General features: G+C 36.3%; 5 protein-coding genes across 6 annotated transcripts; 1 reads left to right on the top strand and 4 right to left on the bottom strand.

Moving 5' to 3' along the window:
- Nucleotides 1-10,285: 10,285 nt before the first annotated feature.
- LOC122756252 (trace amine-associated receptor 4-like) lies at nucleotides 10,286-11,323 on the top strand. The gene has a single exon (XM_044005434.1). It carries the CDS (start codon nucleotides 10,286-10,288, stop codon nucleotides 11,321-11,323), a length of 1,038 nt encoding a protein of 345 aa, XP_043861369.1.
- A 22,728-nt stretch (nucleotides 11,324-34,051) lies between these two features.
- On the bottom strand, nucleotides 34,052-35,098 carry LOC122755135 (trace amine-associated receptor 6-like). The gene has a single exon (XM_044003485.1). The coding sequence runs from the start codon at nucleotides 35,096-35,098 to the stop codon at nucleotides 34,052-34,054; it is 1,047 nt and encodes a 348-aa protein (XP_043859420.1).
- Nucleotides 35,099-41,459: 6,361 nt separating this feature from the next.
- LOC122725409 (trace amine-associated receptor 9-like) lies at nucleotides 41,460-44,035 on the bottom strand. Of its 2 annotated transcripts, XM_043962509.1 has the most exons (2): nucleotides 43,977-44,035; nucleotides 41,460-42,495 (listed from the first exon to the last, which is right to left on the bottom strand). In XM_043962509.1, the coding sequence occupies exons 1-2, from the start codon at nucleotides 44,033-44,035 to the stop codon at nucleotides 41,460-41,462; spliced, it is 1,095 nt and encodes a 364-aa protein (XP_043818444.1). The 2 variants fall into 2 exon arrangements, with proteins under 2 accessions (XP_043818444.1, XP_043818446.1); XM_043962511.1 differs by lacking the exon at nucleotides 43,977-44,035 and having other exon boundaries at nucleotides 41,460-42,530.
- A 10,984-nt stretch (nucleotides 44,036-55,019) lies between these two features.
- Nucleotides 55,020-56,090, bottom strand: LOC122725415 (trace amine-associated receptor 9). The gene has a single exon (XM_043962516.1). The coding sequence runs from the start codon at nucleotides 56,064-56,066 to the stop codon at nucleotides 55,020-55,022; it is 1,047 nt and encodes a 348-aa protein (XP_043818451.1). The 5' UTR covers nucleotides 56,067-56,090.
- A 7,785-nt stretch (nucleotides 56,091-63,875) lies between these two features.
- LOC122752808 (trace amine-associated receptor 7a-like) lies at nucleotides 63,876-64,891 on the bottom strand. Its single transcript, XM_043999730.1, is given in 2 exon segments — nucleotides 63,876-64,189; nucleotides 64,192-64,891. Coding segments are annotated over 2 exon segments (1,014 nt in total).
- Between the last annotated feature and the right edge of the window lie 7,198 nt (nucleotides 64,892-72,089).

Genomic DNA, 72,089 nt, shown 5'->3' with positions numbered 1-72,089 from the left:
CCTTACCTTTCGCAACAAGGGCATTTCCTGCTGAGATAATATCTGTAATCTCAGTTGGGGACAGTAAAGTTTCCAAAAGGCAAGTAACATCAGCCCAACTGGGTTGATATGCATTAAATATAGTCCTTAACTGTGAAATTACAGTGTTTGGATTTTTCTCAAAACTAGGGATGATTGATTTCCATGCGCTCAAGTCACTTGGTCTAAAGGGGCTATATTTTCTGACTTGAATTGGCACTCCCTTCTTACTATGTTCTATAGCTTCCTGCAGAGGGAGTAGTTTCTGCTGATCTGATTCTGAACTTGGATCATCTCTAGTAGAAACAGCCATTTTGAGGTCTCTCTCCATATGTGAGAGTTTCCCCCACATCATAACAATGATAATAACAAAAACAATGATAATAACAAAAGCAAAAAAAAAACAACAAAAAAAAATAAAATCCTTAGTCGTATGAACTATGGATGTGGTATTAAAAGGTATTTCAATTGCAGGCATAAAATTTCTACTTATATTAAACGTATTTTCCCAAAGATTCTCACGTATACTATTATACAAAAAACTTTTTGCTGCCTGAATGAGGAAAAAACCAATAATGTTATGAAGGACCATTGAATAAACTATTCCTCTAAGTCGGGATGTTATGCTGTCCCAATACATTCCGATGAGAAAAATCAAAGGGATGGTAGAATATTCGAGCATCTTGCCCTTTAAACTGGGCTGGCTTTTCTGTTTAAAGCAAGACTTTTAGAGGCTTAAAGTCTTTAAGGGAGATTAGACAAAGGGAAAGTCCGCGGGGGGGGGGGGGGGGGGGGGGTATTTGGAAAATCCACCGAATTAGCCGGCTTATGGCCAAACTAGGGAGGGTGGGAGGGTCCTTAAGGTCCCTTCGGGGTCGCCAAACTGTGAGATTTAAAATTGGATATTAGATCATAAATCTCCCCTACTTAACCCTTCCCTTAATTCATCTCCCAGACTAGTAAATGGAAGAAGCTTCTGGTTTTCTAGATAGAGCCTTTATTGTATATAAGGTGTTGTTGATTAGAAGGATAGGAAAACAGAAATACAGTACAAATCGTCTTAAATCTAGGCTGTCTATATTCCTTATAAAAACTCACCAAACCGATTTAGGCCACCTTTGGAGTGAGTCAGACCGTCTGTGCCGCGCCGCCCGGAGTCCCGCCAAGCCGGCAAAAAAAAGCTACTCCCGTTCTCTCCACCCCGGAAGTCAAAAAAACCCGGCAGGCAGTCTGACATGCGCAGCAGGCGCACTGTACCTGGCAGGCAGTCTGACATGCGCAGCAGGCGGACTGTACCCGGCAGGCAGTCTGACATGCGCAGCAGGCAGACTGTTCATCTCCTCCCCAAAAGGGTGGTCCTTGAAAAACTGGCGTCTTTCACTTATCCTAACCGACTGTTAAAAACTTTCATATTTTACCACAAGTGTTAAGTGTCTGAGGCCGGATTTGAACTCAGGTACTCCTGACTTCAGAGCCGGTGCTCTATCCACTGTGCCACCTAGCTGCCCCGAAAATTTTATTTCTTAATAAATTTTTCTCCATTAATCATATTAATGCATCATCTCTATTCTGATGGCCTTTAATAGAAACTTTAAATCTTTAAGTACAGTATTGGAATTAGTGTAAAGTAGTGGCATAACATAAGTAATACCTTACAGACCTGAAGCACTAATTTCTCTCCCAAATGACTAACTTACAATAATAACCAATAACATTTACATTGCACATTAAGATTTGCAAAATGATTTACATATACAGTGTATCCCAAAAGCCTTAGTGCAGCTTGTTATTAAAACTTAAACATCAAATGCTTCTAAAGCTTAAAGCTTCCTTAAGCTATTAAGGCTTAAAAATACACTAAGACTTTTGGGATGCCCTATATCATAACTTCATTTGATTTAGAAGCATTTGATTCTACTGACAACATTTGATGGCTGATGGAATTTTTCCATTTTTCCCATGAATGTTTTGTAGATGCAACATAGGGTTCTCACTTTACTTGGGAGATATCTTTGCATAATGGTAAGAATGCCATCTCTGAGTCAGAAAGACCTGGGTTCAAGATCTGACTATGAGACTTATTGAATATATGACTCTGGCCAAGCAAAGCAGCATCACAGGGACCTGGACAATTCTCTAAGACCAGAAGTTGGAGAAGGGTTGCCAATTTGGCTTAGGAAATAGTGATCTCATTGGAAATTCCCTACATGGCTACAATCACAGATTTGTACAAAATTCTAAAATATAGGAAAGGACAGGTTAACACAGGGAAACTGATTCACTGAAAATGGAGTCAGAAAGACTTGCATTCAAATTTCACCTCTGATATTTATAAGCTCTGTGAATACAGGCAGTTCATTTAGACTCTCTGAGCCTCAGTGACCTTTATGGCAAAATGAGAATAATACCTGTGATGGCTAACTTCTAAAGCATCACAGAGATAATGAATATTAGATAATGTCAATTGTGAATGTTAACTCGTTGGTCTATACATGGTAGTAAAAAGGAAATAATTTAATGAGGCAAATTTGCTGCTTTATTGCTTTTTTTTCAATAATTTTTTACTAATCTGAACTAGGTGCTGGAGGAGATTGCAAAGGTAAATGAAACAGATCCTTTTGTGTTTCACTAAATATCCCGTTTTTGGTACCAAGTGGGATAAAGCATGATGTTGACATAACTGCATTTTTTCCTTTTTCTATTATGTGTGAGCCCTGGAGCTTATGTCTCCCCCTTCTGTTGCCAATGTAAAGACACTCCCGGGTCAGCTCCTCTTCAGGGAACTAGAGAAATCTCTCTACTCAGGGCACCTTGAGAATTGTAAAGAATACATCTACCAGAGGTAGGCCAGGAGAGAGGAGGAGACTCCCAAGGGATCCATTGGCTAGAGACATTTGGGTGCTATCTAGCCAGTTTAGAGGGAGCCCAAACTCCATAAATCAGGGCCAGCAGGTGTACCACTGACTCTTCATGAAGCCTATCCTAAGGTAAGCAAGATGGAGAACAGTGGACTGAGACATTCTTTTCAATGGTAAGGCATGAGTTTATTTAATACAAGCAGGGTTACAAGTGAGCTCCAGCTTCTAACTCATTGTGACTATGAGTGTAATGAAATGGCAGAGCAAAGTACTCACAAAATCCAGGGAGACTACTATGCTGAGGGATTTATTTATACAATTAGGACTGAAGGGGATCAGGTAAAGTCAGTTTAAACATGTCAAAAGTGAATATATTATTTCAATTTTATTTTATTTTCAGTTCTAAATGATCTCTTTTCTACCTCTCCCCTCAATGAAAAAAAGCAAGAAAAAACAAAGAAATGAATGCATTTTAAATAGCAATTTGGAAAATTAAGTCTTATACAATTCAATCAAGCAGGTGTTTAGCACATATAACTGGCTAATAAAATGAGAATATTTGAAAAATGCTTTACAAACTTTGTAACTACATTTAAAGATAGCTATTATAATTACTATTAATAAATGTGGTAAAATCACTAGGATATATTCAAGACTAACTGAAATGTTAAATACCCAATGAATTTGAAGTCTCATAACTTTTTTTACTTGATTGAACTACTTTTTCCTATGACAATATCACTTCAGAAATAAAATCTTTATGTTACTTTCTTCACGTAAAGTCATGATGAGATAATGGTGGGGTATGGGAAGAAAAGGAATAGGAAGAAAAGTGAGAGCTGGGTTGCTTGATGAAAAATCAACAAAGGATTCCTCACTGACTTCTCACATGTAATTTAGACCACATTATTGAATTATGGCATTTAATTGTCATTTTTTATTTGAGGAAAAGTAGAAAGGGTATTGGATTTGGAAGTGGAAGATCACTGACTCATGTAAATGAACTCTTACTCCCCACCATAATTTCATGTAAAATCATTATTACGTAGAAATGTCAGTTGTTTTTTCCCCATTTATTTAGAATTTAAAATTTCCCCTAATTACATGTAAAAACAATTTTAACATCCATTTTAAAAATTTTGTGGTCCAAATTTTCTTCATCCCTCCCTTCCCACCCCCTCCATCTTAAGAACTCAAGCATTTCAATATGTTATACATGTGCAGTCATGTAAAACATTCCCACACTAGTCAGGTTGTGAAAGAAAAGAGACAAAAAGAAAAACTTAAGAAAAAGAAACTTAAAAAAATATGCTTCAATCAGTTCTTTCTGTGGAGATGGATCACGTTTTTTATATATCCTTCAGCATTGTCTTGGATCCTTTCATTGCTGAGAATAGCCAAGCCATTCATAGTTGTTCATCTTACAATATTGCTGTTATAGAAATTTCAGTTGTGAAGCAACACAAATGTCAGAGAAAGAGCAGTTCTATCAGGTCTAATAGCTGTTATGTATCTTCAAATTTGTAAAATTTTTTTTTAGTGTTTCAGTTACTAATGTGTATATATATTTTACTAAAATTTTCAGACCACATTTATTAAAGAGTTTGCAAAGCATAGTACATGTGTTATTGTATTTGATCTTCAGAACAATGCTAGTGTCCCAGGAGGTATTTGACTTGAGGTTTTCCTGACTTCAGGTCCTGGGCTCTTGTCCACTGTCACAATAGACGTAATAGAGGAGTAATAATAACTCAGATTTTTAGGGCACCTTAGTGTTTATTAAACATTTTTCCTTGATGTAGGTGGTCCAAATTTTATTAACTCCATTTTAAAAAGGAGGAAACTGTGCTCCAGAGATGTTATAACTTGTCTAAGATTAAACCCAAGATTGGGATTCCAGGGCAATACTCTTTCAGCTATATAGTGCTGCCTTTCATGAGAACACATTATCATGTTATTCCTTCTATTTTAGAGAAAGAGGATTTCTTAAAATGAAGCAAATATATAAACACATATATAGAATTATATAGACCTAATACAGTATACATAGACATAATACATTACATATACAGAATATATAGATGTAATTCTTACATTTATATATGTAGACATAAAAGACTAGAAGTATCTATGATACAAAATTTCAGTCTTCTGTTTTCAGTAGTTGACATTTATATAGCATTTTTAAATTTATAAAATAATTTTAATATATTATTTGATTGAATACATAAGAAAATCTGGGAAGTAGGTGCTAGTATTATTTCCATTTTATGTATCAGGAAACTGAGGCTCAGAGAGCTAAAATTCTTTGCCCATGGTCACACAGTTACTAAGGGTCAGAAGCAGGATTTCAAAACCAGGTGTTCATCGTTTTAAGTCCAGCATTCTATCTATTATGCTGATCTTGTTCTGCCTTAATCTATTAAGCTACCATTCTCTTTGTATAACTTTTTTTTTTTGCTTTTTTTTTGTGGGGCAATGGGGGTTAAGTGACTTGCCCAGGGTCACACAGTTAGTATGTGTCAAGTGTCTGAGATCGGATTTGAACTCAGGTACTCCTGAATCCAAGGCTGGTGCTTTATCCACTGCACCACCTAGCTGCCCTTTGTATAATTTTTTGTTTGTTTGTTTGTTTTTTAGTGAGGCAATTGGGGTTAAGTGACTTGCCCAGGGTCACACAGCTAGTAAGTGTTAAGTGTCTGAGGCCGGATTTGAACTCAGGTACTCCTGAATCCAGGGCTGGTGCTTTACCACTGTGCCATCTAGCTGCCCCTGTATAACTTTTTAATATGGAAATCCTGAAAGTCCCCAAAGTTATAAAAACATATTTCATCAAAGCAACAACGATAAAAATTTTTAAAAAAAAATAAAAGAATGCATTTCTTAGGAACTGGGGGAAATAGAGACAAGGTTTTTAGTCACATTACCATAGTTCCTAAAGTGAAAGTCTTAAATCTAGCTATCAAGAGATTTAAGTAACCAGTTTTATGAAAGGTATTATCTGACATGTTTTGCTTTGTTTTTTATTTTTTTCTAAAAATATTTTATATTGTTACCGTACCAAATTTCTCATCATTATAGTAACATATTTCTAAGTTTTCAAATCAAGGAGATCCAAGGGACAAGAACAGCACAAGATTTTGTTTGACTAACTTATTAGGTCTTAAAATTTGACTGTTTAAAAGTTGTGCTTATCTTATTACCCTATTTCTTCATACCCCACAATTCCACAATCTTCAGAAGGCAACATCTTAAAGTTGATTTGCCAGTATTGAGATCATGGGCAGCTAGGTGGTACAGAGAATACAATGACAGGCAAGAAATTAGGGCCACTGTTCTTTCTGGGTTCAAAACTGGCCTCAGACACTAGCTGCATGACCCTGGAGAAGTCACTTAGCCCTGTTTGTCTCAGTTTCCTCATCTGTAAAATGAGCTGGAACAATAAATGGCAAGCCACTCCAGTATCTTTGCCAAGAATACCACAAATGGGGTCACAAAGATTTGGACACAACTGAAACAACTAAACAGCAACAAAATGAGTCATGAGCCTTCTGATAATTTTAAGGATATTGAGGTACCAATACTATATAAGTTATTTTTAAGAATTGGGGGAAATATTTTTATCAGATTCTTTTTGGGGAGAAAAATATAGGTTTAATACACAAACCAGAGAAGGATAAAGCACAGAAGAATTGTAGACCAATATCATTAATAAACAATGATTTAAATTTTTTTTAGTTCTGTCAAATTAGAACAATTCATCCAAGAAATAACTCACTATGACCAAGTTGGGTTTATACCAGGGATGCAAAAATTATTGACCATTAGGGAAATAATCATATTAATCATAATAAAAACAAAAACATCCTAAACATGATTATCTCAATTGCAAAAAAAAATAAGTCTTTGACAAATTGAAACACTTATACTAAAATCTCTGAAAAGTATAGGCAGATGGGGATCTTTTTAATATCATAAAAATATCTATCTAAAATCAAAAGCAACATCATATGCAATGGGGGCACAATGGAAGTATCCCCAATAAACACAATAAGTGTATTATTGTTGTACAATAAATGTTCACAATAAAACAAATTGTATAATTTTATAATAAATGCACAATAAAACAAGGATGCCCATTCTCTCCACTGTAATTTGATGTAATTCTGAAAATGCTGACAATAGCAATTAGATAAAAAAAAGAGAAAGACATAAAGATGGGTAAAGAGGAGATAAAACTATTCCTATTTACTCTTGATATGATGGCTTAAAAAAACACAGGCAATCAGTGAATATACTGAGGCAATTGCTTCTGCAGCATGACACTTTACAAAATAAACCCAGAAAAATCAAAAGCAATTCTATATAAAAATAAAATCTAAGAGGCAATAATACAAAGATAAATCCCATTCCAAATAAGAATAAAAAGTATAAAGTACTTGGGGATCAAGGTAACAAAACATACAAAATGCTTATTTTGTTTCATTTGCAAAATTCTCATTAAAGAAATAAAGAGCAATTTAAATAGCTGGAGGAATATTCAGTCTTCATGCCTGGACCATGCCAATACAATAAAAATGACAACACTAACAAAATTAATTTAGTCTTATTGCTGCATCAATCAAACTATCAAAAAGATTCTTTATAGTTGAAGTGTCAAACATGCTGACCACAGGCTACATGCCACCCACAATACTCCTAAGTGCTTCCCAAAGCTGATTAGAATGTAATTGGGAAATATTTAACAAAATCAATAAAAATATAATAAATATAGATGATATTAAAACTCAGTGAATAAGTGGTCCACAGGGATCCTTATGTATGGATTAATGGCCCTAGTTTCTATTTGAGTTTGATATCACTGCTTTACAGAACTTGATGAAATTGTAGCAAAATTCATTTGGAGAAATAAAAGATCTAGAAAATAAAGGAAAATAATGAAAAGAGGGAGGGACAAAGGGGAGAAGGTACTTCCAGATGTCAATTTATATTATAAAACAGTAGTCATCAAAACCCCTTAACATTGGGTTAAATACAGAGAAGTAGATTAATGGAACACACCAGACAAAGGAGAATCAGAAATGAATGGAAATCAATAATACAGTGTTTAATAAACCAGAAAACATAAATCACTTGAGAAAGAATTCCCTATTTGATGGAGAAATGCTGTGAAAACTTTGAACAGAAATAAGATTTAGACCAACTTCTTGTGCCACATTTCAGATTGATATGCAGCCTTAATATGAAGGATCATACCGTTAAAATATTTAGAAAAGAATCACTTCATATACCATTCACATTTATCAATAAGAAATATATTCATATATTCAAATAATGGCTAGAGCCAAATACAAATGATAGAGAGAAAATTTTGATTACGCAAAACTGAAAAACAAAATTAATGTATCTAGAAAAAGGAAGGCAGTTGAATTGGAAAAGAATCTTCATATCAAATATCTCTGTTAAGCTTTGTTATCCAAAATATATAGACAATAGGCATACACATATACACATCTATCTACCTGTCTGTTTGAATATCTATTTTTTGTATATATCATATGTATTTCTGTCTCTGCCTTTTTCTGTCTCTCTGTCTCTCTCCATACATACATACACAGACATACACATACACATGCACAAACACACATACATACATATTGCCAAAAGCCAATCTACAAAAGATAAGTGGGCAACACATATGAACAACATTCTTAAAAGATAAATTGACTTAACTCTCATTGCCCAACCAAAAAAAAAAAAAGATAAATTGTAAACTATTAAAAATCAAATGAAAGAAAGCTCCAAATAGCTAATAATAAGTGAAATAAAAATTAAAACAACCCTGAAGTTTAACCTTATACCCAGCAAAGAAGACAAAAGATAGGAATATTCAATGTTGGAGGGGTTGTGAAAATAGAAACACTAGTGCATTGGTTGATAGAGCTGTGAATCAGTACAACCATTTTGGTAAAAATGCAAATAAAATGATTAAATTGATTAATCTCTTTGCCTCATAAAGTCTATTACTATTATTATACCCAAAGAGATTATTTATAAGAAGAAAGGCCCCACATGGAGCAAAATATTTATAGCAGCACTTTTTTTTTTTGGTAGTAGCAATGAATTAGAAGCAAAGCCAATGTCTATCAATTAGGGAATGGATAAAGAAATTATAGTACATAAATGCAATGAAATATTACTATCCTATAAGAGACAACAAATATGATGAACACAGAGAAGCATGGAAAGATTTAAATGAACTGAAGCAAAGTGAAGCAAGCAGAGCCAAGAAAACAATATATACACTGATGATAACAATGTAAATGGAAAGAATGGCAGCCACAAAACAACCAAGATGAATGTTGTGAAATTACAAAGAATAACTATGGCTCCAGAGACTAAATATGAAAAGAAACCTCTACCTTGCTTTTTTTTTTTTGTAGAAAAAAGAGATGTAAGGATATAGAACACTGCATATATTTTCAGACTTTTTCTATGGTCATTTGGCTGATTTTCTATTCTTTTTCTTTTTTTTCTTTAAAGTTTTTTGTTGTTCTTGTTATATGAGATGGCTCTCTGGGAAGGGAGAAGAGTGAGAAAATGGAAGAAATTATACTGATATGCAAAGCAAAAGCTGTCAATAAAAGTTATTTTAAAACGCAAGAAAACAATATTGGGGAATAGTAAATCAGATCAAGGAATCAAAATCATTTATTACATTTCTACTGAGATGGGGGCCCCTGATAATAATATTCTCACATTACTATGTGCTTGGTTGAAAGTACAAAGGCATATATAAAAGACATCCTGATTGCAAAGAGCTCACATCCCATCAGGGGAAATAATATGTATGTTTATATAAAATATGTACAGTAGAAATACTAGGTAACTAGGAGGAGGAAGATTTTAGAAACTGGGGGAATTGGGGAAAGCCTCCTGTAAGAAGTAGTGATTGAGGTGAGCTTTAGAGATGCTAAGGATTGTAAAAGATGGAAGTAAGGAAGGAGTACATTCCGAGCATTAAAGACAGTCTATGCAAAGTCATGGAGGTGGGAGTTGGAATGCCATTAAAGGAGCTTCATCTTTCTGAGGAACTCTGAATGCATATTCTTAAATATGACCTTTATAATTACTGTTATTTATCTGCCAGGATTACCCAATTAGTTGTAAGCTGTGTAACTCATGTTGTATTTGACTATCATTTGGGAGTTGATTATTCTGATAAATAGTAAGGGTCAAATGGGTTTGGAACTGCCAATCATATTCTAGATTTCTATGATTGAATGATATTTCTGTGATGTTGTTTGCTTTCCTCGCCCTGCCTGCCCCTGCCTTTAACCATTTTTCTCCCTCAAAAATAGGAGACCTGTTGCAGTTTTGAAAAGGAGATATTCCTTAGGACTTGGACAATGAATTCTCCTGAACTCTGGAACCCACCAGAAGTGCAATATTGCTTTGACTTTGTTAATAATTCCTGTGCTAGGCATGTAAGGCCTGCAATTAGTGTTTGGGTCATGTACATAGTCATGATTGGTGCCATAGTGATGACGATGCTTGGAAACTTGGTGGTCATCATCTCCATCTCCCACTTCAAGCAGCTTCACTCTCCAACCAACTTTCTGATCCTCTCCATGGCAACAACAGACTTTTTGCTCAGTTGTGTGGTGATGCCTTTCAGCATGATCAGATCGATCGAGGCCTGCTGGTATTTTGGAAGGCTCTTTTGTAAAATACACAGTTGTTGTGACATCATGCTTTGCACCGCTTCCATTTTCCATCTGTGTTTTGTCTCAGTGGACCGCTACTATGCAGTGTGTGACCCTTTACATTATGTCACCAAAATCACCATCCCAGTGATCCAGGTCTTTTTGTTCATCAGCTGGTCCATCCCAATTTTCTTTGCCTTTGGCCTTATGTTCTCAGAGTTGAACATCATTGGTGCTGAAGAATTTATAGCAGCAATTGACTGTGAGGGTCTATGTGTGGCAATATTTAACAAACTCTGGGGGGTCCTGGCCCCCTTCATTGCTTTCTTCCTTCCTGGTACAGTAATGGTTGGTATTTACATACACATATTTTCTATAGCCAGGAAACATGCCAAGCAGATTGACACCCTTCCAAACCTGAAGGGTGGAGAAGGCAAAACAAAAACGTCATCTAAGAAAGAGAGCAAGGCCACCAAGACTCTGAGTATAGTCATGGGGGTTTTTGTGCTGTGCTGGCTGCCATTCTTTGTCCTCACCATCATAGATCCTTTCATTAACTTCAGCACCCCTGAGGATCTATACAATGCTTTCCTCTGGTTGGGCTACTTCAATTCCACCTTCAATCCAATCATTTATGGGATGTTTTATCCTTGGTTTCGCAAGGCATTTAAAATGATTGTGACTGGAATGATCTTCCACCCAGACTCATCTACCCTCAGTTTGTTCCCTGCACATGCTTAGGAAATGCACAGAATTTCCCATGATTCTTCTCTGAAGCAGATCATTGATCCATGTGGATAGAGAGGCAGGATAAATGCCCAATACTCTGTCTCAATCTAGGTGTCAATAATTGTCTATCATGTGCCTTTAGAAAATACTATATGATTGGTCAGAAATACCATAGAGTCACCAAAGAATATCAGAACTGAAAGGAACTTAAAATCCTCCAATCCAATTTCCAATCTCTTCCTCTACTTCCCCAGTTTGAATATGAGACCCAGAAAAGAGAAATAATGTGCCTGAGGATGAATTACTGGTTAATGACAGAGTCAGATCTAGAATCTGCTACTTCTCATGAGTCCAGATCCAGTGTTCTTTCCTCTATTCTAACCATATTGCCTGTCTTCAACTAAGCTGTTCTCTTGAGTAGATTAAGTAGGTGTCCAAGTCCAATGTCCAGTAAGTGATATGATGTGATTTCTTGAGAAGTTTTCTCTACCATTTGATGAACTCTACCACTCTTTTACTATACAAGACTCTCATTCTCAAATTCTATTTGAGACATTCATCTGTCTGCCTTAAATAAAACATGGACTTTGTCCCCCATTAAAATACAAAGGACATTTTATATACTTATACTTGGGAGAGAGTTGCAGATGTGAAAGACATTAGAGATTACTTAGCTTTTGTCTTTTATTTTATGGATAAACAAAAAAAGTGCTCAGAGAGTCTAGGTTACATTGCTGCAAATGGTAGGGTCAAGGATAAAACTAAAATTTTTCTCCTCTAGACCAAGTTTATGTTTTCATATCAATGAGTTTCTTAGAATCCTTTGTTAGAAGAGAATTTGACCTGAGAAAGTTGTAGATGGTTTAAGAACACTGGAATGGATTTTTGCATAGAAGAGGGCAACTTTGAGGAGGGAAAAAAGTAGAAATTGAATACAACAGGCCCTTACTTCCAAATTTGTTCTGGGGAAAACAACTGTCATTTAGCAATGTTTTTCAAGATGAACTTTCCTGAGATTCTGAATACTCTGAGACATCTCCTTTATTAAATATAAAAGAATGGTTTGTATATGCAGTTTATTTGCAACCATAAATGGTTGATTTGCAGTAGTCTATTTGGCCATCTGGATTGATCTGGGTGGAAAAGGGAACTCTGGAGAAAATATGGGCAAATTTGGATGCCATATTTTCACTTGATAGCTTTTAGAACAGCTTTGTGGGTTTATGTCTTATCCTATGCTCCTTTGGATCATGAGTTACTTTTTGATCATTTCTTTTTCTCTATTTTCCCCCCACTGCTTTCTCTTTTACTCTGTACCTTATTTGTGTGCATACCTCAACATTTTGTCCTTGGCCCTCTTTTTTGCTTTCTTGGCGATTTCTGTTCACTCCCATAGTGTCAATATTTTTCTTTGCAAATGACTTCCAAATTTATTATCTTCCACTCTGACCTCTCTCCTAAGTTTTAGGCCCTCATTTTTAACTAGACATAGAACCAGTTCCTCAAATTCAATATAACTAAGAAATAAACCAGCACATCTGGACTTCCCATTTTTCTTTTAATGGCCCCATAATTTTTCTAGTCTCCCAGATTTAAAACATGATGGTAAACTTTGATTGATATAGTTGTCAAGTTCTGTTGACTCTTCTTCCCAAGAACCCTTCCTTCTTTTCCAGTTCCCTGATCACACTCTAGTTTATGCCTTTATTAACTTTTGCATTGACTTTGTCTTTCCTACTTCACTCTGCTATGAAAATAATCCCTTGAAGCACTACTTGCATCATATTATTGCCTTCTTCAATAACTCATTACTAACTCCCAAATACATTATATTTGATGCTCCCACACCATTACATAGTCCTTGGTCTACTTTTCTAATCAGTTTTTTTCATCATTCCTCTTTATGTACTCTATGCCCCAGCCAAATTCAACCATTTTTTGTTCTCCAGAAATTGTTTGTACAATTTACCTTCTACCTGTGGCATTCTTTTCCTGGAATATCCCCTCATTATGCCTATCAAAAACCCTCTAGACCTATCAAAAATGCCACTTTCCAAGAAACCTGGCTTGGTGCCTTCCCAACTAAATTAGTCCTCTTTTTTAAAAAAGTACTAACAGTAATTTTTAATTGTTTTATGGCACTTTTATAGACTTATTTTAGTTACTTTTGTATACACAAATTAATTATTGAAATAATCAATTTCTATAAAATTGCCATATCATCAGAATTGTGCTAATAAATGAATGAAAAACCTTCTGTTTAAGATGATGACATGAAAGCTATATTCCAGTTTACCCACACAAACCCTGGAAAATATTTGGAAAGGGACCTAAATAAAAGGATTGTACAGAAAACCAAAGGAGAACAGAGGCAAGCTCTTCTATTCAAGCAATTGTACAAAAAGTTAGAAGCCAGCAGAGCTAGGAGAAAGTTTGTTCATAAATGATCCTGAAGCCACTGTCCTGAAAAGGTTATTTGGAAAAGGGTATTTCTTTTAATTGCTATCTCATTGTGCACTGACCAATTATGAGCTAGCTCTGTCTCTTGTTTCTATCACGATTGGTAACAGAGCTTGTCCCCATAGGATCCCACAGAAGAAGAGACAAGACCTTGACCCAAACTTCCCAGAGTACTGGGAGGCACATGTCAGGTATGCTTGCTCATGCTGGCAATCTTCTAGGAACCTGGAAACCAGCATGATCTCCCACAACCATCTGGGGTTAGTCAGGGGCATTACAGGAGAAACAAAGAACCAACTTCTGAATGGGAATTGTGCAAGGAGATCAGAAACAAAGACCAGCTGATGCAAGAATCCATGGTGGTCTATCAGGAATCTGAGACAGATGCCAGGAGTAGGCAGAGGGTGAGGCCACACAATAGTCATCCCATCCAGAATGTCAGAGGAAATGGACCAAGCTCATCCACAAATATCTGAGGGGAGTGGCCAGAGCACAAAGTCTCATCATATAACTGAGGTTGCAGGTATATAAGTAAGTAGAAGACAGAAACACAGTGGAGAAACACTATAGATTAAGTAATGCCCAAGAGGAAAACAGAAGATGAGAGAAATCTGCAAAACGTACTTTTGACAAAAAAGTGACTTGACCACAAGGGACTATAAGAAAGGCTGGAAGAAATGAAGCAAGAGATAAAAAAGTAGAATTAAAAATAAAATGTAAGTTTTGGAGGGGAAAATAGAAAAAGATGAACATAAGCTCTAAAGCTAAGCAGAATGTGAAAATCCTTAACCAAGAAGTGTCTCCATGAAAAATAACAAATGAGGTCAATGACCCCAGGAGAAAATAAGAAATATGAGATCAAAATGAAAATACTAAAGAGAAGAAAATATCAGGTACCTATTGTTTTACAGAGGGCAGCTAGGTGGCATTGTGGCTAGAGTGCTGGGCCTGAAATCAAGGAGACTTATCTTCCTGAATTCAAATCTGGCTTCAGACACTTAGTAGCTATGTGACCCTGGGTACATGAGCTGGAGAAGGAAATGGCAAACCACTCCACTATCTTTGCCAAGAAAGCCCCAAATGGGGTCATGAAGAATTGGATATAACTGAAACAACTGAACAACACCTGTTTAAAAAACAAAAACAACTGACCTGAAGTGGAGAAATGTCCCTTTAGAATAATACACAGGGGGGGCGGCTAGGTGGCGCAGTGGATAAAGCACTGGCCCTGGATTCAGGAGTACCTGAGTTCAAATCCGGCCTCAGACACTTGACACTTACTAGCTGTGCGACCCTGGGCAAGTCACTTAACCCCCATTGCCCCGCAAAAAAAAATTTTTTTTTTAAATTAAAAAATTATAATAATACACAGAAGAAAAGTTTAAAAAGGTAAACAGAGGGGGAAAAAAAGGTTACCCTATTAGGTTAAACTGTTTATATCCCTACACAGGAAGATAATACTCATAACTCTTAAGAACTGTAAATGTATTTGGACAGAGAGAAGGACTTTTTATAGAGGGTATAAATATAAATTGTCTTTGATGTGATGATACAAAAGAATTAAGGGGTTAAAAAGGGAGTCTATGGGGAGGAGAGGAAAGGGGAGGTGGAATGGGATGAATTATATCATATGAAGAGGTGGAAAAAAACATATTACAATAGAGGGAAAGAAAGGAGGGGGAAACATTGTTTCAACCCTATTCTCATTAGATTTGACTCAAAGAGGGAATAACATATACATTCATTGGGATAAAGAAACAACTCATTCTTTAGGGAAACAAAAGGGGAAGGGAAAGGGGGGACTGATAGAAGGGAGGACAAAAGCAAGGGAGAAAAGGGTAAAGAAAAGAGAGGGGGGTGATAAAAAGGGAGGGCAGATCGGGGGAGGCAGGGGTAAGAAGTAAAACGTCTGTGAGGAGGAATAGGGTGAAAGAAGGGGGGAAAAGTACAAAGGAGGTAAATAGAATGGAGGGGAATAGACAGTCAGTAATAATAACTGTGAATGTGAATGGGATTAACTCTGCTATAAAACGGAAGTGAATTGCAGAGTGGATTAAAAACCAGAATCCTACAATAAGCTGTTTACAAGAAACAGATTTGAAGCAGAGAGATGCACAGAGTAAAAGTAAAAGGCAGGAGCAGAATATATTATGCCTCAGCTAAAGTAAAAAAAGGCAGGGATAGCAATCCTTATCTCAGACAAAGTGCAGGCAAAAATAGATCTCATTAAAAGAGATAAGGAAGGAAATTACATCTTACTTAAAGGTACTATAGATAATGAAGTAATATCAATATTAAATATGTATGCGCCAAGTGGTATAGCATCCAAGTTCTTAGAGGAGAAGTTAAATGAGTTATAAGAGGAATTAGACAGTAATACTATACTAGTGGGGGATCTGAATCTCCCCCTCTCAGAATTAGATAAATCTAGCCAAAAAATAAATAAGAAAGAAGTGAAAGAGGTGAATAGATTACTAGAAAAGTTAGACATGATAGATGTCTGGAGAAAATTGAATGGGGATAGAAAGGAATATACCTTTTTCTCAGCAGTACATGGCACATTTTCAAAAATTGACCATGTATTAGGGCATAAAAACATCATAGTCAAATGTAGAAAGGCAGAAATAGTAAATGCATCCTTCTCAGATCATGATGCAATAAAAATTACATGTAAGAAAGAGCCAGGGAAAAGTAGAATGAAAATCAATTGGAAACTAAATAATTTCATTCTAAAGAATGAATGGGGGGCAGCTAGGTGGCACAGTGGATAAAGCACTGGCCCTGGAGTCAGGAGTACCTGAGTTCAAATCCGGCCTCAGACACTTAACACTTACTAGCTGTGTGACCCTGGGCAAGTCACTTGATCCCAATTGCCTCACTAAAAAAAAAAAAAAAAAAAAAAAAAGAATGAATGGGCCAAACAAGAAATCATAGAAACAATCAATAACTTTATCCAAGAGAATGATAATAATGAGACAACATACCAAAATCTATGGGATGCAGCCAACGCAGTGCTTAGGGGAAAATTTATAGCTCTAAATGCTTACATGAATAAAAAAGAGAAAGAGGAGATTAATGAATTGGGCATGCAACTTAAAAAGCTAGAAAAAGAACATATTAGAAATCCCCAATTAGACACTAAATTAGAGATCCTGAAAATTAAAGGAGAAATTAATAAGATTGAAAGCAAAAAAAACCCTATAGAATTAATCAATAAAACTAAGAGCTGGTTTTATGAAAAAAACAATAAAATAGATAAAATATTGGTTAATTTGGTTAAAAAGAAGAAAGAAGAAAACAAAATCACCAGTATCAAAAATGAAAAGGGTGATATTACCACCAATGAAGTAGAAATTAAAGCAATAATTAGGAAATATTTTGCCCAACTGTATGCCAATAAATTTGACAATCTAAATGAAATGGATGAATATTTACAAAAATACAAACTGCCCAGGTTAACTGAAGAGGAAATAAAATCCTTAAATAAACCCATATTAGAAAAAGAAATTGAACAAGCCATTAATGAACTCCCTAAGAAAAAATCCCCAGGGCCAGATGGGTTTACGGGTGAATTTTACCAAACATTTAAAGAACAATTAATTCCAATATTATACAAATTATTTGGAAAAATAGGTGAAGAAGGAGTTCTATCAAATTCGTTTTATGACACAAATATGGTGGTGATACCAAAACCAGATAAAGCAAAAACAGAGAAAGAAAATTATAGACCAATTTCCCTAATGAATATTGATGCTAAAATCTTAAATAAGATATTAGCAAGGAGATTACAGCAAGTGATCACCAGGATAATATACTATGACCAGGTGGGATTTATACCAGGAATGCAGGGATGGTTCAACATTAGAAAAACTATTAACATGATCAACCAAATCAATAAGAAAACCAACCAAAATCATATGATTATCTCAATAGATGCAGAGAAAGCTTTTGACAAAGTACAACACCCATTCCTAATAAAAACACTAGAGAGTTTAGGAATAGGTGGAGCTTTCCTTAGAAGAATAAACAGTATCTACCTAAAGCCATCAGCAAGTATTATATGCAATGGAGATAAATGAGAGGCCTTCCCAATAAGATCAGGGGTGAAACAGAGATGTCCATTATCACCCCTATTATTTAATATTGTCCTAGAAATGTTAGCTTTAGCAATCAGAGAAGAGAAAGGAATTAAAGGAATTAGAATAGGCAAGGAGGAAACAAAACTATCACTCTTTGCAGATGATATGATGGTAAACTTAAAGAATCCTAGAGAATCAACTCAAAAATTACTTGAAACAATGAACAACTTTAGCAAAGTAGCAGGATATAAAATAAATCCACAGAAATCATCAGCATTTCTATACATGACCAACAAAGTCCAGCAGCAAGAGATAGAAAGAGAAATTCCATTTAAAGTAATGGTAGATAATATAAAATACTTGGGAGTCTACTTGCCAAGACAAACCCAGGAACTCTATGAACACAACTAACAAACACTCTTCACACAAATCAAATCAGATCTAAATAATTGGAAAGATATCAATTGCTCATGGATAGGCAGAGCTAATATAGTAAAAATGACAATACTGCCTAAATTAATTTACTTATTCAGTGCCATACCAATCAGACTACCTAAAAATTATTTTATACAGCTAGAAAAAATAATAACAAAATTCATCTGGAAAAACAAAAAATCAAGAATATCCAGGGAAATAAGGGAAAAAAATTCACAGGAAGGTGGGTTAGCGGTACCAAACCTGGAGCTTTACTATAAAGCGGCAGTCATCAAAACTATCTGGTACTGGCTAAAAAATAGAGTGGTAGATCAATGGAATAGGCTAGGCTCAGGAAATGCAGTAGTAAATGACACTAGTAATGTAGTGTTTGATAAACCCAAAGACTCCAGCTTCTGGGATAGGAACTCAGTATTTGACAAAAACTGCTGGGAAAACTGGCAGATAGTATGGCAGAAATTAGGCATAGACCAACATCTTATACCTTATACTAAAATAAGGTCAAAATGGATACATGATTTAGACATAAGAGGTGATACCATAGGTAAATTAGGAGAGAAAGGAATAATGTACCTATCAGATCTTTGGAAAGGAAAACAGTTTTTGACCAAACAAGAGATAGAGTACATTATAAAATGCAAAATGGATGATTTTGATTTTATTAAATTAAAAAAATTTTGTACAAACAGAAGCAATGCATCCAAAATTAGAAGGGAGACAGAAAGCTGGGAAACAATTTTTGAGGCCAGTACTTCTGATAAAGGCCTCATCTCTAAAATATATAGGGAACTAAATCAAATTTATAAGAATCCAAGTCATTCCCCAATTGAGAAATGGTCAAAGGATATGAACAGGTAGTTTTCTGATGAAGAAACCAAAGCTATCTATTCCCATATGAAAAAATCCTCTAAATCTCTAATGATTAGAAAGATGCAAATTAAAACAACTCTGACACCTATCAGATTGGCTAAAATGACAAAAAAGGAAGATAATAAATGTTGGAGAAGCTGTGGGAAAATTGGAACACTAATGCATTGTTGGTGGAGCTATGAACTGATCCAACCATTCTGGAGAGCAATTTGGAATTATGCCCAAAGGGCGATAAAGCTGTGCATACCCTTTGACCCAGCAATTCCACTTTTAGGTCTTTTGCCCAAAGAAATCATGGAAGGGGGAAAGAGACCCACATGTACAAAAATATTTATAGCTGCTCTTTATGTGGTAGCAAGGAATTGGAAGTTGAGCGGGTGCCCATCAATTGGGGAATGGCTGGACAAGTTGTGGTATATGAATACAATGGAATACTATTGTGCTGTAAGAAATGATGAGCAGGAGGAGTTCAGAGAAACCTGGAGGGTCTTAGGTGAGCTGATGATGAGTGAGATGAGCAGAACCCGAACAACATTGTACACAGTATCATCAACATTGAGTGTTGACCTACTGTAATGGACTATATTCTTCTCACCAATGCAATGGTACAGAAGAGTTCCAGGGAACTCATGATAGAAGAGGATCTCCAAATCCAAGAAAAAAAAAATGAACTGTGGAGTATAGATGCTGATTGAACCATACTATTTCTTTTGTTTGGGGTGCTGTTGTTTTTTTTTTTTCTATTTTGAGGTTTTGCATCACTGCTCTGATTTTTTCTCTTGTAACAGGATTAATGCAGAAATAGGATTAATGTTATTATGTGTATATATATATGTGTGTATATATCTATATCTATATCTATATGTATATAGATATATAGATATAACCTATATCAGATTACCGGCTGTCTAGGGGAGGGGGGGGAGGGGAGGGAGGGAGAAAAATCTGAAATTGTAAAGCTTGTATAAACAAAAGTCGAGAACTATCTTTACATGTAGCGGAAAAAATAAAATACCTTATATGTAAAAAAAAAAAGAATAATACACAGAACAATAAGTTGTTTGTTTTAGTTTTAAGAGAAAAAAATACAAGGAAGGGGGAAAGGGATACGTAAGAAGGGTATACAAACATAAATGATGCAGTGAGGGGAATAGACAATTTATGAGCTTCACATTTTTCTGTACAAGACAAAGAATCATTGAACACATGAACGCAAAGATTTTGATATAGAAATCTGTTACACTCAAGGAACTTGGAGGGCACAAAGAGATGGAAATATAAGAGAGAGGATAGAGTAAAGGATGGAACAGACAAAACCAAAACAAATTTCAGCTTCTGAAGAGTGGATCAAAAAGGAGTAGGGAAGGAAAAGAGAGAAAGAAAAAACTAAAATTAGAGGAGTAAGTTTTGGGCTTGTTGAATAGAGGATGGGCAGGGGAATAGGAATGTATCCCTTCAATTACACACCATTTTGATCAGATTCCTTATTTTTATCATCTTTTTCTTTGTAAAGTAGATTACTAGGGACAGAAAGAGAATAAAATATAAGGATAACAAGGGAGGTGAATATTAATTTGAAACCATAATAATGAACACAAATGAGACAAATGCATTTATAAAATAGAGGAGGGTAGCAAAGTGGTTTACAAAATAGAATACAACAATTTGAAATTATGCCCCCCAAAGTCACCAACCTGTGTATACCCTTTGATTTGCAATACTATTATTAGGCATATATGCCAACAAGGTAAAAGATTCACAGGAAGGCCTGATATGTACAAAGAAAAAATGCAATCATAGCAACATTACAAAGTGAAACAACTAGGAAAGATATAAAAAGCTATGACTGACAGAATAACAACCAAGACCCTAGAAGCCTGATCACACTTCTAACTTCTTGGAAGAGAGATAATGGACTAGAAGTGTAGAGTGAGATATACATTTTCAGACAGCCAATGTATGGATTTGTTTAGCTTAGCTGGGCTTATTCATTTCAGGGGAAATCTTTCATTATGGGAGGCAGATAAGAACTATCAGGGAAGTAGGGGATGATAGTGATACCCCCCCCCCCCCAAAAAAAAGGAAGAACAGAGAAAAGAGCATCTGTGATCCATTAAAAATACTCAGAATAGAACAGATGGAAGGAAGTTCAAAAGGAGATGCAGACAAGCAGAGTTGGAACCAACATGGGAAAATTTAAGTATACTATTAAAAAAGCTCTCCATAATGGATATTTACTTATGTGAATTATCTTTTCTATTCCTTATAAGAAGTTTGCATTATGCTGATATTCTTAATATTTACATTAGTAAATTGATCATTTAAAAATATTTATGAAAAGGGATGATTAATGAATGTTTAAAAGACATTATACAATAGAATCCCAAGTTGGAGGGACAAAACAACATATGCAAACAGAGCAATTCTCAACTCAATTCTTTCCTCTCTCCCTCACCCATTCCCCCCTCCTTCATATTGTAAGGGGCTAAAATTCTAGCTAGTCTGTCTAAAATATCTAATGAGTGGTCACCAATAAATTATAAGCTTTAGTAAGAGTTAGACTTTTAATCATTTATTAAGGAGAATAAGAATTTGGTAAAGAGAGAGAAAGAGGCCTAGATTCAACTATCTATTAAAGGGAGAGAGCATTTCGCGCTCCACTCTCAACCAGAGTCCTGACGAAAGAGAGCAATTGCGCCAGCCTCTCCCCCTCTTCCTCCCACAAGCAAACATCACTTCCTGTTGCCAAAGAGGCTCATGTGTTGCCTTCAGAAGTCTTCTCCTCATGGCGGAGTTTTGCTACAGTAAGTCTCCAGCAGGTGGCGTCATTCCAATCATTACAATATCTAATCAGTTGTCAAGTTTTACTGATTCTACCTCCATAACATCTCTTCCATATTCTCATTCTCTCCAGTCAACCTCTACCTTAGTTCACAAAGTCACTGCTCTAGTCTTCCAACTTCAGTGGCACATAGAGAGCTGGGCCTGGAATCAGGAAGACATCTTTCTGAATTCAAATCTGGCTTCAGACACTTACTAGCTGTGTGACCCTGGGGAAGTCACTAGTGCTATTTGCCCTGGTATCTGCATTTATAAAATGAACTGGAGGAGGAAATGGCACCAGTGTCTTTGTCAAAAAAACCCCAAATAGGGTCACAAAGTTTTAACATGACTGAAACAGCTGAACAACAGCAAGCCTCTCCTTCAGGTTTCTCCTCTTCAATCTATGTTCTTGGCTGCCAAACTGTTATTCCTAAAACTGCTACCTGACTAAAACATTCTTTTCTAAAAAATCTTCAATGTCTCCCTGATACCTCTTGGAAATAATTCAGAATCCCCAGTCTGGCACTTGAGGCCCTACTCAATCTGGCTCCCGCCTACCTTTTTTTTTTTTAATTACTACTTATTTTTAAATTCTTTTCTTTTTCATTTGTATATCAAATTCTCTCCCTTCCTCCCTCCTACACCTCACTACCCACTGAGAAGGCAAGTAAAATATATTAATTATAAATATGAAATCATGCAAAGCACATTTCCATTTGCAAAAAAAAAAACACAAAAAAATAAAGTGAGAAAATTATACTTCAATGTGCCCTCAGAGTTCATCAGTTCTCTCTCTGGAGGTAGAATTTATTTTTCCATGAAGAGTCTTTTGAAATTGTCTTGGATCATTGTATTGATCAGAGTAGCCAAGTCTTTCACTGTTGATCATCAGTACAAGACTGTCACTGTGCACAATAATCTCCTGGTTCTCATTTCACTTTGCATTAGTTCCTATGGGTATTGCCATATTTTTCTGAAACCACCCCCCTCCTCATTTTGTTTAGCACAATAGTATTCCATCACAATCATATTACACAACTTAAACAGCCATTCTCCAATTGATAAACAAACAGACCACAACCTCTAAATCATTTTGACTATGAGCATTTTTAAAGGGCAGGGCCAAATACTCACAAAACCAGGAAGACTGCTATGCTGAGTGGTTTGTCTATACAACCAGCATAGAAAGGGATTGGGTAAAATAATTTTAAACAGAAATGTTTTATTTTTATTATTAGAATATGTATGCCTGTCACTGAAATGCTAATAAGATCTAATGAATTTGTAGACTCATACTTCATATGGCTTCATATAACATCAAACCACATTTTATATGATATTAATAGTACATTAGGATAAAAAAATCACTATATTAATAGTTATTTTCATTGAAATCATGGTGAGAATAGAGATGGGGTAGGAAAACATAGGAAAGGAAGGTTCTTTTCTTTCTTAAGGAACCTCCTTTTTACTTGATGATAGACCCACTAAAGATTCTTAACTAATTTCTTTTTTCTTTCTTTCTTTTTTTTTTTCTTTTTGGTGGGGCTTTGGGGGTTAAGTGACTTGCCCACAGTCACACAGCTAGTAAGTGTCAAGTATCTGAGTCTAAATTTGAACTCGGGTCCTCCTGAATCCAGGGTCATCTAGCTACCCCCTTAGCTAATTTCTTACACTTAATTTCTACCATGTTCTTGTTAAGGGTTAAAATTCTAGCTAAACTGTCTAAAATATTTAATGAGTGGTCGCCAATAAATTATAAGCTTTAGCAAGAGTTAGACTTTTAAGCATTTATTAAGGAGAATAAGAATTTGGTAAAGAGAGAGAAAAAGGCCTAAATTCCTAGCTATTAAAGGGAGAGCACATTTCTAGCTCCGCTCTCCGCCAGCGTCCTCCGGAAAGAGCCCCAGACTCAGCGCCGGTCTCTTCCTTCCTCCTCCCACTAGTCCGCGTCACGTCCTGATACCAAAGAAAAGACTCCTGGTCTTGCCCTCAAAGACCTTCGCTTCATGGGCAGAACTCTTCTACAGTTAGTATCCAGCAGGTGGCGTTATTCCAATCGTTACAGTCCCCCCTGTTGTTCCTCAAGAAACAAAATGTTTCCTTGACGGAACAGTAAAAAGAATATAATAACTATTGCTAACTAATAATATGTGAACAACAATATAGAAAAGGAAGAGAGGAAAGTTTTGTCCAGAGGGGCGATTTTTTTTGTCCTCATGAACCGACGCTTTGACATTAGTCTTGCAAAGGGAGGGCCTCTGCAGAGAATACATGTTACAGATGGTGTATATTATAACAGAAAGAGAAAAAAAACAACAAAAACAACAAATCAAAACTGTTCATTTAAAGTCTCTGAAAGTCTTTTCTCAGATGTCCTCTAGGTGTAGTCGTGGAATGGAAGTCTTTTCAGGGGTTGATGTGTGGATGCTGGTAATCAGCCAGGAAAATTTCCTACAAAATTGAGCTTAACACAACTTTAAAATAGCTTTGTCAATAATCAAATCAAACAATGAAAGTTCTCAAAAACATGTTTAAGGGAATTCAGAATCTTAGTTGTTACACATGAAACATATAATAAAACAAAAATTGAACCATTCTTTAAAATTATAATATTACTATAGTCCCCCCCTTATGGAGGGTAATTGAGAAGACAATTGCTGCGATATTAATTATTAAAAATAATTTTTTATCTTTGTTTCATCACTTTTTGCATCATCTGCCTAATTATCCTCATGCCATTATGAGAAATTAAAAAATCTAATATAATTGGTAACAGGTGTCAAGGCCAAATTCAACACTGTATTTATCATGACACCTGAGATAATTATGGGGGTTACCATAAAAGAACAGAGAAATGATGGGATATGAGCATTCCCACACTTGAGCAATATATACTGCCCATGCAGTATGCCAGGTTTAAAATAGGTGGATGGAATATATGTCCATGCCACCGAACATATTGGAAGAAACTGAGTCAGACTTAATCAGATGCATGGGATTGAGATGGTCCATGGCATCAGGCATATAGGAGGGAGCATAGAAGCCAGGTGTAGAAGTGAGATGGGTGGGATCAATACTTCCAGCCATCTATACAATATTGTGGGGAAAAATAAAATAAAATATTAAACCAAGAGAATCCAACCTCAACATTTGTCAAAAGCCGTTCCCTCGGCCATACCTTGACTTCATGCATGTCTCCCCTCATGTGACAGTTCAGTGTCTGCTCTTGCATGTATTCCTCTTGTGATTGGATGGCATCTTGGCCAACTGGCATCTGATAACTCAGAATAAAGGTAATTAGTGTCTTAAATGATAAGTTCCCATAATCCAAGTCTCATATGGATTTAAAAATTGAGGATAATAAATGATTGCAAAAATGTGAATACATCTTGACTCAGAACACAATATATAGTTATGCAACAATTTCAAATAATATCTTTTTTTTTACTTAGTATACAATTACTTTTGTGAAAAATTGAAACATTTAAATACAAGTTAAAGCACAACACAATCTCAAAGAAAACTTTTTTTTTTTGAAAATAGAAAACTTTTACAAATGTTCCTCTCTCTCTCTTTTTTTTTTTTGGAATATGCTTATCAAAAATAATACTTCTTTACACTTGCCATGGCAACCAATTTGCCAGGGAAATGCTTTAAAGAGTTTGATCAAATAATCAGTTGAGAAAAAAAAAATAACAAAAACAACTCAGAATATGGGAGCACAATATTCCAAGAATTAACATTGTATTATGAAATCAAAACCATGTTTCAAAATTAGATAGATGAATGAATAGAAGAAAATACACGTGGAATAATAAAAGACAATGAAATTCAAACTAGGGAAATCTAAATGAATATGAACTTAATATTAATAAGAGTATTATAAAATATAAACTTGATCACATGACTATAAAAAGCTTTTACAAATATTCTCCTTGTTTTAGAAACTAAGTATAAGACACAATCTCAAAAGCATGAAAATCTCTATGAAAATAAACCCATACCATTAATTTCAAAATGTATATATAATAGCACAGAAATCCTATGTAACCTCTGAACTGATACTATTACTCTGAGTGAATTCAGAACACTTTTGATTCCGATATCTAAAATCCCCAATACTCATATCAATACCTTGCTGCTTACTTCTACATTTCTGTAAAATATATACCCTTCCATGGCAAAAGCAGAGTCTTGAACTATGTTGATGATTGTCATTCTTATTCAGCTTAAGTTTTTCTTCTTTAACCCCTCTATATTGTCTGTCAGTCTTTTCACCATACAAATGCTTTATAAGATTACTAATGAAAGACAAAAGCAGGTTAGCAAAATTATGAACAAAACGAGCATATCTGGAATTTAAAGGGTTTTCTAAGGTTGTCTCAGAAGCACAGCCAGGCTGGGGAAGGGCTGAGCCTGAAGCTGCAAATGTAGTTAGAGAAAGTTGAGCATGCGCATCAGATCTCTGGACTTCCCAGGCAGGGGAAGCAATGGGCTTGGCCATGGGAGGAGTAGAGGGTGGGGTCTGGAGAGGAGGGGAGGGACCAGAGCAATTTGAATCAGACTTGATTTTGAACTCAGGCCTGGATTCCTCTTCCCCCACTTTGCCTCTAGGTGCTAAAGGATTAAAAGCTTCTAGAGGGTGGGTCATTGCCTCCAGGCATGCAAAATTAAAGCAACAATTAGTGTTAGAACTGGGAAAAGCTGCGGGAATCTCTTCAGGTTTCTCTGAAAAAGCATGGTTGGGAGAGGGAGAGATATTTCCTTGTGTGAGTAAGTTGCTGGCTCTTTTAACAAAAATAAAAAGAAAAATAGAAAATCCACAAAAACAAAGCATTAACATGATCTTATCTCCCATTTGTCTGGTTAAACAGACTAAAATCAAAAATAGGGTAATTAGGGAGTTTGAAAGGTCCATTTGAAAAAATTTAAAGGGAAAACACCAGGCAATTCAGCAGTACTCAAGATTTAAAGGGTTAGGGTAGGGGAAATTTCTTACCCAACCGAAAGATCAGAAGTGCTTTCCTCTTCGTGGTCAGCCATCTGTTAAGGGTTAAAATTCTAGCTAAACTGTCTAAAATATTTAATGAGTGGTCGCCAATAAATTATAAGCTTTAGCAAGAGTTAGACTTTTAAGCATTTATTAAGGAGAATAAGAATTTGGTAAAGAGAGAGAAAAAGGCCTAAATTCCTAGCTATTAAAGGGAGAGCACATTTCTAGCTCCGCTCTCCGCCAGCGTCCTCCGGAAAGAGCCCCAGACTCAGCGCCGGTCTCTTCCTTCCTCCTCCCACTAGTCCGCGTCACGTCCTGATACCAAAGAAAAGACTCCTGGTCTTGCCCTCAAAGACCTTCGCTTCATGGGCAGAACTCTTCTACAGTTAGTATCCAGCAGGTGGCGTTATTCCAATCGTTACATTCTTGAACTATGTTAAATTTTCCTATTTTGTTTGTCACACAGCCAATAAGTGTTAAGTGTCTAAGGTCGGATTTGAACTCAGGTACTCCTGACTCCAGGGCTGGTGCTCTATCCACTGTGCCACCTAGCTGCCCTCTTTCCCTTCTCTTGATTCCCTCTTTCTCCTCCTTTCTCTCCCTGTTCCTCCTTTTCTTCCTCTATCCTCTTCCCTCTTCTTCTTTCATCTCTAAACCTCTCTCCCCATCACTTCCTCCCTCTCTCTTTCATTTTTCTCTTTCTATCTTCCCTTTCCTTTCTCCTTTCACTGTGTCTGTCAGAACCCATATTTTCTTGATTCTATCTCTATCTCTGATTCTCCCCACCTCCCTGCCTCTTCCTCTCACACTCTACCCTCTTGTCCCTCTTTTCCCTTCCCTTTAATCATAAAGACAGATTCTTATACTCTCTCTCCTTTTAAACCTCTCTTTATAATCAACACTGCATGGTTAGATTTCCTTTGCTTATGGTTCCTTTTTTCCTGAATATATTCCTGACTTTCCCTTCCTCCCTAATTCCCTCTTCCATTCTTCCTGTTCACTTTTACTTTCCTGTTGAGTGACATGCATTTCTGCACTCAACTCTGTTTGTGTATATTCTCTTTTAACCTTTTGAGGTAAAAATGAGATTCAAGCTATGCCTAAAGGGGAAAAAAAAAGCTACATGAAAGATAGATGGGAATTAGGAGTGTCTTCAGGCAAGGTAATTACATAGGAATCTTTTGTTGAAGGGTGTAAGCCTCACCCCCTATGGTGAAGAGCCTGGGTCCAAAGAAACAACTAATTGTGGAGAATAGAGTCATTTATTGCTATGGGAGACATCTCTTACAAGCCATTCTCCCTTTACTGCTGGCTCTCCAGTATTGTCAAGAAGCATTTATTAAGTACCTACTATGTGCCAGGCATTGTACTAAGCACTGGAGATAGTAAAAAAAAAAAAACAGTCCCTGCTCTGAAAGAGTTCATTGTGGAATGGGTGTGCTCTTTTCTTGTAAATCACCCAATACAGGAAAGAATTACATAAATTGATTCTGCTTTCTATTCTAAGAACCCCAAAACAACGGTAGCCTAATTCTTTTATAGTACCTCCATTCTGAATGCCCCCCAGATATCTCAGAGCTAGTTTTATTGAATATTATTTTTCAGAGAGATCATAAGGTCATAGATTTAGATCGTGATTCAAAACTAGAAGTGACCTTAGAGGTCATTGAGTTCAACCTCTTCATTTTTAATTTTTCAGATGTAGAAAATGAGTCTCATAAAGGTTAAGTGACTTGCTTAGGGTCACATAGCTAATATTAGGCAAGATTTTAACTCAGGTCTTCCTGACCTGAACAAGCACTATATTTACTATGCCAATTAGCTACCTAAGGTTTAACTTCACCTTGAACTCTAAGCATTAAAAATTAAATGTCACTTTTTATTATTCATGCTGAATTTTATTATTTACTGCAACTTGCAAAAAAATCAATAAACTAAATCTATCAGTTATGTGAGTTACCTCAGTAGATGCTTATAAAGATTATAAATTTTTTAGCTACTGTACCATAGCCACATTTCTTAGTATTAATTCCCCCAGCAGCAAATGTGAGATGCCTGTACTCAGGCCCAGTTTTTCGCCCATTAAGCAATCATAATATTCATACCTGAAGAAAGATTGGTCTCAGATGGCCTTCTTCACTTCTACTCGCATATGTTGCTCTGGGAAAGGCTTGAAAAGCAATATTCTATCTCTGCCCCAACATCCCATCAGTACAGAATGTATTTAAGACTTTACACATTCATTACTTTCATGGGCATGTTTGCAATGTGACTTCAACCAATATATTCAGTCATGGGAAATAAGTGATCAAGCCAAGGATTTAGTGGGGGTGACCAGTAGAGTGTAGTAACCCCAATGTTTTTCTTTTGTGTTCAGATGGTGATAAATTTTTATATCATTGTGGAGCTACTTCTGTCCTAGGTGGCAGCTTCCTGCTATTATCTTGGTGGTAGAGAATACTCTAAGATAGCCCATTTCTTCTTCTGTGATGGACTTCTTCCTGTAGCAAAAGACATCTACCACTTTCTGAAGGAAAGTTTCTGGCTTTCCTTCTCTTAACTCTGATTAGAGACATTTATTTATCTCATACTTTTGGATGCTACTATTGGATTATTGAGATAGTTTCACCTTTCTATGCTCTATCACCAAACAATCTGATGAACAGAGATACCATACTAACAAACCTGAGATTAGGCTCTGTTCTATTCCCAAACTAGGGAACAGAATCTGTTAGGTCACATCTGCTACCATCAGGTTGGCTGGGCCACCTTTTGACTACTAGAGGACACAGTAAGGACATGTAACCAGAGCTTTTTATATAGGCAGTGGTTTCTGTCCATGGTATCTTGTTGTATTTATCCCTTGTATTGCAGCTTTCACAGTCAATGACTACCTGGTGGAGCTGGAGACTACTGATTCTGACTTGAAGCATCTCCTACTTGTAGCCAAAGATGATTGCAAACAAGGAGACAGTTACAGTTGTAATATTGGAGTATCTCTGAGCCCAAAAACTGGTTGTGAAGAGTTTTACATGCCAAAAGAAGTTATATTTGATTCTAGAGAAAACAGGGAATTAGTGGACTTTATTGCATGGGGGAGGCCTGTCTGATATAGATCTGTTCTTTAAGGGAAATAACATTTGAAGCTATGTGAAGGATAGATTGGAGTTGGCAGTGACTTCATGCAGGAGACCATGTAGGAAACTTTTGCAGTAATCTGGGTGAAAAGTTAATGAGAACCTGAACTACAATCATGGTAGTATGCATGAGAGGAAAGTTTTGTGAAAGATGTGGAGACATCCTTTTTTTTTTTTTTTTGTGAGGCAATTGGGGTTAAGTGACTTGCCCAGGGTCACACAGCTAGTAAGTGTTAAGTGTCTGAGGCCGGATTTGAACTCAGGTACTCCTGACTCCAGGGCCAGTGTTCTATCCACTGCGCCATCTAGCTGCCCCGAGACATCCTTTTTAAAAAAATATATTTTAGTTTTAATTTATGGAATAAAACAAGCATTTCCACGACATAGTATAATAATAAAAAAATTGTCCATGAAACTGCATCTACTGTGTACAACTTGCTGTTCCTTTTAAATATACAACAAAGTTATGTAAATTTCCTTTTTTTCTTTTTGCCCCTTTTTTTATTCCCTCCCCTCAGAGATGGCCACCATTAGACACACACACACACACACACACACACACACACACACATATATACATATATGTGTGTGTTTGTGTGTGTTTGTGTGTGTCTGTGTGTGTCTGTGTGTGTGTCTATACACATCCTGAATTAACTATAAAGGACATATGAAGAAAGACTTTATCTGCTTCCAGAGAAAGAACTGATAAATAGAAGTATGTATAGAATAATTTTATACATACACACACATATACATATATATATATATATATATATATATATATATATATATATATATGGGGGTCATCTCTCTATATATGTATTTATATACAATTGTTCTATACATAGTTTTATAGTTAATTTGGGTATTTATAATAGTCAAAATGACTTATTCACTCAAAGTCATTTTAAAAACAATATTGATGTTACTGTATACAATGTTCTCTTGGTTTTGTTCATTTCACTCTTCATTGCTTTGTCTAAGTCCACATTTTTCTAAAATCATTGAGCTCATAATTTCTTTTTTTTAATTTTTTTTTGAGCTCATAATTTCTTATAGCACAGTAGTATTCCATCACAATCGTTTACCACAACTTGTCCCTCCTTTCACTCAAATACCTACAGTGGCTTCTAGCTTACTATACAAATTCCAGAGCCTGTTATTGAAAGCCCTCAACAGTCTGACACCAATGGACTCTTCCATTCTTATCTCATACGAGTCACCTTCTCAGATTCTGTGTTTCAGCTAAAGTTCAGGATATTTAATCATAGGATCAGAGATATAGGGTTGGATAAAACTTCAGCGGTTATCAATTTACAATTGAGTCAAATAAGGCCTAGAGAAATTGAATGACTTATTCAAGGTCACACAGACCATGACAGAGGCAAAGTTTAAACCTAGATTCTCTAAATCCCAATGCAAGGTTCTTTGTCACTGGGGCACACTGCTTCTAACCAATTTCTGTCCTCACCCTTACTTCCCCCATTTTCATGCCTTTTTTCATTCTACCCAGTTTTTCTTGGAATGTACTTTCTTCCTTTCTCAATCTTTTGAAGGACTTTCCTTCAAGGCCTAATTCAAGCACTATTTTATCCTTCAAGTAATTTCAGACTCTCACCCCCCATTTTCTTAGGTGAGAGCAATCTTAATGCCTCCCATCCTTGGCCTAACTCACAAGGTAGCCTGGTATAGTGGATAGAACATCGGACTTGGACCCAGGAAGACTTGAGTCCTAATTCTGCCTCAGTCCTTTACTAGCTGTGTGAAGACACTGGGCAAGTCACTGGACCTCTCTAGGCCTTAGTTTCTTCTTCCATAAGAGTGTTGGACTCCATGACCTATAAGGTACCCTACAGCTCTAAATTTATGATCCTATTCTTATAGCTTTTTATCTGGTTCCTATGTGTGTATATATTTCTGTTGTTATTGTTGTTCTTCAGTCATGTCAGTCATGAAGCCATTTGGGGTTTTCTTGGCAAAGATACTGGAGTGGTTTGCCATTTCCTTCTCTAGTTTATTTTATAAGTGAGGAAACTGAGGCAAACAGAATTAAGTGACTTGCCCAAAGTCACAGAGCTAGTAAGTGTCTGAGGCCAGATTTGAATTTGGGTCTTCCTGACTGTAGGCCCAATGCTCTGTCTACTGTACCACCTAGCAGCCCTGTATATGTAAATATCAATTTGTCTGTCTAGTCTGTATCTCCAGATTCTGACACAGTACCTATCAAATAAGTAGATTTTAAAGAAATGTTTGTTAAATTTACAAATGAACTAATATGTTTTCATTTTTAATTAATAACAAAAATTTATTAAGCCAGGATACCACATCTATATGGGCTTCCTGCTAGGTGTTGTTGAATGAAGTCACGGGGACTGGAAGGGTAATGGGACTACCAGTCTGGATTTAGGGGAGCTATCAGCTTATTCAGATTTATCCAAACACTATCTATATGCCAACCAATAACTACAAAAGGAACTTAAGGATGGTGCAAAGCCTGTGAACTTCCATCTTATGTTTCTATAAAAAATTCTAAAATTTGTGAACTTAATGGGTCAATACAATACAACATGTATTGTATTGACATTTTTCGGAGGGGAACATTTTTGGGTGCAGGTATTCCACAATACCCTTGCCAGAGAGAGGCTTGTAATCTATAGGATATGTACTTAATTAAAAGGTAATATGGCATTTTCTTCTGCAAAAGGGCATTCATATGCCATCTGGGGAGAAGAAGTCATCATGAAGAGAGCTGAAAAATCAATCCTTCTTTCCTGTATGATTATTTAACTTGTTTTGTGTACATGTCCTATGTCCTCCACTTTTAATTATAGGGAAGGGACAATTTATTATATATCTGTGTATCACTTTGGGTCTTGAATGGTGTTGTGCATATATTAAATGCTTCGTACTTGTGAGTGGAAAAAAAACTGAAATAATTGTAAGCTTTGCCAAAAAAAAACCCACCAAACAACAAAAAACAAGAAAAACTTTAGTAATTTACAATCATCTAAACAAAAATGCATCAATAATAAGTTGCAGTTTAGTTTTATTATATGAAAAGGAGACTCGAGTGATATACAATCAGCCATGATGTTTTGTGAATGAGTTGATAAAAGTGACTCAGGGCAGCATCAGCAAAAGGATTTTCAGAGCATAGGGAAAAATGATATCAGGTAATTCCCAACTCCTGTGTTGGCCAAAGAGGTGAGGGGGGTAATTGATATACCCAGTTAGAGAGCAAATATAATATCAGTAAGACAACCACTATTTTAAAAAAACCAACTATCCACACATCACACACTGGAACTTAATCTAACTCTATACCCAATAAGAACCACTCTAGTCAAGGTGTCACTTGATTAATATCACAAGAAAATATCAAATGCTGCCCTTTCCTTAGGCAGTAAGAAAAAGAGAATCAGGCTCTTCCCAGAGGCTTCCAAGCTCTATTAGCAGTCAGGGACAGAGGAACCAGTGTCCACAAATGACAATTGAACAAATAGGGAGGGTGGGCAGAAGGGTGAAGGCTGGGATGTTTCAAAGGATCCTGGGAAATTTTGGAGACAGAAAATGAAATAAAGAATAAGAATGGTTTGAGAATACACAATAGGGGAAAAAAAGAATAGTAGCATGAAAGAAGTGAGAGAGACTCAATAAGCCAAGTAGTTGTTTAGAGCTGCAGCACTCAGTAAATAATTTGCAGTACCTGTTAGCATTTTTTTATGGTAAAGTCAAAGAGACATACAACTGGCAAAACTCTGAAAAGCATTATGATCGAGCCTAATGGAAAGAATGATTCTTTTTCACCTCCTCTGAAAGGTGTTGCTAATTTTTTACATTTACTATCAGTCATTTGGCAATTCTGAGTTAATAAAAGAGAATAGTACAGAAAATTTTAAATATCAGGAGAAATGAATAGTCAGATTCCTCATTCTAACCTTTATTCTTGTTCAGAAAACAAATTCATGGTTGAAGAGCCATTCTGTAAGACTTTGCCACTGACAATGAGTTTTATAGCTTTCCGAAACCAAGGGTAAAAGAAAGCATAAATCAGGGGATTCACAGCTGAGTTATAATAAGCAAACCAACAGCAAATCTCATAAATATATGCAGGGGTGATGAAACCAAGAAAAGCATCAATTAATGAGTCAAGTGAGTAGGGTAACCATGAAATTAGAAATGCGATCACAGCAATGCCCAGTGTCTTTGCTGCTTTTCTCTCCCTCCTGGATACTCTGGCTTTGTAACTGTCTGAAGATGAAGATTCCCCTTTGCTACTTGTGTTTTCAATCTTTCTAGCCTGGGACTTAGCTACTAGAAAAATCTTAGAGTAAAGAATAACCATAACTATACTAGGTATGAAAAACAACAGAAAATCTATTATGATCCAGTTTTGATTCACAGCAATCTGACAGCCTCCCACACAGGTGAGGGCACTTACTAATTCCTCCAGTCCATCATCATTGACACCTGTGTAAAAAACAGAACCGCTGTAAGACATAGTGATAGTCCAGGAGAGAGCTATGCATAGTCCAGAGACAGAGAAGGTAAACTTGGTTGGATAGACTAAAGGATCTGTAACAGCAATATATCTATCAATAGAGATGAAGCACAAGTGAAAGAGGGAAGTATAACAAAATGCCACATCAAAAGTAGTATGAAGTTTACAATAACTCTCCCCAAAATACCAGCAACTCTCCACTGACCTCACCATGCTGAAGGGCATCACAGTGGCTCCCACCAAAAAATCAGCACAAGCCAAGGAGGCAATGAGAAAATTGGCTGGAGAGTGCAGCTGCTTAAAGTGAAGGATTGAAATCATGACCAGAAGGTTTCCCAAGACAGCCAGCACAACCCCAGAGCCAAAGGCCACATAGAGGATGACTCGGGGTCCTATGGAATAGGGAGTCTGAATGCAAGACCCATTGATGTTCTCATAGCAGAGTTGCACTTCTGCAGGCTGGGCCCCATTGCTGTTACTCATCATTCTCTCTGAAGCTTGCAGTGTTTATGTTCCTTGTGGTCACACAGAGCTTACCACTGAAATCTCCAATAGTTTTGTAATAAAATGTTACATTAAGTAGATGTCCATACAAGAAATACCAGTCATACCTTCAAAGCATTGTGAACCTTTTCCCACTTTAATTACCAATTACTTTATAGAGTCAGAAGTTGTTGATATAGCTCAGAGAGTAACATCAATAACTTCACAAAAAGCAAGCAGGTAATTAGTTTTGAACTGAATTTTTGAGAAAGTTGCCTTTTGATCCTCTGTTCTGTATCTCTGAAAAACTTCCTTAAGGAAGTAGCAATAAATTGTGATGTTACCCATTTCAAGGGGCATCTTTTATTAACATCCCCTCCCCCATCTTGCAGCTCCAAGTTATGCCCCAAACCCCCTGAGCTTTGAGGAAGTCAGTCAAAGAAACTGCACCCCTGAAAGGCCCTTAGAGAGAATCCAGGTAGTATAAGGTGTGAACTGTGAGAAATAGATTACTTTTTCCTCTTCCAGTAATCATTATTTAGATAGTGTGAGAATAAATGTTTACATATAAGTACAGAGACTTCTGACAGATTTCCTATGTCCTGGCCCTCAATGATGTTATCTGCATAAACTATAGTGATTTGTATTACCTATGATTCTTTAAGCATATAAAAATGTAATGCCTGACAGTCTCCAAAGAATCTATCTGCCAATATCAGTCTCTTTAGCTGCTCTAACAACTCCAAACAAGTGGAAAATGTGGACCTCAGAGGTCTCAGTATCAATAAAAATTCATACTTTGATATCCAGGATTGTAATGCTGTGAGTACTTCCAGTATAGACCATAGCCAATCTATATCTTCCCTATAAAATTCTTCTCCAGGTTTTTCCATAAATTTGAAGGTGCAGAATGAGACATTGGCATATGTAAAAATAGGTTTATATACAGATATTTTTTGGTTGTTCAACTGTTTTCAATCACGTCTGACTTGTCATGATCCCATTTGGAATTTTGTTGGCAAAGATACTGGAATGGTTTGCCATTTCCTTCTCCAGCTCTTTTTTTTTTTTTTTTAAACAAACAAAGAACTAAGGCCAACATAGTTAAATGACTTGCCTGGGGTCACACAGCTGCAAAATATGAGGCCAGATTTAAACTTTGTCAACTGTGCTACCTACCTGTTTATATACAGATATAAACACACACATATGATTACATGTATATATTTGTATACATCTATTGAGGGAATATGTTTTGCATGACTATGCTTGACTATTTGTTAAAAGAAATATTTTGTTATTTTTTCCAAAGGGATAGAGAAAAAATAGATTTCTGTTAAATTTAAAAGATAGAGGTGGAAGGATGCTATCTATCTGAAATGCTACATACACCTTTTGTTTGTTTGATTTGTTTTTGCAGAGCAATGAGGGTTAAGTGACTTGCCCAGGGTCACACAGCTAGTCAGTGCAAGTGTCTGAGGTTGGATTTGAACTTACGTCCTCTTGAATCCAGGGCCAGTGCTTTACCCACTGTACCACCCAGATGCCCCCATATACTGTTAGATAAGATTGTGGTAGTATTAATTTTACTTTCATTAAATGAAATTAATTACATTAATTTACTTAACTATTTTACTTTATTACAAAGGACTTATAAAGTGGGAGTAATCTATAAAAGTTTGTAATGTAAAAAAAAAACATATCCATAAAAAGAATTCCTGGTGAATGGAACAAAATAAATGGACCAAAGATGGTTAGACCTGTGTGATTTTCCTGACAAGGAATCGATGAATAAATGAAAAAGCATTTATTAAACCCTTACTGTGTGCTAAAGTTAGATAGTCCCTGTCCTCAAAAATCTTATATTCTAACAGAACAAGATGGTCATGGGTGTTTTGATTTGAGGAATCATAGGAAATTAAGCTTGGTAGTGAAGGAGTATATACATATCTCTGAGACACAATAAAAAAATAAGTAAATATATATATATATATATATTACACACACATATATATATATATATGTATGTATATACATATGGAGAGAGTTCTATATAAGCATAGAACTAGATATAAACAATATAACTAAAATTTATATGGCACTTTAATGTTTGCAATGTACTTTACAAATATTTGACCCTGCTCCTAATAATGTTTTGTTTTGTTTTGATTTTTTGTTTTTGTTTTTTTTTTGGTGAGGCAATTAGGATTAAGTGACTTGCCCAGGGTCACACAGCTAGTGAGTGTCAAGAGCTGAGGCCAGATTTGAACTCAGGTCCTCCTGAATCCAGGGCCAGTGCTCTATCTACTGCGCCAACTAGCTGCCCCTCCTAATAGTGTTTTATCCTATTCATTACATTATATATGAGGAAATGTACTCAAAAATAATGAAAATGGAACACATGCTGAAATTTATTAAGAAAACATGAAACATTGTTTCTTCTCAAGGACTGAATCATTGACAGTTTTCTTCATTCCTCTTGGAAATGGAAAGTTAGCAGGAAGGTTTACTTTATACAGAAATTTCCTGGCTTTCTGTCATAAGGTTTTGAAGTGGTTTTGGTAACTTTGCTATGAAATAAAAATGTTTTTGAAAATGAGAATCACCAGAACAACTTAGTAATAAGAACTGTTTTGAGGATTTGGCTTTCATTATAGATATCAATGGGCATTTCCATGAGTTGAATTTAAAACTTTAGGGTCAAAATCAGGTAATAACATATATGTATGGCTACATTAAACTTGACCTTTGGAAAAGGCAACTAAAATTCTTATTTGACCTGTTATCCTACATATATAAATTATCAAGAGTCATTTGGTCCTTGCAGTTTCAGTATGCCTCAAAATATTTAGTAATTACTATTTGAATCTGAAAGGTGATTTGAAGTATTCAAAGTAGGTGAAAACACTTTTTTTTACTATTCAGAATTCCATTTTCTTTTCATGTTAAAAGCAAAAAGGAACTTGTTGAAATTCAGTCTAGCAGTGCTAAAAAAAAAAAGCATAATAAAATTATTGTAACCCCAATAAAGGACTTAGAAAATTCCTGGTTCATTGAATTCCTTTGGACCAAGAGAGCCAAGACAGAGAAAGGATTTGTGAGCATCACAATGACTTTATTATCCAGGAAAGAAACTTTTTTTTTTCATGAAGAAGAGGTATGAACCTCACCTCCAATAAGATGCAGGTGACTTTTCAGCATCTGCTTTACCAGCAGGAAACAGCCCACCCAAACAGAGTGTAATCAACTTGGATGGAGAAACTTTAGAAACATCAAATTGGTGGGGGAGGAAGGACTTAAAAAGAAAAGAAACTACACTTCTATGCAGTTTATGTCCATAAAGGAAGTAGTAACAAAAATATAGCGTGGCTGCAACCATATTTGATAGCATGTGGTAGACAATAGCATAATAATAATATGGATGTGTACATATACATATATGTGCATTTATATATATGTATGTATATATAGATACATGCATATTTATGTGTGTATATATGTATGTATGTGTATATATATATATATATATATAGAGAGAGAGAGAGAGAGAGAGTAATTAAAACCTAAAATCAGTGCTTTCCAACATGAATTTTATGGCTCCCTTAGATTATTAAATTCATGTTAACAGAATGATCTAATAGTTGCAAAAAAAACCACACATCCATATCATTTTAGCCAATCTGGCAAGTGTAAAATGATACCTCAAGGTTGTTTTAATTTTGCATTTTCCAATCAATAATGATTTAGAGCATTTTTTCCATATGATATAAATTATTTTGATTTCTTCATCATAAAACTCCCTGTTTGTATCCTTTGACCATTTACCAATTGGGAAATAACTTGCATTCTTACAGATGTGATCATATTCTTATAGATTTGATAAAGTCCTTTATGTATTTTAGATATGAGACCTTTATCTGATAAACTGCCTATAAATCCCCCCTCAATTTTCTGCTTTCTTCCTGATCTTAGCTATATTTTTATATGTACAAAACCTTTTAAATTTAATGTAATTGAAATTATTCATTTTACTCCTAGCTTTGCTCTCTATCTCTTATTTATTCATAAATTATTTGTGAACTTGTCATAAAGCATTACCATTGGCCATTCCCTCTCCAGTGATTTAGTAATGGGAATGATTTCAGGGAAAGGGAAAGGTCTATGGTAGTGGTTGCCTCCTCGCCTCCAACCCCATGAGACTCGCCGTGTTCATACTTTATCACTATTTCTATAAAGAATATAATTTCTCCCTCACAGTTGGGGTGAAATCAGTAAGTATTTATTAAACACCTAGTATGTTCTAGGCATTGTGTTAAATCCTGGCAATGCAAATACAAGCAAAAAAGAGCAGTTAATTAAGAATGGAATTAAAACTTTTATTTTTTAATCTCTGTGGCACAGCTGACCACATAACTGTTAAAAAAAACAATTCGATATATGGTGAAGCAGTTTTACTGAGGCATAATATAACAGGTCCTAAAATGATGGAAGAACAATTTGCATTGGGTTAGCCTCCATGCATAAAAGAAAGGCCACATTAAAAAAACAACAACCCACTTATCCTAATGTGCACAGCCCAACTCAGAGGTAAGTGAGTGTTGCATGCTCACTTTGGGAAGGAAAATCTAAAGAGAGAGAGAAACATACAGATGATTTCCAAAAGCATTTTATACTTAAGTCCAGTTCATTATTTAAAATGTACTCAGCATAGAAATAGAAGTGGACATGGGAAGGGATGAGGGAAGGAATGTTCTGAAAATTTTCCAAACCTACCACCAATCCATTGGTATGTATGTCTTACATGTTCCAATTTTGTGTATATAGAAATAACTATTAGAAAGGTGATACAAAGAGATTTACCTGAAAATGGACTATTTTTAACATTTTCTTTCCCATTCAAGATCCTGAGAGAAGCTGCCAGAGACCTGGCTTACACTTTAGGAGAAGAGGTGAAATACACACAATTCATTTTAGAATAAAAGAAAATTTACAAAGTGTGTTTATTTAAAAAGCACAGAAGACAGAGAACAGTACATTGCTGATACTACTATTTGATTATTTGCAACCTATTTTTAAAAAATGAGGAGAGTTTTGAGGCAATGAGGTGTCATAATGGATAGATCATAGGTCCCGAAGTCAAGAACACCTGCATGCAAACCTGGCCTCAGATACTTAGTGGCTGTGTGACCCTGGGCAAGTCACTTAGCCTCTTTCTGCTTTGGTTTCCTCAGCTGTAAAATTGGGATAATAATACCTATCTCCCAGAAGTATAGTGAGGATGGAATGAGTTAATATCTGTAAAGCACTCTGCCAACTTTAAAGTGCAATATAAATACTAGCTGCTGCTATTCCTTTTATTTTGGATGCCAAATATTGATGCGAATGCTACAAAGTATAATATTTAAAGGTATTTGAAGAAAGAAGCAAATGACAAGTACAAAGTTCAGTTCTTTCCAGGTCTAATTCTATTTTCTTCTCAAATGCTTAAATATTGATGAGGAAAAATATTTGTTTAATCCTTTCATTGAATATACAAAGATTTATTGATGCCTTCTGTTTTTATATCACTGAAAATTCTGTCATATGCCTTTTATCATACCTCATCTCTCAACCCAGAATTGTACCCTCCCTGGTAACAAAGAAAAATAATTAAACAAATATACAAAAAAAACCCCACTAGTACAGTAATTACATTTGACATTCTATCCACCATTCTATGTTCAGAGTTTCTCACCTCTGTGTTAATAAGAAAGAGTTATATTTCATTATATGTTCTCTGGGACTATTTTTGATTATTCAGAGTTTGGTTTGTGTTTAGTGACCTTTTTGTTTACGTTGTTGGAATCATTGTGCATATCGTTCTTACTCTGCTATTTCATTGTGTATCAGTTCATAAAAATCTTCCCGTGTTTGTCAAATTCCTCATATTCATCATTTCTTACTAAATAGTATATTCCATTTAACTTATGAACAATGCTCTCTACCCCCCAGTCCTTCCCTAACTAATGGGAATCTACTTTGTTTCCAGTTCTTTGCTATGTTAAGGAAACTGCTATGAATATATTGGTACATATTGAATTTCTGCTTCTGTCTTTGGCCTCCTTGAATCAACTTACCTCATTTTATAACTGAAATTTTGCATTTTCAGTAAACACTACATACTTCTGAAATTAATTTGAAAACATTTGAATGTATGATGGAATGTAACGTCCCAGGACTATCACCAGTTGAATGCAATTTTCTAAGAATTTGACAAACAAATATATTACATTTCTTTAATTGCCCATCAGAGATTCTACTTTACCTTTAATTTCCAATCCATATCAGTTTGGAATTCTATGCAAAACCTTTCTCAGTTGTGTATTTATGCTTTTTCATAAAATAAATTCATCATTGAAGAATCATTCCTCAAGATTCTGCCACTCACAATCAGCTTTATTGCTTTCCGAAACCAAGGATAAAAGAAAGCGTAGATTAGAGGATTCATAGCTGAGTTATAATAAACACCCCACACTAAGATCTCATAAACATAAGGGGGAGTTATGAAATTCATATAAGCATCAATTAAGGAATCAATGAGATATGGCAGCCAAAAGATAAGAAACACAGCCATGGCAATCCCCAGTGTTTTAGCAGCCTTTCTCTCTCGTTTGGCTACTCTGTTTTTATAGCTCTCTGCAGAGGCCTGGATTTGGCTGCTGCTGCTTTCTATCTGTCTAGCCTGCTGTTTAGCAACGAAAAAAATTTTGCCATATAAAGTAAGCATTGCAATTGTTGGTATAAAGAACAAAAGAAATCCAAAGAGAACCCAGTCTTGATTCATTGGAGCCTGACAACCTCCTACACAAGTGAGAGCAATTACCAGATCTTCCAACCCATCATCATTGGCCCCTGTGTAAAAGAGAGAAAAACTAAATGTTACTGAAAAGCCCCAGGACACAGCAATACATATCCCTGAAATGGGCACTGTGAATTTAGTTGGATAGACCAGAGGGTCAGTGACAGCAATGTATCTGTCAATGGAGATGAAACACAAGTGGAAGAGAGAAGCGTAGCAAAATGACCCATCAAAACACGTGTGAAATTTACAAAAATTCTCCCCAAAGTACCAGCAGCTTTCCACAGACCTCACCATGCTGAAGGGCATCACAGTGAGTCCCACCAGAAAGTCAGCGCAGGCCAAGGAGGCAATGAGGAAGTTTGTAGGGGTGTCCAGCTGCTTGAAGTGAAGGATGGCAATGATAACCAATAAGTTGCCAAATACTGCCAGCATAGCCCCAAAGCCAAAGATCCCATACAGAATCATTCGAGGAATGGGGGAATATGGGGTTTTGATGCAGGATTTATTCACATTCTCAAAACAGAGCTGCACAGGAGCAAGTTGGTAGGAATTGTTGATCCTCACGTCCCTGTATGAATCCTCAAGAAATTCCATATTCCTTGATCACAACCAATTTGCACATGGAATGGTACTACAATTTCAAATTTTGGGGAGAGATAAAAATCTGTAGTCAATATATAAGTATTACAGTCAGTATATTACAGTAATTACCAAAAAATTGCAAAATGATCCCCAACTCCTTCATTATTCTTAGACTGATGAAATTTATCTTGTCATTCCCACATTTACCAAAATTTCGTTCATGATTCAGATTTTATTGGATATCCCATTTTCTACTTATGTAAAAGATTGTCTTTATTAATTTACCTTTGGAACTGCTCCTTTGGTCCACCAGCCAAGACTCAGTACTTTTTCAGACTCCTAATGGGGTGTGTGTTGCCTGGCATGTTAGGAAAACCAAGAAATGCTGAACAGTTTGTTGACTGAAGAAGTTTCCAAGGATTGTTTTATTAGGCTATGGTTCCCCAAGGAGCCATAGGAGAACTAATCATAAAGTACACTCTCAAGAAGGAAGAAAATATGTTAATTTCCCCAAACTTTTATAATGAAACCCCCAAAGGGTAAAGTGTGAATTGTAATAAGGTCTTTAGATATCTTAATAATGTTCCATGCAGCATGGAAAAGTGGAAAAAGGACCAACCTTGCATTAAGGGAGACCTGGTTCAAGTCCTATTTCTGACATCTAATAGCTGCATGATGATGGAAAAGATCCCTAGACTTTCAGGGCCACAGGCAACTCTCTAGGACCACAAATTAATTACAGGACTGTTGCATCTGTAGTCTATAGTCTTATATGGTTAGGATATGAAGCTCTAGGAAAGGTTGGGAATGCTCGTCCTAGATAAACACCCTGGAAAGATAGGACACTGCTTGAGTATTATTGTCAGATATATCACATGGCTACTTCTGCAGATCTGGGGTTCTCCAACCACCAAATGTAGCCTTGTTTCTATGACTAGAAAGGACTGTTTCTCCTTTGTTAGTGGCACCCATGGATCTTCACCACCCTTATTTAGAATGTGGAAAGATCCTTCCTTTTTCAGAGATTCCAACTCAACTCTCTATAGAAAGGACCTCAAATCTGTGAAGGTTGCATGGTCCTTTCCCCACTTAATTTCTGTGTTATATTCTTCTACTTTCCAAACTTCTGACCTGGGTTGGGATTTCTCTCCGCTTCCCCTTACTCTTCTTCTTTGTCATTTAAAGCCCAACACAGCCTGGATCCAATCTGTCTTTCCAGGCTTATAAATTGTTCACCTTTATGTTTTCTATGGTTCCTCTGAACTGGCTTTGTTGTTCTTCACAAATATCTTTCCATCCCCTGTCTTTATACCTTTGTACACATTATCTTCCATGCCAGAAATTCACTGTCCTTACCCCCAAATCTTAGAATCCCTTATTTTCTTCAAAACTCTGCTGAAGAGCAATGTCCCCTTCCCCCCAAAAAATCCATTTGTATTTATTTAATACATATTTCACATGTTCTCATTTATATACCTTTTATCTCCTCCTATAAAATGTAAGATCAGGATTCTCATTCTTGTCTTTTTATCTCCAAGTGATAGCTTGGTGCACACAATAGGAGCTGATTGACTAGAAGCTCTTCATTTTCTCCAGCAGATTAGTGAGTTTGAAGAAGTCCTCCAGGCCTTTCATTCTTTCCTCTACTAGATAGATTCACCTGAATTTTGTGCATGCATATTTATAGGGTGTGGCTGCTCAGGCATTGTAATGGGTTCTCCTTGCAATCCAGGTATGAGAAATTTATTCTGGCATTAAAGACTTCCCTATTAAAGGAGAATCCATGGAGAATGAACTCAGGTCCCTGGGGGCTGGGAGAAACCTATGTATCCGGCCTGATATCATTCCACTCCCAGTGGATAAAGCACTGGCCCTGGAGTCAGGAGGACCTGAGTTCAAATCTCACCTCACATACTTATTAGCTATGTAACCCTGGGCAAGTCACTTAACCCCAATTGCCTTAAACATCTGGGGCCATCTCTAGTCATCCTGATGTATATATTGGACATGGGGCAGCTAGGTGGCGCAGTGGATAGAGCACCGGCCCTGGATTCAGGAGGACCTGAGTTCAAATCCAGACTCAGACACATAACACTTACTAGCTGTGTGACTCTGGGCCAGTCACTTAACCCCAATTGCCTCACCAATAATAATAATAATAATAATAAAATTAAATTAAAAAATAAAAAAAAGAAAGAAGGACAAACAACTCTCACTCATGTGGGAATCTTGGGCCCTAGTTATATCAGCAGTGGTCCAGGTGGCTGAAGGAGGAAAATTCCTGAAGGCAGAACCACTAACAGTAGAATTCTAGGCCACAGCATCCTGAACACCAAGGGAAAATTCCTAGACAACACCAATTTCCTGAACCAAATCTCCTGGAGAGAAGTGGAGGGCATCCTAGATAATGCTAAGTTCCTGAACCAAGGTGGGAGTTCTAGGACAAGCAAGAAATAAAGCTACAGAGCAGCAAAGGATAAAGCTATGATGTGGAAGAGCAATCCCAATCCTTGTCCTCTCCTTGTTCTGTGACTTATTTAGGCTCTGTAAGGTAAAGGAATCAACTCTAATGATTTCAAAGTGCTTCTTTGCACACAAGTATTTATGTATGTGTCTGTCTTTGTGTTGGCCACATCAAGGCAGTACTTTAGGTGGGAGGGCTATGCAGGCCCTGGAAGAAGTGTAGCTCTATGGACCCTCAGGTGCTTTCTCCTTTAAAAGAATCTCAATGAGGGTCATACTATAAAAATGGCAGTGTGCCTAGGTTCTCTGAAAGGTGAAGATCCCGGAAGAGAGAAGCATTTACTTTTTAGTAAACCCATGTCCTTTCTCCTTCTAGAACTTGGAGAAAAACACTAGGGGTAAGTCTTCCTTTACAGGAAATGAAATTATACATTTCTACAGTTGTTTCTAGGGAAACTGGATCTATGCGAGGTTTAAGCTCTCCCCATCCCCAACCATTACACCAGAATTTTTCTGCCATAAAGTCACCTTCTGTTAAATCCTCTTTTTCTCTCCAGGAGGCTTGATCAAGGAATTCTTGTGCTTGCTGGTTTCTCCTCAGAGTCTCTTCCACTTCTCTGCCACTGACATCCCACTGCTTCCATTCCTGGGGCCAAGATGTTTACTGCAGGGACCTGACTACAGTCATGCCTCTCTATTCCTCCTTGCTCTGTCTTTGCTTTCATTTTTAACGGCCAAGTTTTAGTTGAAGTTCAATTTAATAACTAATCATGCCTCATTCAATAATCCTCAAAAGTGATACTAATGGAGATAAATACAACATAAATCTGTTATAATAATAAGGAGGCAGTTAGGTGTCTCAGTGGATAGAGCACTGGGCATAGAGTCAGGAAGACAAGTATCTGGCCTCAGACACTTACTAGGTGTGTGACCCTGGGAAAGTCACTTAACTTCTGCTTACCTTAATCTACTGGGAAAGGAAATAGCAAACCATTCCAGTATCCTTGGCAAGAAAAGCCCATTGTCCATAGGATCATGAAGAGTCAGATACGACTGAACAACAATGTCTCCGTTATCTGTATTTATATATTTGTTTATATTCATATATTTAAATTTCTATTTTTCATGTATTTATACATATTTACAGCATGTATAGGGAAGCATTCAGTACCACTACTGCAGCCAGTACTGTCATTTGGGACCAATACAGTCAGGAGTGGCAATGAGGACCACATACCACCTCCAGAGCTTTAACAGATATTTTTAAAATATAAGGTATCTTGGCCAGAAAGACCTTGTATTCTCTTTCCCCAGGTAGCCTAACCCTCCCATGTCAAGGTCAGAGGCTTAATTCCCTTGACGGAAGTTGAGGATCAGAGCCGATTAATCATTGACACATCAGCACCACGTTATGTGTGATAGACTATGTGTGCTTTATTATCCAGGATAGCTCAGTATTTATAGCAGAAAACCATAAAAAAATCAAATAGAGTCTCTGCTAGAATAATTCTAAGTGAATAGGAATAATTTTTCAACCCTTCAGCCTTGACCTGGCAGAATTTGTTCCAGGCTTAGGCAGAGAAATGTTTGTACACCTGAGGCTTCAGACCCCTGGGAGGCCAGCCAAGCATTGTCTCAGGAATTCAGGCCTTGACCATGACATTTCCTAGGAGACTTGGTGCCTCAGGCCCAAGGCTGGGGAGGGTGAACTCAATCAGAGGGGCGAAAGAGAGCCCTCTGGGTTCGCCACACTCCCCCCAATTCCATTTTAAGAATCTTCTTCCCACTCACCCACCAAATTTGGAATCCTCTTTAGAATTTTATTTTAATTTTGAACACATGGTTCAAAGACCCAATATAATGAAACCCTGGTGGTATTTTTCTTGGTGTTCTGGTTAAAAAATTTATATGACTCAGTGGATTGTGTCTTCATTTTGAATGTCCATCATTTTGCGTGTCTATTGCATCAAATAACGGAGAGGGGAACTTCAAGATGAGGTCTGGGAATTCCCAGACAAGATAATCCACTTAGTTGTCAGTAAGATAATTATGGTTATACTTAAAAGAACTATGGCTACTTTTTTCCTTTGTATTCTATCTTCTACTGGGCTCAGTAAACAATAGCTGCTGACACTAATCCACCCAGTTTGTATGCCTGTATATGTTTTACTGTATAGACGTGTAATAGAAGTTTTCTGGGAGTCTTCTGAATTATAATCAGAAATAGGCATCTTTGTTTTTGGAATTTTTCTTTATTAGTAGCAATCATTACATTTGGTTTCAAAAGGGAATACCTTGTATTTACATGATTCTGAAGCTATATGTAATGGAAAGAACACTGGATTTGAGGTCGAAAGTTGGAGATTTCTCTCTCAGATTTGTCAGTAAATACCCATGTAACTCTGGGCAAGTAACCCGGCCTCTCTGGGACCCAGTTTTTTCATCTGCAAAGTTGAGAGCATTCATTTTTGTCTGGCCTAATTCACTGGGAATATCAAATGAGATAATTTATATAAAATACCTCAAAAACTACAAAGCACTATCTAAATATCAACTAGTAATATTTTAAAGCTTTATTTCATATCTATCATATTTTTATTCTTACTAAGACTCTGTTATAGATAGAGAAGACATTATTAGTTCTATTTTCCAGTAGAGGAAACTGAAGCACAGGGAAGTCAGTTAATTTGCCTAGGATCACACAGTTACATACTGGGTTGAGACCAGTTCTTATGTCTGCTGCCTCAGTGCCCTTTCTATGAGATCATGTTTCCAGTTTGGTTTGTTTTCTTGTTTTAAAACATGGCTCCCAACACGAATCTCCCTAAATTCCAGATTTCTCAGAATTCCACCTCCCTCTTTGCTTGGCTTTAGGATATTTGTGATTGTAAGTGATTTTTTTTTTCTGAATAGCTCCAGATCTGAAACATGGAGGAAAAAAGGAGTGTACTCCCAAATTGTGAGTTGTGAGGTATTGGGCCAGGGTACCATTGAGTTGGTTGTTTTTTTTTTTTTTAAATGTTGTATGGCTATCATTGTTATACTCCAGGAGTCCACAATTTTTCATGCAAAATGAGGAAATGATTGTTGTAGAGTTCTCAAGGGGAGATGTTAACCACATTTTCTTCTTGGTCCTGGTTTTTCTATCTTAACTCAGCATACTGGTTTATCTGGGAAACACAAATGCAGGAGGAGATAGTCAATTGAAAGTACACTGCCTACTTAATAAGACCATGTCAAAAAGATTTCATCTAGTTGACCATGTTTATTTTTTTTGTCAGTTCAAAGAAATTTACATGACAACTTTATTATATATTTAAAAGGAATAGCAAGTTGTACATAATAGATTTTTAGTTTCATGGGAAATCATCTTTTTGTATTCTACTATGTTATGGAAATGCCTGTTTTCATAAATTAAAAAGAAAATAAATAAAATTTAAAAGGTACTGGGCAGCTAGATGGCGCAGTGGGTAGAGCATGGACCCTGGAGTCAGGAGTACCTGAGTTCAAATCTGGCCTCAGGCACTTAACACTTACTAGGTGTGTGACCCTGGGTAAGTCGCTTAACCCCAATTGCCTCACTAAAAAAAAAAAAAAATTTAAAAGGTACTAAGAAGTCATGCTTACAATGAATAGAAGGAAAAATTCTGGCAAATTGTCTTCTCTATTATTGTTTACATTTCAAGGTATGATCTTCATATATGATGATTAGTTCTACTGGCCTACCAACAGAAAACCCTGTACTTTGAGTTGTTTTCCCCATACTTTGGATGGCTGAACACAAATACCACATGAAATTCCCTTTGTGACCAATGATATACTTTTGCATGAAGTCAAATAGATTTTAGAGGGAATTATAAATCATGACTGTCCCTTTGTTAGCTTGGTGGACTAAATCCCAGCAATTTTCATATATGCTCTTCTTTTAAAAGTTGCCTTGAAGATTTATCTCATCAAAAGACTTCTTTTATCTTCCCAAACCCTTCCTGGTAAAAATTTTCTCCTATCCTTACCTTTTTTTTTTCCTTTTAAATATTTATAGTTAATCCCTTTTTTAATTTGATAAAGCTTGTGTGAGAAAGAATATGGCACAATGAATAGCAAACAAGCCATGAAGTATGGAAAACCTGGGATCAAGTGTGGAACCTTGGGTTTAAGTCCTATCTTTGACTTATGTTAACTGAGAGACCATGGGAAAGTCATGGAGCCACTCAGTGTCTTTGGGCAATTCCTTAAGATGATTATAGGTGAGAAATCATCTAATCTAATACATGAAGACACTGAGGTCCAGAGAGATTAAGTGCTTTCTCCAGGTCACAGAGATAGTAAATCAGATAGTTGAGATTTAAAGCTAAGTTCTTGATCTCCAAATCCCATGATCCTTTTATTGAACCTCTATATATTAGTAGATGAAGATCACACACACACACACACACACACACACACACACACACACACACACACACACACACACACACATGCATGGTTTAACTCACAGGTCCAGACAAAAACTAACAAAATAAAATAAGCCTTACATAAGATATGCCTGTGACATAGGGATATATTGTTGGGGAGGGGGAGATATCACAATTCTCTGGGCCTAAAAATAGAAGAGCATGTGAAACATCTCATCAGAAAAAAAAAATGATCTGGAAAACAGATCAAGGAAAGATAATATAAGATTAGTAGGACTACCTGAAGTTACAATAATAATAATAAAAAAAGAATCTTGGTACAATATGAGAAATTATAAAGGAAAATTGCCCTGAAGTTCTAGATCAATAAGACAAAGAAGAAATAGAAAAAAATCCACTGATCACTACCTGAAAGAGATCCCAGGAGGAAAACTTACAGAAATACCGTAACCAAATTTCAAAGCTGTCAGGTAAAGGAGAAAATATTGCAAACAACAAGAAAAAAAAATGTTAATATCATGGAGCAACAATAAGATTACACAAGACCCAGAAGCTTCCATACTGAAGGACTATAGGTCTTAAAAAACTATATTTTGTAGAGCAAAAAATCTGGGGTAAATTACCCAGAAAAGTTAAGGATAATCCAGAATGAGGGAAAAAATGGACACAATGTACTGAAAGACTTTTAGGTTTTTGTGACAAAAGGAGTAGGACCCAGTGGAAAATTTGACATGTAAGACCAGGAGAAATAAAAGGTAAACAATAAAGACCAATTATAAGGGACTCAAGATCAAATTTTTTACTTTTTATTTGTGAAAGTGTTATCAGGACTTTTATGACTATTGTCATTATTTTGGGTGGTTTGAAAGAAAAGCTTGGGCTTTGTTACAAAAAGTCATCTAAATTTAGTAAGAAATGAGGGCAAGGGGATAGGGTGGAGGAGAGGATAAAGGATGGGCTCTTAGAGGGCTAGGTAGGTTAAAGAATAGGAGGACAAGGTAGCAGATAGAAGTAAAGCAGAGGAGTGAGGAGGGATAGGACAAATATGGTGAGAAGGATAGTGAAGAAAAGTAGGAAGGAGGGAAATACACAAAAAGTAATTATAGTTCAGAATATGAATAGGATAAATTAACCTGTAAAACAGAAATGGATAGCAGATTAGAAATCCGAATTTTTTTTTTAAATGTTGCTTTCAGGAGACACAAAGATAAAATAAAGGGCTGGAGTAGAATTTATTATGTAAAAAAAAAAGCAGGGGTAGTAATCATGATTTCAGACAAAGTCAAAGCTATAATAGATTTAATTAAAAGAGAAAAATAGAAAAACTACAGTGTCACCAATACTTTTCAATATTGTTCTAGACCATAACTAAACAGTATAAAATACCTGAGAGTATATCTGCCAAAACAGACACAGGAACTATGTGAACATAAACATAAAGCACATGTATACAAATAAAGCCAGATTTAAATAATTGGAGTAATATTTATTGTTCATGGGTAGGTAAAGCCAATATAATAAAAAATGACAATTTCCCTAACTGATCTATTTATACAATGCTATCCCAATTAATTACTGACAAAAATATTTTACTGAGTTAGAAAAAATAATAGCAAAGTTTATTTGGGAGAACAAAGATCAGGAACTGCAAAGAAACTAGTGAAAAAAGATGTAGAGGAAGGAGATTCACCAATATCAGACCTTAAACTACATTATAAAGTGAGAGCTTTGTTGAAGTATAAAATGGATAATTTCAATGATTTTAAATTAAAAGTTTCTTATATAAATAAAACCAATGTGGTCAAGAATAGAAAGAATATAGAAATTTGGGAGGTGGGAAACTGACAGATAACCTCTCAGATGTGATTATGTTGGAATACTGTTGTGATGCAGAAAATGATGAGCTACTTTATTTAGAAAAACAGATGGAAAGACTTAGACCTATGAAGGAAGATGATCCACCTCCAGAGAAAGATGACAAGTGGAAATATGCATAGTATAGTCTTACATATGTGTATGTGCATGCATGCATGTGGTCTCTTTGAAGAATTGATTTCATGACATGGGACACACTGGCACTGGACCTCCCAACATAGTGTGTTCTTATCAAAGAAGGTGCTATGCTCTATGAGCAAAGAAGAATTGTAGTAGCTCAAAAGAAACACAAGATGCACAAATTTAGAGAATCCAACCCAAATGTTCACAAGGACTATTTGTGCCTGACCTGTGGTAGAGCATTCTGAGTTTGTATTGGTCTGAATAGCCACAATGGGACACACTGTAACTTGACTCTAACATAGTGATATCATTTTGGTCCTTTTCAAGAATGAAGGATAATTAATCAGTCTATATGTGTATGTTTATAGATATCAATGTATATATCTATATATATATCTGCATTTAATTGTAGTTTTCTCTAGTGCAAGGCAGGGAAGGAAGGAAGGAAGAAAAAAAATAAAGAATGCACAGCAGAGAACAAAAGAAAACCTAGGAAAAAGCAAAGAAAAGCTGGGGAGCTTTGAAAAGAATGTGTAGTATTTATTATATAGGTTTTCTTGAAATGGAAATTTATCCTTTCATGTTCTCCTGTGTACATGGAAATGTTCTTTCTTATTCTCATGTTTTGTATTTAAGTTTAAAATGAATAAAAAATTTACCAAACAATTCTCTTGGTCTGAGGTCTCACCTAGAAATTTAGGAAAATCGTTGCACCAGGTTGCCACCATCTCTACACTTTGTAAGTGCATTGTGCTGGCTACCATGCATCAGAGGGGAATTTTCTTAGAAAACAAAAAATCATCAGACATCATCAAACAAACACCAATCACCTAAAGTTCTGTACCACCCCAGTGGCTCTCAGTGTCTGGCAACAATGATTCCCTATGTCACTTCTGGTTGTTGGGTAAAGGATATTCTCATGCCAGAGTCTTTAGTGAGATATTTCCATGATGCTTTCTGTATCCATCTCTGCTGCAGGGTCTGATAGTGACTCTACATGAGCATGTAGTCTCTGGTCTCCTCTGGCTGACTCCCCTACTGTCTGTTTTTACTATGGAATGTGCAGCTAGAAGAAACTGTATAAATCATTTATTACAATTCTCTTATTTTACAGATAAGGAAACATACCCAGTGAACTTTAATGACTTATCAAAAGTCCCATAGCTAGCAAATGTTAGAGGCTGTATGTAAACCCAGGTCTCCTGACTCCAAATCCAATCAATGTCTTCCCACTAGACTATGCAGCTTCTCTTAGGTAGGACTATTTTTCTCCTTGGACATTAGCAGAGAAAACCTGAGAGTTCCCTTTCTCATCTGGCCAAGCATTCTAGTTTTTCCAGCAGAGCTCACAGATTAGACAAGTAGGAATTCAGATGAGATATTAATTTCTTCCTCTTGAGGTTTATCCTGGGATATTTACATTTTACTGAGACACACAGGGAAAGGGATTTTACACCCATACCTCTCTTTTTTCTTTAGACCCCAGCTTCCATACTGGAATACAGGAGAGCTAGTAGCAATGACATTAATTACAGACGTGCTGATGAAAAACTTATTCTGAGATCATTGTCCTTTACACTTTTCAGCATTTTCCCCAAGGCAGAATGATACAGTGAAATGAGCACTGTACTTGAAGGACCTAGCTTCAAATCCTGCTGCCTTTTTGAAGTTGTCCAAGTCTCTCTCTTTTTGAAGTTGTCCAAGTCTCTTCATTTCTCTGTACTTCTGTTTCCTCATTTTTATGAAGAAGTTGCACTAGGTGACTTCCAAGATTCCTTTCAGCTCAAACTTGTTGATTCTATGACTATTCCTTACATTTCTAGGTCTAGCATCTCTTCTTCCTCCTCTAGTCCATTACTGCCCAACTAACTCAGCCACTGCATAGCAGTTTTCAACTCTACAACTTTCTCTGACAATTTCTGGCCACCTATCCATCCCTTCTCTGCGTAGAAGTTGATAAAATTATTTTACTCTATTTGTCTGCTTTCAATTTCCCTCAGTTAGGGGGGAAAGGAACTAGGTCATTACACAAAATCTGTGGTTTTGCTAAATAGGGCTATATGAATAAATACTTGTAATGAGATACCTTCACTAGTTTAAAAGCTATTTTGAGAACAAATACTTTTAGAAATGTACAGAAGGCCATTTTTGGAGAGGTAAAGCATTATGACTATTTATTGTTCTCCTTTCCAGTTCATAAAGAGGTTTATTTTTACAGTATAGCCTATACCAGAGGTGTCAAACAGCCTCGTGTGACCCACTCACCCTGATGCAGCTGAACTTGATTAAAATGTAACTGGGAAATACTTTTTAAAAAATCAAAGTACAATAAAACATAGACAATGTTAGTATGTAGATTTTCTTAGTCAATATGTGCCTGTAGTGATCCTTATGTATGGGCAAATGGCTGCCAATTGTATTTGACACCACAGGGCTGTACTACACAAACAACCTGCATAGGTGTTTGGCAAGGGTTTGAAACCTTTTGGGAGGTAGGGGACCTATTTATTGTTTTGTTCATTTTCCTCCCTCTTGTTCCACTTAAATATATCATGCAAGTTTATCCTGCAATTCAGCTGGATTAAATTAATTTTGTATTGAGAAATGTATACTATAACTGGAAATAATTGAAACCATTGAGAGAAATGTTGAACATTTTTTGAGAATTATCGATTTAGTTATCACTGAAGTGCCTGCCTACATAATAGATACTGAACTGAAAAAAAAAACTAACCAAAACCAAAAACGTCCCCTGCATCCAGTTTTTCTTTCTACTAAAACAAATTATACATGTTCTAAAAACAAAACAGAAACAAAAAACAAAACAACCCCACAGAATGTAATACATAATGCTTATAACCCCACTGTATATTAGGGGTTAGACCCAGAGAAAATGGGGTATTTCTAAACATGGCATCAGAGTCAAACATTTAAAAAATAAAAAGATAGTCTTTTTAATATATGATTTTTCCCAAAGTAGTTGTGAAATCTCATATTCTAGTCTAAATATGAAACCTTTGGGATTAAAAGATTTTCTAGCACTACCAACAATAGTAATAATTCCCAGGTGTATATATAATACTTTAAAGTTGTAAAGTATTTTATTCCCAACAACCCTGTAGTTGTACCAATATTATTAACCCAGTTTTACAGACAAGGAAATTGAACTTCAGAATGACTTGTCCATGGACCTCAAGCTCTTATCTCAAACTTATCTGAAATTAGAGGTTTTTAAAATCTTACACATGAATAAAGAGGAGGTTTTTTTTGTTGTCGTTGCATATATTTTGGGATATCATACACCAAGTGTTTCTGAGGGAAACAAATGAAGTTTCAAATTGCTTGAAGAAGTGGAGGGAGGGGTGGAATTCAGCCAATTGAAATAATTATTAATTGACGAGAGAGGTCAGACATACAAGCAAGCAAGAATGTATACAGAAATGCCATTCCTACATATGAGCCAATTTTATAACTCTTAGAACGTATGCAGATATTTGCTCCAAAACCATTCATAGTTGAATGTAATTTCCATCTAATTGGACAGATGTTACATTTCTAGACACATGGTTACATTTTGCTCTTAATCCATGTATGAGATTTAATTTGGATTTATGGCAATTTTTTTTCAATCAATTTCTGCTTCCTCAGAAAATAAATTAATCGTTGAAGAATCATTCCTCAAGACTCTGCCACTCACAATCAGCTTTATTGCTTTCCGAAACCAAGGGTAAAAGAAAGCATAGATCAAAGGATTCATAGCTGAATTATAATAAACACACCACACCAAGATCTCATAAACATAAGGGGGAGTTATGAAATTCATATAAGCATCAATTACTGCATCGATAATGTATGGCAGCCAGGAAACAAGGAAGGCAGCCATGGCAATCCCGAGCGTTTTAGCAGCCTTTCTCTCTCGTTTGGCCACCCTATCCTTATAGCTCTCTGCAGAGGTCTGGGTTTGGCTGCTGCTGCTTTCTATCTTTCTAGCCTGATGTTTAGCCACTAGAAAAATCTTGCCATATATAATGACCATGGCAACTGTGGGCACGAAGAATAAAAGAAAACAAAGTAAAACCCAGTTCTGATTCAATGGAGCCTGACAACCTCCTACACAAGTAAGTGCAATGACCAAGTCCTCTATACCATCATCATTGGCCCCCGTGTAAAAAATAGAAAAGCTGTATGTCACTGAAAAGAACCAGGAGAGAGCAATGCATATCCCTGAAACAGGCACTGTGAACTTGGTTGGATAGACCAGAGGATCGGTGACAGCAATGTACCTATCAATGGAGATGAAACACAAGTGGAAGAGGGATGAAAAGCAAAAGGATGTATCAAAACATGTGTGAAATTTACAGTAACTCTCCCCAAAGTACCAGCAGCTCTCCACAGATCTCACTGTACTGAAGGGCATCACAGTCACTCCAACTAAGAAATCAGCACAGGCCAAGGAGGCAATGAGGAAGTTTGTAGGGGTGTGCAGCTGCTTGAAGTGAAGGATAGCAACGATGACCAGCAAGTTTCCAAATATTGCCAGCACGGCCCCAAAACCAAGCACCGCATACAGGATGGCTCTAGGTCCTGGGGAGTAAGGGGTTTTGATGCAAGATCCATTCACATTCTCATAGCAGAGTTGCACAATTGCTGGTTGAGACACATTGGTGGTCATTACTTTCCTATAAGAATCCTTCTTGATTCTGGTAATTCTGGAAAGGGAGGAAAATGTCTCTTAAGTGTGGAAGTTAGCATGATATTTTTTTGCCAATTTTATATTTGCATATCAGTTATTTGACACCTGAAAATTATTACCAACTCCTTTGGTATATTTAGAAGTCAAAATTGTACTAGCAATCTATCAAGAGGTAAGTAAACTAAGTCAAAGACTAAACAGCTAGAAATACATTTACAAGTAGTAGAAAATGTCATTTACTATTCATGGGAAATGGCTCTTTTTTATTATTTACCTTCTGAAAACCTCCTTGTTCAGAACAGTTGTGACTTGAGATGCATATGCGTAGACTGCCCAATAAGAGAATTTTATTTAAAAGATGATTTCCCCTGAGTTGTCCCAACAGCATCAGTGATAAAGTACATCTCATACTCTAAAGAAAAAAACTAAAAAAACCTTCCCTTAACCACTACTGTGAACTCTCTATAGTATAAGGTGTGAAGACTAAATTTATTCTTAATAGTCATTGTTAATAAGTTGTTTTTTTCTTGGAAGTAAAAGCTAGTTGTTATTCTGTCATTGTTTGGTCAGCCTCATTCAGTGACATGATTTACAAATATGTATGGCAAACAATAAAGTAAAAATAGGCATAGAATTATAGAATTATTTCAAAAGACCTCAGTGATCATCTGAAAAAGAATTCCATCTCCATTATAACTCCCAAGTAGTCATCCAGCTTCTCCTGGAAGAACTACTTTTGGGGGAAACTACTATCTCTCAAAATAAGGCATGCTAATTTGGTATAGTTCTAATTTTTTTTTTTTGGTGGGAGAATGAGGGTTAAGTGACTTGCCCAGGGTCACACAGCTAGTCAGTGTCAAGTTTCTGAGGTTGGATTTGAACTCAGGTCCTCCTGAATCCATGGCTGGTGCTTTATCCACTGTGCCACCTAGCTGCCCTGGTATAGTTCAAATCTTAAGGAAATTTTTCCTTACATGAATACTAGATTTGCTTCTCTGTAACATCCACTGATTGCTCCCACCTTAGTCTGGGGCCAGACAGAACAAATCTGACTCATTTTCTAAATTATAGCCTTTCAAATCCTGGAAGACACCTGTTTCCCTCTCTCTCTCTCTCTCTCTCTCTCTCTCTCTCTCTCTCTCTCACACACACACACACACACACACACACACACACACACACACACACACACACACTTCTTTTCTCCAAAATAAACATCAGCTCCTTTAACAGACCTTAATTTAGAAAGGCCATAGTCACCCACTTCATTCTGGATGATCAGCAGTCATCTTGACCTTTGTCTTGCTACTCCAGTCTGGAAGAAAGTGAAGATGAACTTTGCCCAGCTCTGCCTTACTTAAATCCTATTAACCGGCAAGTCAAGCCATCATGTTTGTGATGTCACTGGTCCTCTTTTAAAACAACAGCAGCAGCAGCTAGTTGGTGCAGTGGATAAAAGCACTGGCCCTGGAGTCAGGAGGACCTGAGTTCAAATCCAGCCTCAGACACTTGACACAAAACTAGCTGTGTGACCCTGGGCAAGTCACTTAACTCTCATTGCCATGCCAAAAATAACAACAATAGCCAGTTTATTATTCTAATATATCACAGTTTTATGTTTATCTTTCATTCCTTCATTATTGTATTACTTTCACTTCAGAAGACTTACACAATAAGGAGAACGCCTTGAACTCAGACTTACCCAATACCTACTCAATTGTAGAGATCTCTTTGGTTTTATACTAATTACAGGGAAATGAGTCTCAACTAAGGTGAATTGGAGCAATATTCTTATTTCAGCACTATTTTTGATGATCCTAGACTGAACTTAATTCAGAACCTTTTCTCTTCTTGCTTATACCATTAAAAACCTAACTAGTTTTCCTACCTTTTCTATAATTCATCCTCCACACTCCTGCCCAAGTATACTGCTCTACTCATATTATGGCCAAACACATCTTCCATAAGTGTACAAGAATTAAATGTTAGTATATAAAAATAGTCATCTAGGTAAGAATACTTTTTACTATTAAGTCTGGGTCACTATTGCACATTTAAGTGGAATAATAGGTAATTTAATTCCCATTTAAGGTGAGGCTATATCCTCAGCATTAGGAGAGGGCAATGCATATTCCTGAAATGGGCAACTTGAATGAAGATACTTGGCCAACTTAAAAAGGTGAAGCTATATCCTCAGCATCCTTAAAGCCAACATGCCATGTTAAGCTACCTTTGATTCTTTTTGTGTGTGTGTTTGTGAGGCAATTAGGGTTAAGTGACTTGCCCAGGGTCACACAGCTAGTAAGTGTCAAGTGTCTGAGGCTGGATTTGAACTCAGGTACTCCTGATTCCAGGGCTGATGCTCTATCCACTGCGCCACCTAGGCGCCACCTAGCCACCCCCTACCTTTGATTCTTAATCTACTTATAAAGAGTTTTGAATGCTTGCTTTTGCTAAGCAAAGAGGAAATAAGACTTTCCAGAGGTCCAACCCTGTTTTACAGATAAGGTCCAGAAGTGAAGTGACTTGACTAAGGTTACACTGCTGGTTAATAATGAAATCATTAACATTTTCTCACTCCACTCCCCCCCACTCCCATCCACTGATCTTTACTCTATGTTACACTGCCTTCTATGAGTATATTCTAGGATTACTGTATGATTTTGGGTTGGGTCTTATCAGACTAGCCTTACTGGCTAACCAAAACATTAGATTTCTTCTTTTGTCACTTAGCCATGGCTTTGTATAACTTTTTAGATTACTTTTTGTCTGAAAAGAATAATAGTGGGAACTTGGGTTTTGGTCACTTTAAGATATTCCTTTCATTTCTCCTATACCATGTCTAACTTTCATTGTATATACCTCTTTTAATTATTTTTATACTGAAATTAATGCACACACACACACGCAAGCATTTCCATATTCAAAGGAGAACAGAAATAAGTATTGCGTGTGAAACTGTGAATCTCTATTCTATATAGTTTGCTTTGTAAAAATTATGTAATAAATACAACACATTTTAAAAGTTGTTATGCTTATTAGTATCTTCTTCTGACCTTCCTTCTATTTGCTTTTATACATGTTTTAGAGGCTCTTTTTTTTCTTTCCTTCACATTAGAGCCAGATTAATTCTCTTTATACATAGACCTAGTCATGCATAAATAAAAAATGTTCATTTTTATCTGGTCAGTAAATAAAGGGTACACATTGTAGGTGTAATGGTTAATATTTTGGATAAAACTTACTTGAATTCAAATTCCTATACATTTCTTCTGTCATAGAGGCATTAGCTTCTATTTGGTTCATTCTAATTTTCAGGCAGGTTTTTTCCCCTTAGGTATTGTACTTTTTCCCCCCTTAGTTATTGTACTTTTTATTCTGAATTGTAAATTCTCTTTCCAAATCTTTCTTCTGTAGCTCTTCTCTTTCCATGTTTTCTTCCATCATTCACATTTGGTTTAAAAAATCATTTTTAGATTTTTAAAACAAAACTTACTTTATCTTTTCCATGAATTCTGTTTGGAATTGTGTCCAGGCTATATTTTAATTTGAGGTTTTGCTTGTCGACATTTTGGAGTAATTTTCTACTGGGATAGGGTCTTGCACTTCCCTGTCACCATAAAATCTCATTAAGGAGTGAATCTTTTGGGCAGCTAAGTGGCGCAATGGATAGAGCACTGGCCTTGGATTCAGGAAGACCTGAATTCAAATCTGGCCTCAGACACTTGACACTTACTAGCTGTGTGACCCTGGGCAAGTCACTTAACCCTCATTGCCCTGCAAAAAACAAACAAACAAAAACAAAACAAGGAGTGAATCTTTTTTTTATTATATTATTATCCCAAATGATCAGACCTATAATCCTCCACAGCAGCAGTATGCTATTTGGTGTGAACTTTGAATTAGGACCAATTAATTTATTAAGCATGTACTATGTATGGAATACTGTACTGGACAGGAAGGGAAATGTGCAATTTAGATAAGATAAAAATCCCTGTCCCAGTGGGCTCATAGTCTAGGAGGGGGGCAACCAACAACATTAAATGAAAAGTGTATTAGTGGGGTATGAAAGAATATTTCATATGAATTTGAATGGAGGAATGTGACAATCAACAGGGGAACTCCAAGAACACTTAATGGAGGGAGTGGCATACAAGTTGTGCTTTAAAGGATAGGGAGAAATTAAAGAGGGTTAAGAAGACAATAAAGGACATTGTAGACATAAGGAATACAAGGGAATGAACAAGGGTATAGAACTGTGAAAACACAGTAAATTTTCAAGGAGGGATTTCTGAGAGTAGTAATCCAGCTTAAGGAATATTATGAGATAATAATGGTAAGGTAGAGTAGCACCAGTTTATAGATAGATTTGAAGGGCAGCTTAAGAAGTTCAAATTTTAATTAATAGGCAATAAGAAATCACTGAATATTTTTGAGTAGAAGATTTAATATGCTAAAGGAAAATTTTTCTGGTAGCAGCATGAAGGATGGATTGGAGGGAAGAGATAGTAGAGATCTATTAAGAGGGGAGGTAATGTGAAGTTCCTTCTACCTCTGGTATTCTGAAAAATAGTGACTGCTGATGGAAATACAACTTTCATGGGGGAAAAAACCTAATTATCTGAATTTTAGATGTGTGAAATGTGAGATTACACTGAGACATCCTTGCTCTAAGAGAATGTTGCAACAAGTATTATAAAAATTCAGGATATTATGGGCACTAGCTATCTCTATTTCAGAGATTACTGAGTCACTTATGTTTAACAGCTAATATTTAACCATCTTATTCTCTCTTTATCCCTTTAATGAAACTATGACTATGTAAGGATGGATGAGAGGAAATAGAGAAGGATCCCTACCTACCCACCCAGTGTACACGGGCTAGGAAAAAAACAGCCTATAAAATTTCTTACAACATAGAAAGAAAAAAATACCCTGCATGTGACAGAAACAGCAAGACTGGAATATCAATCTATTTCAGCACATGGAACAAATGTATTGCTGGAAATTTGGCCAAAACCAGGCTACTTTCCATATAACAAATATATTTTCCCCATTGACTCCCATTATGCTATTCAAAATATGTTGCTATTACTAGATAGCTATTGGCAGCATGGTATATTGAATAAAGCACTGGGTTTGGAGTCAGGAAAAACTGGATTCAAATTCCACCTCAGACAATTAGCTTTGTGACTCTGGGCCAAGTCACTTAACTTTTCCTCATCACAGTTTTTTCATTTGTAAACTAATAGGTTTGGATGCAAGGACCTGTGAACTCCCACCTCTAAATCTATTATCTTATGATCCTAAGTTGGGGGAGGGGGAGATATAAGCACTCTCTTCTGAAATTGATTTCCTTCCTTCTTTCCTTTATTCCTCACTCTTTTGTTCTGCTGATGCAAAAGGCATAATATTCCTGAATCACCCCATATTTCTTTGCTATTATTTCTCTGCCTGTATTCAGAGGGTGAACATTCCCAAAGGCAGTGTCATACACCTGTTTGTGGAACTTTAACTCTAGATATTATTCCAGAGGACCATAGTTTTAGATCTGGAAAAGACCTCAGAATGATCTACACAGGTAGTAAATAGCATAGATAGTATTTTTACTTTATTCAATATATCCAAACCCTTAACTGATTTTCTGACTCTAAGTCCAGGACTCTTTTCCATTAGGTCATTTGGCTTTTTTTTTGGTGCCGAGAGGTCAGGGAACTTGGCCCAGGGGGAAAAAAAAAGAAACTTGAAAATCTTTGCCATTAATTAATGGATACTTTTATTTCATTGCTATCAATCTCTGTCTGCAGGAATCCCAAAGTCACATGTGTTTGTGAAATTGCCAAAGATGGGAATGTAGCAGGACAGTCCTGTCATCCATAATAAAGAAGTCTGTCCTTTGTGGAAAAATAAATAAACTGAGTTGTTTAATAGTAACTATGAGTAATCAGTGATATTATATTACATATATATACACACATATTTGTATGTTTATACATGAAGGGAGAGGTGTCAGATTGAGACAAAACACTGTCACATATATTCTATTACTTTGTGATCATAAACAGAAAGTTATTTGAAAAGAAAATTAAATAGCTGAAAAGTGAGAAAATGCACTTTCTCCCCTTCATTGTAGAAGTACTAAACAATGGACATGAAATAATATAATCCATAAACATATATAAACACACATACATACTAAATATACATATATACACACAGTATATAATATGTATACACAGACATATCTATGTATCTTCAAGTATGAAAGAAGATTTTTCATTTTTTTAAAAAAACTGCTTCCTTCCCCCCCCCATTTTAAACCTATGTTACAAAGAGGGATTCTCTATTTAGTGCAGAGAGAGACATATTGAGAGATAAATGTGATATAAAATACAATGGATAAATAATTTTTAAAGAAATAATCCATACAAAAAACTTACCTGTGTCCCAAATATAGTTTGCTATATTCTTTGTTAAGGCAGATAAAGGTAGAAAGGTAGAAAGGTAGAAAAAAAACTTTGCTCACCCCTCTCCCAATAGTTTGACACTTTGTAGGGAAAGAATACAAAGAAAAGAGAGTTCAGCAAGATAGGGAGGAGATTTTATTCTGTACAGTGGAAAGTGAAGGGCAAAACTGAAAAAGACACTTACACATTTAATGATGATAATCCTTTATGTCTGTATAGTCTTTTATACTTCTCAAAACATGTTTACCTCCATGGCCTCACTAGATCCTTTTAATAATTGTGTTACTCTTTGCTCTGAAGAGTGGACTAAATTTTAAAAACAAATATTCACATTGCGACTAGGAATAGCAAATTAATTTTAATAGCATTAGTACATGAAGAGAAATTTCACTTCTTTCTTGACTTTATTCATTGACATTCTACAGACTATATTAAAAACATCCAATAAAAATGAATAAGTAGGACTGAGATAATAAATGATATGATACAATAAACATTTCAACATTGTATATACAGAAGAAACTATTGTCAATTATTGCCAAATTTATTAGAAATATCTGTAATAATGGTAGTATAAAATCATAATATGTATAGTGATTCAAAATTTACAAAGTATGTTCATATAGGTTACCTCAGAACAACCCTGTGAGTTGGGTAGGGCAGATATTACTATAACATGTATGGGACAGCTAGCTGGCACAGTGGATGGAACACTGGTCTGGAGTCAGGAGAATCTGAGTTCAAATATGGCCTCAGACACTTATTAGCTGTGTCACCCTGCCAAATCACTTCACCCTGATTGCCTAAAAACAAACAAACGAACCCCCCCCCCAAAAAAAAAAACAACCAAAAAACAAAACCAAGCCACATATACTAGTAGAATTTAGTATGCTGTGGTGGATAATGAACTGGCCTCAGAGTCAGGAAGATTTGAGCACAAGTCCCACATCTGACACATATTGAATGTATGAACATGAGTAAATGATTTAACCTCTCAATATTATAAAACTAAACTAGAAGAGTGGCTGATTTGTGATCTCAGTAGGGGTTCCCAATACTATTAAAATCTCAGGTTTAGGGGGAAAAATGCAACATTCTGCATACAAGATATACACTAAATCATAGAATATTAAAACAATAAAGTGCCTTGTAGATCATATAATCTAACTCGCTCACAGTACATAAGAAAATTGAGACTGAGAAGTTAAATGACTTTTCTATGCTCACTTGAGCTAGTAAGTGGCATAGGTAGGACATAACTCCAGTTTCCCTGACTGAAAGACCAAGATTCTTTCAACTAGGAACCCCTGATGTAGATTTTTCATTCTGAAAATAAATTCATTGAGGAACAATTTATCCAGAGAATTTTGCAACTTAAGACCACTTTGATAGCTTTCCGAAACCAAGGGTAAAAGAAAGCATATATCAAAGGGTTGATGGCAGAGTTCGAGTATGCAAACCACATTATAATGTCAAAAGCAAGAGGAGGGGTTATGAAACCCCCAAATGCATCAATAATTACAGTGATAAAAAAAGGAGACCAGAATACCAAGAAAGCTATTACTGCTATTCCCAGAGTCACAGCTGCTTTTCTTTCTCTTTTTGATACCTTATCACCCTCTGAAGACATTTTGTTACTCGTTCAATCATTCTAGCTTGTCGTTTAGCTACAGCAAAAATCTTGCTATTCAAACAGATCATGATCAAGAAAGGTATAAAGTAAAGGAAAGAAGATACAATTACCCAAGTTTTGTTCAACAGTGTTTGACAATTTCCTTCACAATGGAGGGCTTGCACTAATTCCTCCAATCCTTCTTCATTTGCACCAGTGTACAGTAAGGAGAAATTGTATGAGAAGGCAGATGTCCAGCTAAGAGCTATGAACACCCCTGTCAGAGATACTGTGAATCTGAGTGGGTAAAGCAAAGGGTCAGTAATGGCCACATATCGATCAATAGAGATAAAGCACAAGTTAAACATAGATGCTAAACAAAAACACAAATCTAAAGTAGTGTGAAACTTGCAGAATCTGTCCCCAAAGTACCAACATGTTTCAATAGACCGCACTGTACTGAAGGGAAGTACAATCAGTCCCAAAGAACAATCAGCAAAGGCCAAGGAGACAACCAAGAAATTGGAAGGAGAGTGAAGTTGTTTGAAATACATAATTGAAAAAATTACCAGAAGGTTTCCACCTACTGTAAGGATTGTGATGAAGCCCAAGATTCCATAGAGACTGGTTCGAATGCCAAGAGACCATGGATTCCTTATACAGGAACCAATGATGTTCGGAAAACAGAACTCAGCATCTCCACTTTGTTGGTTGGTAGAGGCCATATTTTTCTTTTTTCTTTCTTCTTTTTTTTTTTTTGTTGCAATTTTCCTGATTTCAAATTCTTGAGTTTCTAGAATGATACACATAAAAGTTCCAATTTAAGTTAAGATAAGATTATGGGATCTTTTTACCATGAGAAAAAAATCTTTATTTTCTCCCAAAATGTAATTCCTTGGGTGTTGGTATGCTGCATTTGGAAGGCCAAACTTACATAGAATGTCTAATTTGTATAAAGATTGCCTTTCAAAATCATCAGAAAGATAGAATTTATGGAACTAGAAAGAAACAAAATTTTTAAAATGCTGGTTTTATATAGTAATTAGAAGTTAATTACTTTGACAATCACCTTATCTTTTGTCTTATGAAACCCTATTTTTTTCTCAACGAACCAGTGTTTGAAGTAATCACAAAAAGTACCTTACATGCATTTATATTTTTCCCCTTGACTTATTTTCCCACAACTTCTCATCTCTCCAAAGGACTTCCTATCTCTCAAAAGTATAATACCAGAAAGTTTAGAGCAGCCAACAATCATCCCATATGACACATTTCCCTTAGGGGAGAGGTGTGAGTGCTAAGACACAAACACCTAACAAGAATTGTTGAGTGCCATGTATTTCAATTTGTTAGTTTTAAAAATGGATATGATTTGTTCATTATTTAGAAAATAGTTAAGTTGAACCAAAAGATTTGTTTTATTGTATTTCTATTTTAATTATCATAAATAATGTTAAGTATGAATACTACCAAAGAGGGAGTAAATTCCCAAATAAAAATTTTTAACTAAACTATTTACATTTTAATTAGTGAAAACAATGACAATTAAAATTTCAACAAAATGTGAATAATGATACATTTGTTTTATCTCCTTCTGAATCAAAGTGCTTATAAAAATCTTACCCATATTGATGATTTTTATTGCTGATGTGTATGTTATTGTTAAAAATAGAGGAACAGAGGGCTTCTTGCTAGGGATGGGATTTATCAAAATAGAACTGAGAAGAATTTATTTGTCTGGAGTCTTACAAGGATGAGTATAGGAACTGGACCTGTGATTTTATTGGTATAAAGAATTCTCAGCTGAGAAAAGTTCCTACCAAGGTAGGTAAGCTAGTTCTCTGCAACTTCTCATTTGGAGAGATGCCTAGAGCACTAAGGAGTTAAATGACTGGTCCAGGATGATATAGCTACTAAGTATCTGAGGCAGGACTTGAAATTAGGTCTTTCTGTTTTCAAGGCTGGCTATCTTGCCCATAGACTATGCTACCTCTATAACAAATCTAATAAAAAAGGCTTTGAACTTAATGATAAAAAGAACAAAAGAAAACAGTCTATTATATCCACAAAGCTAGACACTATAGAGAATAGCTACGATGTAGGCAGAATAATAGAAGAGATTCTTAGGAATCCACAGGAGACAAAGGACTCAACAATAAGACCCATGGTATCAGATGTTTGATGGCATGAGGAATCATGGCAGAAGAGACAGAGCACTGAACCTAGAGTCAGGAAGACTTGGGTTTCATATCTATTCTAATTCATGCTTCAAGATCCCATTCCTTCTTTATTTCTTCCTAATGACCAGTCACTTTATTAATCACATGATACTGCATTGTGGTGGTGGAAGATTATAAGAAACTTGGCATAAAATAAGGAAAATGCATTCAAAAGATTCTAAATGTCTGTGGCCCAAACCAATAATCTTCCATCTTCCCAATGATTAATAGTTTCCAGCTTAGTCAGGTCTGCATTCCAGTCCTGTGACCTGGCCATGGATCCTCACTGTTGCTATGAGTCCAATGCTGATGATGTAAAAACTTGCCCCACTGATCACCAAGAAGGTTGGACTTCCTCCTCCAGCAGCCCCCTCCTGCTGACTTTCTAAGTTGTCTTTGGCTGGGAAATGATCTCAGCGCATCCTTTTGTGGGTTTTGCTGCTCCTGGAATCATCTTATGGCATTGTTTGTAGTTTTGGGAGTGATTGTGTCAGGAACTCCCAGAGGTTACTGCCTTTCCTCCACCATCTTGGCTCTGCCTGCCCCACCTGCCCCGGCCCCCCCCCCCCCCGCCTCCTCCAAGAAGGTTATCTTGATGTTTGAGTGAGATTTGTTGACTGCCACAGGAATGCTGAGTCTTTAGTAATCTGCAGCCAAATTTGACTTGGGTATATAGTATATGGCAACATATAATATGAAGTCTGTCACTGCGGGAGAAAAAGGGAGAAACCCATTGTCTATAAAGTCTCATGGAATTACTGGAGAAAACCTTTTTTTCTTTGGCTACTTCTTTCTCATATTTCTTTTCCTTCTTCCCCAAACTCCTGCCTCAGAGAAATCATTATGTTCTGTGGCCACACATGCTCTCCAGGAAGAGATAATTTCTTTAGTCTAAGGCCTTGTATGAATTTTAAGAAAGACCTCCTTTTAACAAAATAATCTTTTTCCAGTAGTTCTAGCCCTCAGCTTTAGTAATATCTATTTGAATATCTTCTACTAGGCTTTCTGGTCTTACTAATAAACCCCTGACAATGTTTGTAAGGCTATAATTAAGAAAATTACATGTGTTTTAGATGTACTCAAAGCCCTGAAAAGTTTTGCTAGCTACATAAAAAAGCAGATCTATAACAAACAAAGAGAAAATAGCTTCAATCACAGCTTAGTAGTGTTTGTTCCTGAAGCTTTCTCCTTTTCTTTCATTTACGTAGGATATTAGGAGTTTGGAAGTTGAGAAATCAAAGAGCAAGGTTTGTGAACCTTAGAGGACCCTTAACACTTTGTTGGAAGGATTGCCTCTAAAGTAGGAATCCTTAAGGATTTTGTTTTTTTTTATTTCATGGATCCCCTTAGCAGTCAGGTGAAACACATGGGCCCCTTCTCAGAACAATGTTTTTAAATAATTGAAGGAAATGCTAATTAAATAATGTTAATTGAAATGAAGATTTTTTTTTCTCACCCAAATCCTCTGAAATCCAAGTTTAAAAACCCTTGCTCTACAAAGATGGGCAGACCAGGAATGGTTTAGTAATTTGAAATAAAAAAGGGATACACAAAGAATATCTAACCATAAGTCAGAGTGAGGCCTAGTGACAGCTAGGTGGTGTGATACATAGAGTGTTGGGCTTGCTTCTCAATAAGATCAGTAGTGAAGCAAGGTTGCCCATTATCACCACTATTACTCAATATTGTAGTAGAAATGCTAGCCATAAAAATAAGAAAAGAAAAGAAAAGGAATTGAAGGAATAAAAATGGGTAATGAGGAAACAAAACTATCACTCTTTGTAGATATAGTAGTTGTAACACCCAAGTCCCTCCTACAGATCCTTTGCCACAAGACTAGTTGAGAGACAATATCTGCCCTGTTTCTTTTTTTTTTTTTTTTAGTGAGGCAATTGGGGTTAAGTGACTTGCCTAAGGTCACACAGCTAGTAAGTGTTAAGTGTCTGAGGTCGGATTTGAACTCAGGTCCTCCTGAATCCAGGGCCGGTGCTCTATCTACTGCGCCACCTAGCTGCCCCCTGCCCTGTTTCTTACTGAGAATAGTCTCAAGTGTGGGACATAAGACTGCCTATGACCATACCCTCACATAGTGATAGGGGAGTTCAATGATCTGGAGCAGGTAATAAAAACTTGTTGAATTTCCTTACTATTACCTTCATCCTTCAAAAGATAGAGGAGTTAATGAGAACTGTGGCCAAGTGATGATACCGGGAACCAAGGGCATGGGCAATTCAAAAAGCACTGCTTTTTAATAGTAAGGGAGAGAATAACTAACAGTAAGCCAGTGGCAGGAGCTAGCACTTTTTCCTCATGACTGCCCTAGCAGGACTGAGGTAGGTAGGCAGTTTACATCCTATGGAAAAATCCACCTTATTAGAGTGATAGGGACAAAGATGCACATTAAACGTATATCCCTGAGAGAGCTAAATAGAACAAAGCCACCATTGGCCTATGCGCAAGCTTAATGCCTGATGCTGCCTGCTTACAGAGCTTCCTCTGCCATTCTGGAAGAGACAGCACAATGTGAGTTCTTCAGTTATATCAACAGACCAGTTATTCGTCTCTTGTAAAAGTATTTCCATGACTTGGGGTTTGGGAGGGCACTGGGTAAACCCTACTGGAAAAAGCTAGAACTAAACTTCCAAGTTTCACACCAACCTAGGGGTTAAGCAGACATCATGGTTGATACAATTACTGAAAAGGATGACAGATTAGAGAAAAAGTATTCTGCGTAAATTGATATTAGCTCTCTTTTCTTTATTTCTAATGGTATGAGCAAAGAGGTATGCCTATATTTATGAAAGAACACTAAGGAAAATATGATGGGAATAAGGAAAAAAGGGATGAGTTTATCCTAAATTAGGATGGGGAAGGCAATTTGTGATCTGACTGGGTAATCCACATAGATCCTTAAACTCATAAGAGGAAAAGAGAGATGCTAAATCAGGAAGTGGCAGCCAGCTTGTTGAAGGACTAGAACTGAAATGTCTGAATTTGAAAATTACCCCCTTAGTGCCCTCTGCTGTTGTGTGATGTGCATGACAAGTAGAACTGAACACTTGATTGAGAAAATATGCAGTTTCAGAGAAGAGTTTCAGAGAAGTGTGGGTCACAAGACTCTTCATAGCCACGCCCTTATATAGTAATGGGGGCTTCAATGACCTGTAGCAAGTAATAATAACTTATTTATTTGCTTACAGTTTATAGCTTCATCCTTCAAAAGATGGAAGACTCAGTGAGGAGAATTCTGTTCTGAACCTGATTCTCACCAAAGAAGAATTTTTTTTAGTTGTCTTAAACAGTACTTTTTTTCTTTTAAAAGTTTTATTGATGTGTTTTGTTTTAGCATCACAAACATTTACAGATCACTATCATACCCTGAGAGGTTTCTCGTAACAAAGTGAAACAGTTAAATAAAAGTACTAATTCTAGTGACCTCATCTGAAATGTCATACATTTCCTATCTGTAAAACCTCTTCAATGCCCTATTAAAAAAGAAATCAACAGGAATATTTTTCTCTCCCTTCGACACTTCCACCTGATTGAAAAAAGAAAGGGAAAATCAATTCACTTAAACAAATATGCATAGTCAACCTGTGTGTATTTCTATGCCCTAAATGCATCACCTCTCTAAAACGGATAAAATGGCTCATTATTGATCCCCTGGAATCAAAGAGGAACTTTTTTTGCTCCAGTGTAAATGTTGGGAACCTTGGAGGTAGGGATTCTGGAGATAGTGGCCATTCTACCTTAGAACTTGCAATATAGAAGAAAAGAAGATGAACATAGTTTATCATATACCATAGACTCAGGAGATGAGATTTCAAAGAATTTAGAGAATAAATAGGTAGTATACCATGACAATTATCATACTCTCTTCTAAATCTTCTCTTCTCCACCCTAAACATCCCCTTCTTCAACCTATGCTCATTTGTCATGGATTTGAGTCCTCCCACTATGTTTGTCACCTTCTTTTAGAATTATAAAATCTTAGAATCCCATGGAAGGAACCATCTAGTTCACTTAATTGAATGGAGACTAGATCCATGTCTTCACTGGCATAAGGACCTCTTAAATGAAGAAGTCCCTCTACCAATATTAATTTTTTTTTGTTTTTTTTTTGGTTTGGTTTGGTTTTGTTTTTTTAGGCAATGGGGGTTAAGTGACTTGCCCACGGTCACACAGCTAGTAAATGTCAAGTGTCTGAGGCCGGATTTGAACTCAGGTACTCCTGAGTCCAGGGCCGGTGCTTTAGCCACTGTGCCATCTAGCTGCCCCCTACCAATATTAATTATAACTTTCTCTAAAAATTAAAATCTTAGAAAGTTGCCTGTGGACACTAAGAGGTCTAGTGAGTTGCCCAAAGTCACATAGCCATTATGTGTCAGAGGCAGGACTTGAACCTAAGACTTCTTATCTCTAGACCCAAGGTCAAATCTCTATTCATTTTATGTGTGAGCTTATCCCATTCACATTCACAGTTATGATTACTGTCTATTTCCTTCCATCCTATTTTCTCCTATTTATCCTTTTCTCTCTTTTTATCCTGTCCCTCTTCAAAAGTCTGTTTTGATTCTGACCATAGCCTTTTTAAATCCAACATCCTTTTTTATCATGCCATATCTCTTATCCTCTTCCCCTCCTATTTCCCCATTGGGTAAGATAGAGTTTTCTACCCAACTAAGTCTGTGTATTTCTCCTTCTCTCTTTGAAACAATTCTAAAGAGAGTGAGGTTTAAGGATTGCCTACTCCCCTACATTTCCCCTACACTATAAAAGTTCCTCCTGGTGTACCACCATTCTATCTCACCCTCTCCCTTCTCTAAGTACTTCCCACTTTCTCATCTCTTATTTTTTATATCATCCCAGCATAATCAATACACACTCATGCCCTCTGTCTATATGGACTCCTCCTAAATGCCCTAAGAATAAAGCTCTTAATAGTTAAAAGTATCATCATACGGGGCAGGTAGGTAGTGGATAGAGCACCAGCCCTGGAGTCAGGAGTACCTGAGTTCAAATCCGGCCTCAGACACTTAACACTTACCAGCTGTGTGACCCTGGGAAAGTCACTTAACCTCAATTGCCTCACTTAAAAAAAAAAAGAATTATATAAAAAAGTATCATCATACTCTATAGAAAAGTAAATAACTTTATTGAGTCCCTCAGATTGTTCTTTCATGTTTATCATTTTATGCTTGTCTTGAGTCTCCTGTTTGAATGACAAATTTTCTATTCATGTATGGTCTTTTCATCAGGAATTCCTGAAAGTTTTCCATTTGTTTAAATATCCATTTACCCCCTAAAGGATTATACTCAATTTTACAGGGTAGGTGATTCTTGGTTGGAGTCTGAGTTCTTTTGGCTTCCGGAATATCATACCCTAAGCCCTTTTTTCCTTTAATGTGAAAGCTGCTAAACCTTATGTGATCTGGACTCTGGCTCCACAATATTTGAATGGTTTCTTTCTAGCTACTTACAATATTTTCTCCTTTAGTTGAAAACTCTGGAACTTGTCTATAACATTCCCGGGAGTTTTCATTTTAGAGTCTCAGGAGGTGATTTATGTATTCTTCAGATTTCTTTCTTACCTTATGGATCTTAGATATTGGGGCAGTCTCCCTTGATAATTTCTTGAAATATGATGTCTAAACTCTTTTTTGATCATGGCTTTCAGGAAGCCCAATAATTCTTAAATTATCTC

Source organism: Dromiciops gliroides, chromosome 4, assembly GCF_019393635.1.
Source record: "Dromiciops gliroides isolate mDroGli1 chromosome 4, mDroGli1.pri, whole genome shotgun sequence".
In the NCBI taxonomy this organism is placed as follows: Eukaryota; Metazoa; Chordata; class Mammalia; order Microbiotheria; family Microbiotheriidae; genus Dromiciops; species Dromiciops gliroides.
This window is presented reverse-complemented; position numbering and strand designations above follow the sequence as displayed.

What these genes read in the sequence shown, in the direction of transcription:
- LOC122756252 (XM_044005434.1), top strand. Translation starts at nt 10,286, where the DNA reads ATGAATTCTCCTGAACTCTGGAACCCACCAGAAGTGCAATATTGCTTT.
- LOC122755135 (XM_044003485.1), bottom strand. Translation starts at nt 35,098, where the DNA reads ATGATGAGTAACAGCAATGGGGCCCAGCCTGCAGAAGTGCAACTCTGC.
- LOC122725409 (XM_043962509.1), bottom strand. Translation starts at nt 44,035, where the DNA reads ATGAGAATCCTGATCTTACATTTTATAGGAGGAGATAAAAGGTATATA. An exon ending in AGGTATATAAATGAGAACAT is followed by an intron (nt 42,496 to 43,976) that starts GTGAAATATGTA and finishes CAGGGACGTGAG; the next exon opens with GATCAACAATTCCTACCAAC.
- LOC122725415 (XM_043962516.1), bottom strand. Translation starts at nt 56,066, where the DNA reads ATGACCACCAATGTGTCTCAACCAGCAATTGTGCAACTCTGCTATGAG.